At 42.7% G+C, this 71,113-nt stretch overlaps 3 protein-coding genes across 11 annotated transcripts in view; 1 reads left to right on the top strand and 2 right to left on the bottom strand.

The window, feature by feature from the left end:
• CNDP1 (carnosine dipeptidase 1) overlaps window positions 1-10,421 on the bottom strand; it is a 30,857-nt gene extending 20,436 nt beyond the window's left edge. For 2 of the 8 annotated variants that reach the window (XM_063397554.1, XM_063397556.1), the window contains exons 1-3: window positions 4,737-4,881; window positions 3,776-3,877; window positions 1-67 (exon numbers count right to left, since the gene is read on the bottom strand). The exon at window positions 1-67 is cut by the window's left edge and continues 52 nt beyond it. In XM_063397554.1, coding sequence (XP_063253624.1) covers window positions 1-67; window positions 3,776-3,877; window positions 4,737-4,878 — 311 coding nt within the window. In that variant the 5' untranslated portion in view covers window positions 4,879-4,881. Of the gene's footprint in view, window positions 68-3,775; window positions 3,878-4,736; window positions 4,882-4,992; window positions 5,281-7,978; window positions 8,178-10,181 lie in introns of those variants that run through there. The other 6 variants (XM_063397542.1, XM_063397549.1, XM_063397559.1 and 3 more) reach the window with 5 other exon arrangements.
• Window positions 10,422-19,774: 9,353 nt separating this feature from the next.
• Window positions 19,775-35,259, bottom strand: CNDP2 (carnosine dipeptidase 2). The gene is made up of 12 exons (XM_063397521.1): window positions 35,172-35,259; window positions 32,447-32,543; window positions 31,344-31,487; window positions 28,680-28,842; window positions 27,069-27,157; window positions 25,959-26,159; window positions 25,094-25,178; window positions 24,365-24,525; window positions 22,318-22,482; window positions 21,652-21,793; window positions 20,904-21,051; window positions 19,775-20,473 (listed from the first exon to the last, which is right to left on the bottom strand). The coding sequence occupies exons 2-12, from the start codon at window positions 32,504-32,506 to the stop codon at window positions 20,404-20,406; spliced, it is 1,428 nt and encodes a 475-aa protein (XP_063253591.1). The 5' UTR covers window positions 32,507-32,543; window positions 35,172-35,259; the 3' UTR covers window positions 19,775-20,403.
• An 11,763-nt stretch (window positions 35,260-47,022) lies between these two features.
• Window positions 47,023-60,804, top strand: DIPK1C (divergent protein kinase domain 1C). Of its 2 annotated transcripts, XM_063419821.1 has the most exons (5): window positions 47,023-48,459; window positions 48,880-48,937; window positions 53,718-54,395; window positions 57,854-58,018; window positions 59,657-60,804. In XM_063419821.1, exons 1-5 carry the CDS (start codon window positions 48,296-48,298, stop codon window positions 59,870-59,872), a joined length of 1,281 nt encoding a protein of 426 aa, XP_063275891.1. In that variant the 5' UTR covers window positions 47,023-48,295; the 3' UTR covers window positions 59,873-60,804. The 2 variants fall into 2 exon arrangements, with proteins under 2 accessions (XP_063275891.1, XP_063275898.1); XM_063419828.1 differs by lacking the exon at window positions 47,023-48,459 and having other exon boundaries at window positions 48,475-48,937.
• The last annotated feature ends 10,309 nt before the right edge of the window (window positions 60,805-71,113 follow it).

Below are 71,113 nucleotides of genomic sequence, written 5' to 3'. Positions count from 1 at the left end.
AACGATGAAGAGGATGAGGAGGACATTACTGTCTTAGAGAGCAGCACAGGGCTGAAAGGGATGCTATCTGAAAGTTAAGGATAAAATTCAACCTTACAGACATCCTGCAATATACATTTGTTTTCAGCACTAGAAAGCAGAGACATTTGCAAAGTGCTGAACTTATTTAAGTCTCTTTTGATCTCCTCAAGCCAGGAGAAAGTATACTAATTTTATCACATAAAAACTTCAATTGATTCATAGTCACATTGCTGACAGCAAAAATCAAAAAAAATTACCAAAGAGTGAACATCTTCAGTTTCAGCTGCATAAATAACTTAGGGGTAACATTTTCTAAAGAAACATTTGTTGCATCAGTTTTTCAGTACACAAGCATCATCCCAGCACTGTTCTGGGAAGACAACCCTGGGGCAAGACTTGCAGACACCAACAGCCCAGGGGACTTGTCTTTCTTTTTCTTCATTTCCAGAATCATAGAATATCCTGAAATGGAAGGGATCCACACAGATCATCGAATCCAAGTCCCAGCCCTGCACAGCACAACTCCAAGAATCCCAACATGTGCCTGAGAGCACTGTCCAAACATTCCTTGAACTCTGGCAGGCTGGTGCTGGGAACACTTTCCTGGGAACAAGGGAGCCTGTTCCAGTGCTCAGCCACCCTCTGAGTGAATATCCAACTTAAACCTCTCCAGGCAGAACTTCAGGCCATTCCCTCGGGTCCTGTCACTGTGACCACAGAGCAGAGATCAGTGCCTGCCCCTCCTCTTCCCTCACAAGGAAGCTGTGACTGCAATGAGGTCTCCCCTCAGACTCCTCCAGGCTGAACAGACCAAGTTTCCTCGGGTGCTCCTCACATGGCTTCTCCTCAAGGCCCTTCACCATCCATCCTAATCCTGCTTCAGATGCTCTCTAATGGTTTAATGTCTATCTTATACTGTGGCACCCAAAACTGCACACAGCACTCAAGGTGAGGCCACTCCAGTGCAAAACAGAGGGGAACAATCCCCTCCCTTGCCCAGCTGGTGATGCTGCACCCCAGGACATGATTTCCCCTCCAGACCGCCAGAAGGCAGAAAAATGGATTCACTGACACACAGTCCATATTTTACATGAATAAGGGAAAATAAGCCTGACACTGGAGAGTGTTAGAAAACAAATAGCTTTTGTGGTTGACTTCAATGACTGAAACCCTTGATAAGTGCAGAAGTCATTTAGTACCTGCAAACCTCTCTGCCTTTTTTTTTTTTTTTTTTTTACAAGATAAGATTTTAAAGTGGGTTTTTCTTATTCCTCCAGTTTTTCTTTCATGTTTGCTCAAAGTTATTGCTGTGGTATCTTGAATTGTTATTAGCAGAGTATGATAGGATGGACTCCAAAGTCAAAACCCAGTATTTTTCTAAAGATATTCTATAATAGTAACAAAAGGCATAGGTGCAGGTTCATCCATAACTCCTTAACTTTGATGCATTGCTAAGGTGATAGGCTATGGTAATAATTTAAATTATGTTTCTCTGACAGAGAAGGAAGATTGAAAGACCAAGCATGATGAACAAGATGAGGGAAACACTGTTCACTTTGGCTGAAGATCCTGGCTGTAGGAAAGATGGGCCCCATTTTCCAACCTTCCCTCAGAAGCAAGGTTACAAGGTTTACTTCACTTTCTGAAGTGAAGCTTTGGGAAGGCCTCTGACACTAGATATAATTCCCGGTGTCCAGTTCCTGACACCTCTTGACACTGGAAACACTTCTACTGAAAGAGACCTGCTGATTTTGCAGGAGAGTGAAGCTGCAAATCACTGCTTTGGAGAAGACTTGTTAACTAAGCTAAGAAAGTCCGAATCTTGAGGTGGTTTTTAGGATGGAGAGATTAAATGTAGCTATATTATTTAAATACAGAAATATCTTTAAAATACTAAACCCCAACCTTAAGTGATGGTCAAAGTACCATTTTTCTTCTCACATCATTTTCTCCATAAAACAGTAAATGCTACCTCCAAGAAGTGGATCTAATCAACAATCCCCTTCAAATATTTCTATCACCAGTCACAGCAGCAGCAATTTGTCCTAAAGCAAAAGTGATTATTACAGGAATTTTTGAAGCAAACGTGGAAAAATCCGGACACTTTGGATGAGACAAAGCAGCTTCTGGGATTTAGCAATAAAAACATGGTAGAGAATAAGGTTTTGATAATTTAGGTTACAGTCACCTTTGGACTGAGCTTCTGCAGGTAAGGCTTATGAACAGGAATTCTGCAATAAGCACCTCAGACTTAAAACCCCCAGTCTGGCTATTTCTTCCAGCCTTGGACTGTGCAAGTGGCAGCAAATATTTGTCAACTGATGCCCATTGTACAGAGGGCAATAGAAAGTAGGAGTGTAGACCACAGGCATGGTCAGGACAACTTCCCAGGCTGCACAGGGCAGAGGAGAGAAGACCATGAGTCCCACACTGGGGTGATGCTAAGGGGGCCTTGGTGGACTGGAGCCTGAGTTTCCTGGCACAGACAAGACACTGGCACTTGCTAGGGCAGTACCTGGGTACATACAGGAGGGCATCTGAGCCAAGACATTGAAGGTCACCTTCAAAAGAGGCTCAAGGCACTTGGGGATGATCAGAATTAGGTAAAAGCTGAGCACAGAGGCCATTTATGTTGTTTGCTTCTCTTTTTGTCCCTGTGTGCTTTTGGGGGACCATGCAATGGCTCTGCTTGTGCCATGTTGCTCAGTCTCACTTTAGGCAGCAGTGTGTCCCAGGAGAGCAAAGTTTACCTTCAGGCTGGTCCTTTTGACTGACAAAGTGTATTCCACCGGGGAGCTGGCTCCCACATGAGCTGAGGAGAGGATGGACCATGATGGGCACATTTGTGAGGGGCTCTGCAAAAGTGCAAGGCACTGCACCCCCAGAAGAAAGTGATAGGAATAGTAACGGCACAGGAAGCATTCATCTGAAGGTGGGATGAAACCTAGTTTTGCCACAGTCAAGAAATCCCAGGATTTCAATCAGCTGTTCAACTAGAGAGACATCAGGGCCATTATCTTCATTTACCACAAAGCTGGCTGGATGCCTCAGTTTCACAGAATCATTAGGTTGGAAGAAACCTCCAGGATCATCAAGTCCAACCCAACCATAACTTCAACTAAACCATGGCAGCAAGTGCCACATCTAGTCTTTCCTTAAACATATCCAGAGATGGTAAAAAACTTTTTTCCTAATATCTAGCCTATATTTCTTTCCCTTGGCACAGCTTAAGACTGTGTCCTCTCGTTCTGTCAGATGCTTCATGGAGAAAGAGACCAAACCCCGCCTGACTACAAACACCTTTCAGAGAGCTGTAGAGAGTGATAAGGTCACCCCTGAGTCTCCTTTTCTCCAGGCTAAACCCCCCAGCTCCCTGAGGTTTTCATACGTATTTCACTCATTTTTCTTGTAATTTCCAAACCTCACTTTGGAAAACATTTACAACAAAGGCCACTGAATGCACCCTCACTTAACCTCACTGTAGAAAACTAGAAAGGCTTCTCAGGTTCACTTATGTAATAAATAGATTTTTTGGTTATGCCATACTTGAACAAGGAAGATCATGGCAGAGGGCAGAACGCAGCTGCTGGAGGCACCAAGCTCGTGCAATGGATTTAAATATCAGTGTCTTCATCACATATGATTTCCCCTCCTTCTATTAAATCTTTGCTATTGCTGAATTCTCTGCATTTTCACTCAAAAAATATAGTATATATATATATGCCACCTTATGGTGACTTGAATAAATACATACCTTTTAATGTCAGAAGCCTGCTTCTGCTGCTTGGGTTTTGCAGAGGATGTGTGCTGTGGTGCTGGTATCTTTCTCTCTTTGTCTCAGTTGCCTGCAAATGACCTGGAAAGATGCAGAAGAGATGTATGTCTTTGTCATGTTACATCAGCATTTAACTGTTTAAGAAAATGAAACAAGGAAGCTAAAATGCTGTGAAGGAAAAAAAACCAAACCAACCACGCAAAATATCCCAGGGAAATTTGGAATCATTCTGTGATATTTTTGAAACAGATCCAACTTCAAGGAAAGATCGTAGAATATCACACAAATACTTTCTTTCATAAAGAAAAGTAAGGAACAGTGGCAGAGTTTGGAAAATGAATGTGAGGAAATACCAAGTAGAGTGCACAAAATATTAATAATTCAAACAAGAAATTAGGTAACAGCTATGTTTTGCTGTAGTAGAAGGAGGGAGGGAGAGGAGTAGCTGGTGGAACTTCATGCTAATGCACTAGTAATACATGAAGTGCTGCTCAGGAGCATTTGGATTTCAGCTGGAACAGCTCATGTCAAAAAGGGAGTCAGTTTAATAAAGCCGTAGAGAAATTTCAGGCAAGGCTGAAATATCTCAGTATCTTGAGGAGGGTAAAAATGATTTGAAAGAATGATAGTCAGGGGGATATCAAACAAAGAATTCAGTGTTCAATGTCAAGTGTGTTTTATTTGATGTCATTTTAAAGAGCAGTTGCTGCTCTATAGAAAAATGTAGCGTGCCTATTTTTAGAAATAATGCATGACAGTCAGTTGTGCACTTTCTCTTCCTTTGTTCCTTAGCAGTAAGAACATTTTTTGTCTCATTTCCTCCCATGTTGTTAAGCACTGTTAAAAGAAAACTTAGTGTTCTTCCATGGTGATTTAACAAGAAATCCAAGTTGATTCTTTAACTAGGATGAATCTTTGATAAAATATCAACTAAACTTACAAACATTTGAGAAGTAGCTCCTGAACATGCTTTGAAGGCCTCCTTGTCTGTCCTGAAGCACGTGCTTCATGCGCTTCCCTCCTGCAATGCAGCATTTCAGGTGCAGGGTGCAGGGAGGAGAGCACCAATGAAAACTGAACATGGGGTTGCAAAAACCCCAGAGGAAAACAGTCAGCACACATCTGGTTTGCAAATAACCAAGTACATTTGACATGAAAGGAGATAAAGATATTTATGGCAGTAGGAACTAATTTACCAAGTCAGTGGTGGACTCCATTGAAAGGAACATTCCCTCTAAGCAATCACCATCAGGGAAGATAACTGAAATAACAGAATTAATTTTTAATTTCCTTTAACAATACTCATTGATAAGTGACATACCTTTGGTGGAAGGAGGCAATCGAGCCACAGCCACCTCCCCAGCTGAGGAAATGAGACCCTTGGAGGAGGATGGCAGCTCTTCCTGTGGCAGTGCTCAAGCACAGCCCTCACCGCACACAGCCGCTGTTGTCGTAATGAGCAGGAGCTGTGGAGACCCAGACACCTGCAGGGAAAAGAATGCTAGCTCACAGCACCTGCCTGCATTTGAGGTGACTGAGGAAGCATCACCCAAATCAATAGACTGTGTAGAAGCAATGAAAGGGTTTGGGGGGAAGCACAGGTAAGCTCTGTACTTGCTGGCAGGTGGCACTGCAACACCCAGTGCCATTTCCAGCAGTCAGCTCTTAAAGCCTTGCAATATCAGTTGCCTGAATGGTGTTTTGGAGAATTGCAATGGCCAGCCCTGCCCATGCTTAAGCCAACCCCGTAGTGAAAAAAGTGAGATGCTATTTATCAGTTCCCATTTGCTGTAATACAGATGATATTTTAAAAGAATGTCCTTATCCCTAGATGCTCTTTGCAGCTGCCTTTGTTGCTGATGATGAGAGCCTGAACTGGAAAGGTCTCCTCTTCTAAGTGCAGAACAGGGACATTTTATCTCAATTTTACTGAGAAGTTGTGCAGTTAATGAAGAGGTAGTTTTAAGCTAAAGATTGATTTTGAATTTAGATGCTCACTTCTGCCTCTCTATCATACAATAACCAAATCAAGATAGCTAAATCAATAACACATCAAATCACAAGAAATTTTCCCATCTCCTTTTTCCTCCTGGAAGTCCAGTATCTCAACAGGAATCCCAGTGCCACAAAGCATTCTAGTATTGCTGGTAAGCGTTACTGCTTTACAGTAGTATGTTGGTGGACTGAGAGAAAAGAGGTGGATTTTGCTTTGCCTTGCAAAGTGGGAAATGATACAGTTCTGTTAAGGCAAAGCCCTTCTCCCAGAAAGTAGTATTGCCCTTTGTGCCCAGTGAGGAGGAGTAATTCACTATTTACCCAAGAAAATTTTCTGCTAATTGATTTGCTATCAAATAAATGTGGGTATAAAAATATTCTTCCTGGAAAGACAGTTCTGCTGACTCTCGTTCTTTCCGTGGCAAAAACGTTCATAAGAAGGAACAGTGGGATGTGCGGCATTTGTACTTAGATGTGGATAGCCTCACCATCTTCTTGCTGCCACATCTCACATAGTGGAAGGGAGAACTGGTGAACGTGTAGTAAATTTTAGGTGCTTTGTCTGCACACGAATTTCTACCCTTAAAGTCCTCTGCCCATTTTGAAAGAACCTTTATTGACACAGTCAAATTTAGTAATAAGCATAATAAGATAATAAGTAATAAGGGAGGTCCAGGTCCTGTCTGAGAGCCTTACAAAGGCCTTGCTACTTGTTCTTCACTTGATTAATGTGTAAAAACTCATTTACAAATGAAATGCAAAATTGGAGGGGAATTAAAGGTTTGTTTTAATTTATTTAACAGAATTCTATTTTTACAGGAAACCTGCCTTCATTTATCTTAGCTTTAAGTGTTTCACACTGGAGTTATTCCTGAATTAGAATGGTAAAAGTGAGATTAAAAATAGATCTACTATATCTAGTAGATCCATTCAACTATTTCTCTATCACATAATACTATTGAGGAACCATACTATCATGGGGAAAAAAAACCTATTATTACTTTATAGCTTAGTATTTCATTGCTAATTGCCCTTTATTTTATAGCCTATAACTTGGAACAAGGTTTAAGGTCCCAAGTATAAGAGATTTGTTTTGTTATGGTCCTTATTCCATTTATGGGATATCATAAACATGACCAATATTGTTTAGAAGGATTTTTAAATGTGGGAAGGTTTATCTCTTTAATAAAAAACACTCTTTGGCAGTAGCTTATTAGCTACAAGAAATGAAAGAACCAACTCAAATAGTTTGTTTGAGTATCCTCTTTGGGATACAGTAAGTGTTTAAGCAGGAGGAAATAGACTGATTAAATGGAAATAAGAGCAGAACTGAAACAATAGGATAAAGCTGGGGGGGTGGAAGCATCACTAGCTCTGTTTCTCTCCTTATTTGAAAATGTAAACAATCTAGGGCAGAGATGGTCCCCTACTTTGTGTTTCTATTACTACCTGAGGGTAAAGTGTAGCACCTTCACTTCATTGGCATTTCATCAGAATAAGCTTGTTTTGATTGTTACCTTAATTAAAAAGGTATCTTAAATAATGACAATCCTAAGTTTGAGTGAGCAAATATGTAAGAAATATGCTATCAGGAGCAATATTTCATTGACAGAGAAATGATATGATGGTTTTCAATGCTTCCTGTCACTCTATAAACAATTTATCTACTTCAAAACAGCTACTTTTCATTTCTTGAAAGGGTAGTGCAGAAAAGTAGGAATGTTACTGTCATGCCATAATCAGTGGTACCTGGTTATTACTGCAGCTTGCTGTCATTTCTCAATATACTCCCTTAATATAACTTATGATTGCATCCCAGAAGTTTTGGTGTGGAATGGAGAGGCCCATTCACACAAATCCTGAAATCTCCCTCCCTTACAGATATTTTACTTCCCTGTGCAGCAGCAGCAGCAAGCCCTTCCACCTCTTTGCTCCTTCCCACTTCACACAGCAGTTAGAAGATTATTTCCCAGCCACCGTCCTTCAAGGTAATCCCAACTGGCATCAAAACACAAGTTAAGCAACACCGTCCACTGTGAAGGCTTGTCAACAGTGGAGTGGGATTGTGCTGGGAGAGAGGAAAAGCTCCCCAAGACCCTGACTCAGCAGTTGTTTGTTCCCTGGACGTCAATAATCACACCTGGGTGTGTCAGTGGAACGAGAATGACTAAGAAAAGATCCCCTTACCCAGGCAGGACACGCTTCACAAGGACAGGTGGCTGCAGACTGTCTTCTGTACAGAGCAATGATCTTCAGCACCTTCCAGGAGCAGGGCCACCAAGATATGAGGTGCTGTGTGAAGGAAGAGCAATGACACAGAGCTCTCTCACCGCCTGGTGGTTCATTCAGCAACCTCTCTCTGCACCCAGAGCTCCAAGCACGCACGCTTTAAGTGATAAAAGAAACAAACAAGTTCCTGTCCAGTGCCAATTCCAGTACACTGCTGAGTGCTGAGATAGGAGACTGCCCTATTTTTCCAAAAGCAACACCATAAATTCATTAGGCTTAAAAATTAAGCAAAATTTTTTCAGGTGTTAATCACACTGAAATGATGGCATCTTGATATCCTTCAAACAGCTTTTCTCAGCCAAATAGCATCTGTGTTCCTCAGGGATATTACTGCCCTCCTTGCAGGTGAGGCTTTTCTCCAGCTGATAACTCACAGTCATTTCCAGACAGACACATCAGAGACTGGTTTTACAGGCTCACAGAGTAAGCTGACACTAATCATTCAGCACTTTGTTTATGCAGCCCTTCCTCCTGCCTCCTCCCAGCTTTCTGTGAGGTCCAGGAACTGGAAGAGCCAGGGCACGAGTCACTGAGGTGGTGCTGTGCATGGTGTCCTTCAAGGCATATGTCCAGAGCACCACAAAGTTAACTCAGTTTGACACTTCGCTGACTCCTGCATCGCAGCTGGGTGTCCCAGGAGCCACAGCCTCTCAAGAAAGGCTTAGGAGTATTTTTCCATTGCGGTCCCCCTGTCACTGAAGTGTGTTTGGGAGAAGGCCAAAGCAAGCTGAGATTCTTCTCTGACAGACACAAGCTCTTTTAAGCTTAAATGAAAAAAAATCTTAAATATAAGCTTTCTTAAACCTAAATATCTGAAAAATAAAAGAACTCACTGTTTATACATATATGAATATACATACACACACTCACAATAATGTTGCCTCTTGTTAAGAGATGTTACCATTGCCAAGATTTTGTGACTGTGACCTCCTCAAGAAGGAGTGCAGCATTTCATAGCACATCTCTTCTATCAAAGTGCCACAGCCCATAGCAAGGGTAAAGCACCTTCTTCAGCAGAGGAAATGCCCACTGAACCAGGGCTCTGCACCACCCACACATTGTGCACCTCAGGCCAGCCATGGGCCTTCTTGTGAAAAAACGCAACAGCACCTCAACAAAAACAGAAAGATAATTACAAGACTGGAGCATTTGTTTGGACAACTTGTTCATATCTGCATGTCTTAATTAAACACCTGCACACAGGCACTGAGCCTGCTAACAACCAAAGTAGATGGTGGATGGTGGATCAGGATCTTTAATTGAGTTGCTATAAACTTAACTACAACTCCTCTGGAAAATAATTCTCTACTCATTCCACTCTTTCCCTACAGACAAGTATTTCTGCTCTCTTTGTTACAGTCTTTTCAAGCAGAGAAGTTTCTCATATATTCAAAGGCCTTTAATAAAACCGTAGCATGTGTTTTGACATGGCTTAAAAGGCAATGATGGCTTTTCATTTTTAGTACTATAGAAAATCAAACACTTAGAACTATTTTTTAATAGCTCCTAACTCCTAAGAAACTGACAGTTCTGAAAATCAGTGGTTTGGATATAAGCCATTAATCCCACACTCTGGATACCTAAATCCTTATTTAAATTACGAAATTTTAGTTGAAATTTGAGATAGTTCACAAAGATGCATAAAAGTTTGTATCCCGTCACTCACTGCACTTCAGAGGGAATTATGCTTTACTGTGAACTAAAACAGAGAAAGAGGAGAAGTCCCATGACAATATTTAAAAATGCATTTAAGTCATTAGCTACGAAATGTGAAGTGCACAAATAGCAATTAGAAGAGCAGTTCCACCAAATGCTCCTGTCCTCATGCCTGGAAGCCAGTCTTTAAGCAGAGCACAGCTTGACCAGGAAGAAAAGCATCTTCTCCCTGTTTTCAACATTCTGTGTACCCTTTCCTACAAGATGGGCAAGGGGAAGCCTGGGGAGGGAACAGCACCTTGGATACATATTACCCAAATGCGTGCTTGAGTCACCAGATTTTGGGTGCTCCAGATAAGCAACACTATCACAGGCTTTAGTTTCAACTATTTTTAGTGAGAGTTTCCAGATCAGGCCCCTAAAATACAAGGTTATCATCACCTACCTTTGAGAGAAGGTGCTGGGCTGTGCACACCATGCCAGGTTGAGCTTTAGGGCAGCACTCAGCTTGCTGCCTTGGCTTGCAGAGCTGGTGAGAGCAAGGAACCATATCCAGTGCATCACGACAGGCACTGCTCCAAGCTCCCCAAACATTCCAAAGACTCATTCCAAACTGATCATCATCCAAAGCCCTCCCTACTTCTAGGGTGCTATTGGGCAGACTAAACTAACAACACCAGGTTTTCAAACTCTGACTCTTAATCACAAACGTTGCTGGTCTGACACACCCACTGCTTTTGTTTCTTATTTATTTGTGCAAGTCCATTGTATTCTTTGACTGTTTCCCCTGTGCTGGACAGATACAATCAGTGGTTCTTGGGTTGACCCCCCGAGATTGGGGTGATAAAATGTCTTTGCCCTTGGAGGAGTCCCAAGCCGGATGCAAAGAAAAACACGCAGTCTTCAGGTTTTAGGTTTGTCAAGGTCTTGCTCTTTGTTTATGATATCTTATCTCTCCAGTTCTTCCTGTGCCCTGCAGAGCTCCGTGCTGCAACAGGGGCACACGCCAACTCCTCCTGGCTGGGAAGGTTCTTGACTTCTTATACCACATGTTACGTGTCTATTATTTACAGTTAATTACCAATGCTTATCATCTATGCTAGACAGGTCGTAGCTACCCTGACCCTACCCAAATGTGCCCCCTTCACAGCAGAAATGTCAGACAAGAAGAAGAACCAGGAGGACAGGACCATGTCCCTCCATTTTGTCTTCTCAAGCCCACACACCAAAAACTACATTCACCCCAGTGATAAACTACCTATACTATCTGTTTCTCACCCTTGTGACTTGTAACTCCTCCTGCAATGCGGGTAGTCTCTCCCATGGACTGAAGTCAAAGCCTGTGTCCTGCTGGGCTCTGTGCCAAGGTCTACAAACAGATCCCTGTACAGATCCCAGACCCTCCTGTACATGTTCCAAACCCTCCTGCCTGGGACCAGGCCCCTTTGACAGGGTCCCTGACCCTCCAGGGTGACCAGAGGGATGCACTGGACTCCAATAAGTGGTAGAGCTGGATATCCTTTTATCAGACAATCATTTACATTCAAAAATATCTTTAAGTTCAACAGTAAATCTCAATCTATGGCATGCAATTGCATAGAAACTGCCCAAAAAGAAACACTTAAAATTTAAATGTAGCATTTTTTCATTCCTTCTCTATATAGAAAATCCACAATATCTGTGTTCTTTTGCTATGCCTCCTAATTAGAACACAAAAGAAAATTATTTATATATATAAGGTAGGTTTTGGCTTTTTTTTTTTTATTTCTTATGCCGGAAGTCAGTATCTTAGATTACAGAAACGCACATAGAAACCAAAACAACTTATTCCAATGTCCCCTTACTTCCTCCATGGTGTCTTTCCTCATTAAGGCTATAGAGTTTAGGGTTGTTTGTTTTCATGTTAGTACCTACAGGGAAACTGTCTGGGCAAGGACATTCCCATAACAAAAAGCTATCAGGAACATACACAACTCCCCACAGCAGTAATTTAGTAGAGGGGACTGAAGATAATGCCATCATGAAATGGACCCAGTTTCTGTCACTTTTAGAGAACTACAAATGTGTTTATAATGTCAGCCTCAGTTTCTCCACTTGCAGCAAGTCTGCTCCTACCTATCTGATCATTCACTACAAGGGTAAAGGGAAATTTATTACTGAAAATATTGCTAGAGGCAGCACATATGTCCATTTCCAAAGCAGAAATTACATGAAGAACTCATAGTGAAAAATTTAACTCTGGAACATGATAGATTTAAAGAGTCCAAACCATCCATTTAGTACCTTGTGAGTGATCTCAGCTGAATACAAAGGTGTCAGAGATGTCAGATCCTTCATCTGTGTGCAGCCTTCCCAGTCACAAGTAAACATGTTTTTTATCTACCTAGACTTGCTCTATTTTACCTGGGAGGGAGGAAAATGCTCTGTGGAGATATTAGAAAGATAATGCATCTCACAGAGTTGAGGCTTTAGGTGAACTCCACAAGTAAAGGGAAAAAAAAGAGAAAAGAGTGGGTTTTTTTTCTCATAAATAGTTTTCAAAGAGCCACATTTCAAGAGAAAAAAAAAAAAAAAAGAAGCCTGAAGTAGTGTGACTGATTGCTTTTGAATTATCTCAGCACGGTGTCATCTTATCTGAAGTTTTCATTTGTTCCTGTGACTAGTAATTGGGCCCTAAACCGACTAACAGATTTAGCAAGATCAAGCTCTCAAATTCAGAGCACTGCAAAAACACAAAGAGAATTTTTGATCTTTAAACTGAAAGATAAATGGATGTTATCCATGTGACATGTGACACTTCAAGTACTGAAATAAGGGGGTTGGGGAGCAGGCTTTTCGGTATCTGGTGTGCTCTTTTGCTAATAGTGAGATCTAAGTCACTCCTTGCTGCTGCCATCTTGAAAACTCTGAATATTGATACATCTGTGAAAAATGAGTGACAGACCAAGCTTATAAACTTTTGCCTCATTTACCAATATACCTGTCTTTCCTGAAACAATCAATTCTCCCTAATCACAGACTACAGAAGAGGCTTTTATACCTTTTTTTGTTTGTTAGTTTTGAGTTGCAGATTACCTCGATAGGTTTAAAGGACTCAGGATGACATTAATTTCTATCAACAGAGATAAGATTATATTTGGATCAGACTGATTGCAATCTGTATTTTTGCATTACTTTTGCATTTCATACTTATGCACACACTTATGCAAAGTGTGTGAAATTAAAATTTAACATCTTGCTCTATTATAAAGCAAACAAGTTTCTGAATATTTTACAATTTGATTTCACCACCTCCTCTACTTTTGATTTAGACTCAAAGAACCAGCCTCTCAGCTTCACAGACCACTTTATCATTTTATCAGCCAAATTCTTTCTATTCAGCAGTGGAAAATAAGACTAATAGTTTGCCAGAATGATAATTACTTTTGATGGGCACAGACTCTAGTAACTCAAATTCAAAAGCAAACAGGTGCATGTTTACATCTAAGTTTACAAACAGATTATCAGGCACTTCTGGATGCAGTAGCCTTATTTCTGCATTGATATCTATGAATACAAGTGAGAGAAAAGACAGCTGTATTACAGACTGTGTGCTAGTGAAAAAATATTTTCCTATTTGAGTCCCCTTTTCTAATTTTTAGTGCCAAGTCTAATTATATTCAGAACCTTTCTTCTACATCCATAAGGACTGCTGGCCTATTAGTGGCAAGGAATGTGTCATTAAAACTTTCTCCCATATAAATCAAATTATTGGAAGAAGCTAGATGAGCGTTTATTACTGAGGCACTCTCAGCTCCCTCTAATGAGGTCAGAGAAGCTGAACTTACTTTACATTTGGAACAGATAATGCTAATCAGCTGCTACTGAGCACAGCTTCAAGGTGACTGCTGTGTCCCAGTAAATCTGTGTCATATTTGCAAGTAGATAGATGTGGAGCTACAGCACATTAAGAAAATGAAATGTATCACCTTAATTATTAATATTTTATGTTGATGACTCAATTACCTGTCATATCCTGTAGGAACACTTTCACACAGTGGGCAATGTCATACAGCACCGTTTTCTGTTAATTTAGTACTCAGTTCATCTTGTGCTCCCATTTTCCATGGGAAAAAAACCCCATGTAGTTCTGTTTGCTACATTTTAATCTATTTCTGTTTTAAACCAATTAATGTATGAACTTATCTGCAGTTAAAACCAAAATCATATTATGTCATTTCTCAAATCCCTTCCTCAAAACTTATATGAACTTCAAAAAATTATTCCTGAACTGGTCTCAAGGTATTTAAATTTCATCTATGAGTGTCAGCTCCAAGGAAAGCTTCCAAAATTATATGCAGGTCTACAAACTTTAAATTCCTAACCAGCTAAATTCCACTAAATATCATTTCCAGATCAGTGCAAAGGAACATGAGCAGACTAAAGACTGGAAGCTAATGCATTCTGGAGCTCTACTCTCCAGGAACATGTATTTGTACATTCACTTCTACCTCTCTCATGAAGCCCTTCAGTTCATTCAGAGACCTGCTCTCTACCTGTGTCTCTCCCAAGCCTGTCCACATTCAAGGTATCTTTATTCACAACTATATACTCAAATTCTGTTGCCAGGCAACAGAATTGGTAGCCCTGTGTGCCTCAGCTGCTGATGCAGACTTCCCCCTTCTTGATCTGTATTCCTGAACCCTTCTGGTCAGAATTAAAACTCCCTTAAAATAATCACAAGCAGCACTGCCTCTCCTTGTACAGAAGTTTAGGATATGGTTGGTAACACATTACAGGACATTTTGGAAATATTAAAAGATTCAAAGCTGTGCAGAAATAAATATTTTTCTTTCTTTGTATTAATTCTCTGTTTGACAACCAGTTCCTAAAAATGACATGCAGACTCTACTGTATTTTGAATTTCTATTGTATTCTTGCAGCTTTGAACTACAGTCCTGCAGCTAAGTGTTCAACACAATAGAAAAACATAAAGAGATATGCCTGGAACCACTTCCAATTCCTTTTTTCTGATGCTTTTAATTTCTGGCATTTCCACAAATTAAAAAGTACTATGTTCCACTGGATTTGCAGATATCTGCAAATCTGGGTTCTTCTGCCCAAATTTTCACTGGTTGCTATTCACTCAAATAGTAACAAGGTTAAGGGAGAGGAATTTGGAAACAAAAAGTCACCTTCTCCCACTCTATTTAGTGTTATTACAATGGTATGCCAACTTCCAAAACCTGAACACTGTTGCAGAGGCAACTACTGAGTAAAATTGAAGGTCACTGCCTCTTAGCAGCTCCCATGTTAAAATTAGAGCTACAGTTTTTATACAAAAAGCAAAAGAGATTCAAGCCAGTCAACAGGTAACTATCCTGTTACACAGCAAAAGCCTGGTAATATTCCTAGGAAGCTTCATGGGTTCCCCTTGCAAGATTGGTTCCCCTCATGTGAATGACTGGGAAAAATAGGAGTGAAGGAGCAGCAACAGCAGAGAATATGTGAGGCAGCAAAGGGCAGGTATACTGTACTCTGCATGTGCTATTAAAATCCATCAAAAGAAACATAATTTTTATGTTTAAAAGGTTTCTAGTGATGCACTGCTAAACAGTTGATAATGGAAGAGAAAAAATTGTCAAGCCATTACTAATACAGCAAGATAGTCTAAACTAGTACCTTATCAAAGACATATTTATAAATAAACAGATATTTTATAGCATTCTAGTTTTCAGAAGTCTTTTGCAGCCACTGTACTACTTTAGCACTTTGTTTAGTTGTATTGTTGCTCCCTCCAAGTCTAAGGAAGAGTTTAATAGATATTCTTGAAATTAAACAGCAGAATCTCAAAATTCTACCTGCAAGCATTTAAAACAATCCAAGGCAACACAGCATTTATTCTCAAATCTAGCACTGACTCCACTATTCACTACACTAACATTAAATCCACTAAATACTTCAGAAACATCATATTTCATTTCATCACATATCTTAGCGTCTATCTTGGAATTCAGGAATTGGCTACAATTTTGCCTTGATTACAGCTCATATTTGCAATTCATTAATTTCCTCTGTACAAAAGAGCAAGGAAACAGTCCTCCAAAGATTCACCTTGACATGAATACATTTAGCATTTTATGCGTGTTTTTACTTGTATTCACACATAGGCAGTAGCAGCAGCCTTCAAAGGACCCTACCTTCAATACTATTCATACGCATTGGTTATGAACACTTCAACTTTAATAAGGCTCTTTCAGCACAGGCCAGTGGACTGTGACTGTTGCTTGTGAATGGTTTCATAAGCAACAGCCAAGACAGGAGCACCTCTAGAAGATTTTCTGAGAATCTAATAATTGAACATATTTCACTTTCAAATATTTTAGCATTTTGTGCAGCAGGTCAAATTTGTGCAGTGTTGCAACAGCGTGAGGCATTGACTCCTGGCTGGACCCCAAGTGGCCACCAACACTGCTTTATTACTCTGTTCCTCACCTGGATAGGGGAGAGAAAATGTAATGAAAGACTCATGGGCTGAGATGAGAGCAGGGAGAGATCACTCACCAAGTACCACCATTGGCAGAACAGACTCAACTAGGAGAAATTAATTTGTGACCAATCAAATCAGAATATAATAACGAGAAATAAAAGAAATCTATGAAACATCTTCCTCCCACTCCTCCTTCCCTTCCCAGGTTTAACTTGATTCCCAGTTCTGTACCTCCTTTACCCCAGAGGGGTAGGGAGACAGTCAGTTCATCACATGTTGGCTCTCCACGGGCTGCAGGAGCACAGCCTGTCTTGCCATGGTCTGCAGAGGAATCTCAGCTCTGGCACCTGGAGCACCTCCTACCCCTCCATCACTGACCTTGGTGTCTGCAGGGCTGTTTCTCTCACGTATTCTCACTCCTCTCTTCTCTGGCTGCAATTACTTCCCTGCAGTAACTTTTCCCCCTTTTTAATCATGTTGTCCCGAAGGCACTGCCATCGTCACTGATGGGCCCAGCCTTAGCCAGCGGTGGGTCTGTCTTGGAGCCGTCTGCACTGGCTCTGTCCGACACGGAAGCTTCTGGCAGCTCCTCACAGCAGCCACTCCTGTACCCTGCCCTGACCAGAACCTTCCACACAACCCCAGTAGATAGAGAGAGCCTGAGGAGTAACTCCACGGTGGTTATCCCAGCAGAATTATCCAGGACAGCTGCTTTTCCAAAGGTGAGCACAGCACAGTAACAGTGCCAAAAAAACCTGCTCAGCTGTGCTTATTATTGCATTTTTCAATCTAGAGGGCAGAAATATAAGAGACCAATGACTGAGAAGAAAAAGCCTGCACAGAGAGAACAACACTGCATGCTGCTGCTTGAGCTTCAGCAAGCCTATTTCATAACCATGCCCATTAAGTTTTTCTCAAGAAATCTCAGAATCACTAAGGGTATGCAAAATTAATAGCAAAATTAATATTTTAAAGTACTAGAAAAACACGTCTCAACATTCAGGGCTTGTCATAACCTAACCTCATGATGTAAAACAGTATCATCAAACTAGCAAGGGACTAGAATCAAAATTACCCACTAAACTTTCCTGGGTAGCCTAAGAAGATTCTCTGAAGAGTGATTTAAATCCCCTGCATAACTTTATTAATTATCAGGAAGGCAATTTATTCAGATTGACACCTCATAATGTAAACACATATTTAACACATGAATCTATTATATTTTAACTGAATGAGTTCAGATAACACTGAAAAAATGGTAATGTTTTTGAGCTAGTAGTTTAACAGAATGAACAAACTGGAATACTTTATCTAGATTAGCTCTGTTATCTCCACTTTTCACACTGCTTCAAGGTCAAGATCAGAGAGCTGAAGCTCTTCAAGTTTTGATTTAGTTAGTGCATCCAAACTCATTATGCTAAACCAAACTCCGTTTTGCAAGTTAAAAACAATTTCAAATTAGGAAACATTGTGCTGGATGAGCCTAAAATGGATTGCATCATAGTTGAGAATTGGGGCTGTGTTTTAGTATGCATGCTTGTGTTTCCCAGAACACAAAAAAAAAATTAAGAAAAATCACATTTTAAATGGCACTTAGGGCTTATTTAGGGATAATAGCTTGTAATAACTCCAGCTGCTCTTTTAAGTGCATATTCCATATCAAGATGCATAGTCGTTAATTTTGCTAAGACACTGGAAATCTAGTGAGCAATGAGGGCACAAGTCCACATAGTCAGTTCTGCAGTAGATGCACCCTGAGAATAAGTAGTTGTAAAGTCCATATTGTAGATCTTTCTCCCTCCCTGGAGTGGGAGAACTGGCAGTACAAGCAAATTAGTCTTGCTATAGTCACATGCCACTGATCAAGAGACGTCCCAATTTCAAACTCAACAGGTAAAGCACTGCTGTGAAGTTTGTGTGGGAAGTGCCAAGTGGCCTTTGCACACCCAGCAGACCAGGGTGTCAGGCCCTGGGCTTCACTGATGCATTTTTGTTTCTATGATCAGCTCACAGTTTCTGTCACAGCAGGCACTTCTGTGCTGTTATTCAAACAACTTGGGCTAAGCAAACCCTTAACACCATGCACAAACCTCCACGGATGCAGCAAGCCAGCTCTCTGCAACCTCAAATCTTCAAGGAGCCAGGTCTGAAGCACACAGGCCACAGAAATAAGCTGGCACCACTAGTCCCCTTCTGCCTTCACTGAGGCCACGTACTACTGCTTTTGTGGTTACCTGCTGCAGGGACAAGAGAGGTTACTACTTGCTAAAGCTAGCCCCATTGTAGCAAGCTAGCAGATACTGATGATTTCTGAATTTAATATTATTCACTTAAACACATCTGAAGTCCCATTAAATCTCATTAAGTACTGATTACTTTAGCAACCTACTCCTGTGGGCTTAAATAGGCCCCTGCATGTTCCTTGGGCCAAAAACCCATTTCAATGCCTTTTTCTCAGGGTTCTGGCACTCTCCCCATACCAAAATATTTCTGCAGTATATTCAATAGTATCTGCTTCTCAGCCTCTTTTCTACAAACCCCTTGACAGGCTTTCTTCTGTTTGGGCCATGCTGTACTTACTCAGCAAGTATAGCATCTGGTGCAGTGTCTGTAGTGCAGAGCTTGAGCCAATTTACTGATTCTCAAGAAATTTGTTAAATGCAATAGGGCAACTACATGACTCCTGAGCATAGTTTATAACAAAATTCATGAACATTCACTCCCCAGTGTTTGTGTTCAGTGCTCACAAGAACTGACACAGGATGGTCTGACTGTACCCCACCTGCAAGTGCAAGCAAGGGTTAATGACAAACCATAAACACCAAAACAAGCTTCAGTGAGACCTGAAGACTCCCTAGCCCAACAGCTCTCCACCATTAAGTCTCCAGATCAAGCAACAGTGCAAGCCAGGTAGAGAAGATATTCCTACCTTCCACCCTTCAAAGGAGGAATCATCCCCTGCTGCTCACCTGTGACAGGACACAGGACTGCACCATACTTTCTGAGCAAAACACCATCACTTGAAATACTTACCTACTATAGGCTGTCAGCGCTGGTCAGGTAATTCAGAAGCAGGTTCAGATAGCAATCATTTAAGAGGTTTGGGTTTTTTCTGGAGTTTTTTGACATAATAACAAAAGTATTGGAGTTTAATGTATCCAACAGACAGCTTGAAGTTGGATGTCAGTAGTAGTTGCAACAAGTGATCTCTTTCTCCCTGTTTATGCCTACAAATTCCATTCACTCCCTTGCAGTATTAGTTATGTTACAGTGTGATGACCTCATTTACAGAACCAAAATGAAACATTTTGAGCTTCTCTTCTCTCAGGAGAGCTGGAGTTTGCAGTATTGGCTTCAAGTCAACAAGTTCTTACACAGCCAGAGCCCAGGAATAAAAATTTGGATTGCCAAACAACAACACAACATATAGTGTTGGAATCCAAATCCATGGTTAGAATCCAACTGTGTAGCCACGTTGCTCATCTGCCTTTATAGGCACAGAAGTATTCCTACCAAGCTCCCAAAGTTGCTTTCCCACCCAAGCCATTATTTAAACCTTAGAGACCAAGAGCCAAACGACAGCATGATTGTTTATTCTTTTTTGGTAGTACAAAGGCAGCTTTACAAAAATGGCCAATAGTCACTGCAACAGTGATATTTGTTACCTCCCAATTCCCTGTAAATTGAAACCTGCAGGCAGGCATAAACTGTAAGAGACAAACTGCTCTTCCAAATCACTCAGTCAGCAAAGACAGATGCCTCAGTACAGCTTGAGCACATTCCAGTGTCGCCCCATAATCTTGACTATTTGTTTCCAGGAGATACCCAGGAATACCTTAAATTGGCTGGAAGTTCTGCCACTGCTGTGGCTGCTTAAACTGCTGAGAGTAAACCATTCCTCTTCATTTACAGGAAAAGTAGATGAGTGTTGCAAACTGACGTGATACAGAGAGGACGAAGATGCAGTTCAGGACTGCCGAGCAGTTAAGGAATAGTCTATTCATTTAAAGTAAGCTTTTAGAGAAGTATTTTTGGTGTATCATGTTCTTTGTCAAGTGGAACTGCCCATTTCCCTCTCCCCCACCAAAGCAGTAGAGTGCTGGTAGAAACAGGGAGCCATTTAAGACTTGGTAATTGATGACATTTTGCAAGAAAATTCAGACTTCTGATCCATAAAGCAGAAGGTGAGGTGTCTAACTTAGTCCTTCAGCTGGGAAACTTCATAGAGGTATGCACCAAGCATCTTCACCCCCTGGATGTAGTTGTACCTGCAAAGAAGACAGTTTCCCTTAGCAGTGACTTCACTGAGCTGTATTTCTAGCAGATGTCCTGTTTGCAAAGCCCACACATTAGTCCCATGCACGTGACAAATTCTGAGGGAATTGTTGCTGCAGGCAACAGACACTACTCCCCAAACCCCTACATCTTCCCTGGCAAGGCAGAAACACCACCCTTGGGGGAGAGAGTAGCCAAGTTAAGAGACCAAAGTATAAAACCTGCTTCTGGTTTCAAGTATATCAATCTAGAAATCAAGACTCAGCTACCAACTAGTTACCCAACCAACCAGTCAGTCATTTACTGGTGGGGAGGATGGCACTTTGCCATCCAGAGAATTAAACAAAAGCAGGAACTCAATTCTTGTTGTTTTTCCGTAATACATGCCAAGACACCTTGGCACAGGAGTAGATATTTTCTTACCTATTTAGTTTTTCATTTTGAGAGTGAGCACCATCATCTGCAGCTCCAACAGGAAGCAGCATGACATTCTTGCCTGTGGCTTCTTGAAAAGTGAGGGTAACAGGAATGCTTCCTCCCTCCCTTGTCAGGTCTGGTTCAACTCCAAAAACTAGAAAAGTAATACTCTAGTCAGTTTGAAGTCTGTATTTTTTTCCACAAACCCTCACTTAAGGCTTCCTGTACCCATCTGTACCAAGTGCTGGCCAAATCAGCCAGACTGTAAAGGCCACAGAACTGTGGAGCTTCTCCCCACAGATGCAGCACTGGAGTATTGTCACTGTCAGTTCAGTCACACACCAGCACTTCATCTGAAGCCTGTCTGTACTCCAACACAAGTTAGAGCTGCTCTAGCTGCCCAATACAATCCAGCAAAACTGATTAAGAGGGGTGCTGTGATTCAATTAATTGAATTTGGCTTAGCAGGCGATCTGAACTGACAGTCTCATCCTTATGCAAAAGCAACACCACACCAACAAACTTGTCCCAGAACAGTAAAAATTAATTTGATATCCAGTATCTTTCTTTCCTGTACCTCAGATTTTAGTTTTAAGGTTGCACATGACATGCTTCCTCCCTTAGTGAGCCAAAGTGATTAGATACGAGTGCAGAACACTAAATATTCAGCACACATGACCTCCTCAGTGTTTCTTGAGGTGCTGGAACAAGAGATTTTTCATCCTACCAATGCCAAATGAAAACACCCACTTACCTGTCTTCATAGCCCTCCTACCAGCCATGTAATGGGGGTGGTTGAAGTCTGACACCCAGGGTTTTCCACCATGGCCTAAGTACACTTTGAATTTGTTGGGACTCTGCAGCTCCGCAAACTTTTTGTTCAGGTAGTCTTCAACCTGTAACAAAGATTGAATGATCTTACCTACTGTTAGCAACTTGTACAAGCACTGGCAAAGTTCATATTCTAAAAGCATCTTAGGGACTTGTAGATCATTACAACTGTACAGGAATGCTTTTCCTATTACTCTTATTTTGTAGCATTCCAATGATTCTTTGCTCTGAAGTCAGAATCTCTTCTTTAGGCAAATCAACAGTATATTGTAGAACAATTAGCCAGTATGTCAAACACTGCTGCTTTTGAATATGCACTTCTGGCAGTTCAAGTGCCCCAGAATTAGGTTAGCATGTACTCCTAAGCCCTTTTGAGTTTACAGAAACTGGATAATCAGATCACTACAGTCCAATGGGGCACCACACAGGATTCCCTCAGTTATCTCACGTTGAGGTGCAGTACAGGGAAGATAGTAGGAAAGCAAATTAATAGAACTGCTTTAGAAAACAGAAAAACTCTTCCCCCAAGGCAAGGTGAACAGAAGTTTGGAGACACTTGTTTAGATAGCAGCAATCCATATCAACATACATTCTTTGTAACTTCTTCAGGAGTCATATTTGGCACAATTCTGATTGAGAATTTGCCAATCACTTTCCTAGGAATCACAGTCTTGGCACCAGAGGCAGAGAAGGCTCCTTCAATTCCATGGAGAGACAAGGAAGGGTATCTCCACCTGTGCATAAGGATGTCTCTCTGCAGAAGCAAAGAGAAAGATGCAAGGTTACATGGAGTTTGACAGAGTTCCCTAAACTAATAATTTCTTCAACCTAATAAAGAATTTGCAAGAAATAGTGCTTTTTTTCCATGCAGAAATGCAACTCATAGAAGACCACTCAGAAGCTGTTACTCCCATTAAGCACACATTTTGACAACACAGCTGGGTTCTTAGCACCTTAAGAGACTCAGAAGTTTGGCTCTCTCCTAGCTCTATGAAATTTATGGGACATGACCAGTCTGCTTCTGGTAAGGACACAAGCACCATTTATAAGGTGCTCAAGCACAGTTTGCAGGGAACATTGAAAGCTTTAATTCCCACTGTCTCAGGACAGGCAGGTGCCTTCATCACCAAGACACTGCTCAAGTTCACATTTTCTAAAAACCTCACCACTGCTCAGACTGAGGCTTACAGTGTGTTGTTCTTTATATCATCAGCTGTATTAAAAAGCCTGAACTCCAGGTTGATTAAACTGACCACCACTGCCTTGCAGGTACACTTCCTGCATTTCCTCTCTGTTACCTTGGACACAGCTGTTCAATACATTGATTCCTGAATTCAGTGCAGTTGTTGAGTTGCCCTGAGCAGACACAGGTACAACGTCTCCAGCATGAACTTCACTGCAGAAATGCAGGAGAGTTAGAAATTGTATCCTTAATGTTAAAAGTTTGGTTTTTTCCAGGTAGAACCTGCCTCCAGTCTTCTCTCAAAGCAAATGTAGCTGTCACAGTTCAAATCGCTCAAGCACATTTGCTTCTCATCTTGAAGGTACAGCCCTCTCTCCCTAGTCCTAAAGCCCTTCTTGCATGGATGCAGCTTAGAAATCCCTTAGCTGGAATTTCAGTTAAGCCAAGACTGAACAGCTTCAGTTCAGTATCACAAAGAACACCCTGCCAGCTCCTCTTTATATCCAAGCTATAAGTCATCTATTACTTTAAAGGACAAGGCTAAGCAAGGAAGCCTGTGTGCTCCTACTTAATATAAACCTGAGCATGTGAAGACTGAGGATATAAATTGTTACTTATACCTATTTAAGTTTGAAGTCTCCTGACAGTACTAGAACAGAAGACAGATCTGCACATGTAAACTTGCCTTTTACAACACCTGTGTCTGCTTTTTATGACAGGAGATGTATTTACATCTAGGGTTTTAAAATTAGTATGTAATACCTGTACCTTGTAAGACTCAATGCTGTTAAAAGCATTCATTTGGAGAGCTCCCAGAATCAAGATTTAACTTTAGACATGAGTTTATTGAGCTTGTTCAAAGATTTGGGCTGCCTAGCTCATGATTACAAAACAGTCCTTGTTTGCCAGGTCTAGGAATATGTTCAACATGTCAGCTTTGAATTCAGCACAGCTAGGATTCAAGCTTTTTTCTCACCTAAGGAGCAATCATCTCTGAGCAACTGCTTTATTTCTGATAATCCACTGAACTTCCTACAGATGTAGAAAATCAGATGTTTTGTGTAGATTGTCATCTGGCCTCTGGAAAGCTGCCAACATCCTTATCTAGCATTAAGAGAACAGAACTGAAGTTCTGTACAAGTTTCAAATAATATTTATACAGAGTACGGAACAAATTTAGAGTTGTCAAGACTGCTTGAGTTATACATGGGATAACACAGAATAAGTTTTCAAGCATCTAACACTAGCAGTTCCTCTGCAAAGTGTTAAGCATGCAGTCAACCATACAGTAAGCAAAATGATCTTCAAGGCATTCTCACCACTTTGAAGACATCAGATGCATCCTCTGCCTAATAAATTACTTAACTACACACACATCCACAGAAGCTTGTTGCTGTCTCCCACTAATAAAGACAGCTTGATCTACACAGGGTAAAGGAGGAATGCAGCACACCTTTGCATCATGCAGAAGTCTTGTTGCTCCTACATCTTTTGCATATTCTGTCAGGTCAAAATCAATCTTCTCATATAATGCCAGCTCCTCATCAGTGACAGGTGCCACTGCTTCATTAACACCTGGGATGAGGATTTTCCCTTTCTTGTCTACAAGAGACCCTGTAAACAAAAAGCACCTAATATCAGTATTCAACCAGCAGATACAAGATGTCATTGCTGGGAACACTTTCCTTGAGAAACAGAAGTCCTGGCCTTCTGAAAACTCTGTAAATACAATGAACCTCATACTTCTGTTTCTCAGAGTATGCACCACTGAGCATGGAAGACACTTAACAGAATTTATCTGTATCCAAAATGTGAACTTGCTTGCTACTGCATTTAATCCTACTGCTACATTTCACTGGCTGTCTGAAGGTAGGATTCCCAAAGAGTTCAATATCATACCCGCAGCAGAACTTGAGAAGACAGCTGTTTTAATTAACATTAAATTAAATTTGCAACGAGGTTTTAGGGAAAGCTAAGAGTAGATAGACAACTTCTTGGCAAGACCTTCACCACATTTCTGTATCTAAGGCATTAGCTTTGCATACCTGGCAAGCACTGTTTCACTGGTCACTGCTTTGCTACTGCAAGCAGTCCTCGGCGACTCTCTCACTGCAAACTCAGTCATGCTTGGATGTTCTTGCTCCCATTTAAAATGCATTCAGTGAAAGCTGTGTTTTCTTACCCATTAGAGCAATGAGATCTGTCATAGCCTCATGTACTGAACCACCATAAACTCCAGAGTGAAGGTCTTTGTCACAACATTCCACCTGATTGAAGTAAATGAAGATTCAGGTCAATTTTAGTACAGAGATATTGCTGTGTAGGGAGGAGACTAGAACAGCCAAAACCCAGCTAGATCTGGGCTTGATCTGGCTAAGGGTCGAGGAGTGTCCCCATCATTTGTTGAAAGCAGAGGGTAGTGTAGTGTCAAGGATGAGAAAAAAGCAGACATATTTACTGTCATCTTTGCCTCAGTCTTCAATATTAAGATCAGTTTTCCTCAGGATGCTCAGCTCCCTGAGCTGGAAGTTGGTGATGGGGAGTTGAGGGAAGCCCATAATCCACGAGGAGATGGTAAGTGACCTGTTATGTCAATTAGCCACCCACAAGTCTATGGGTCCAGATGGGATCCACCCCACCCCAAAGTATTGAGAGAAACAGTAAAAGAATTTCTCAAACCATTCTCAGTCATCTACCAGCACTTGTGGTTAACTGGAGACCTTCCAGCTGACTGAAAAAGCACAAATGTGACACCCATCTATAAGAAGGGTGTATGTGGATGAAGATACCTATGCTATGAGAATCCTTCAGTGAAGATGCAGGCTTATCTTGCCTCACACATCTGAAAGTTATCCCACCCACCCAAGTATCAGATAGGATAGCAAGAGAAGCATGTTTAGAGAATTAGGAAAAACCAGCCACAAAAGCAGCCAGTTTCATCTTTTCTGAAAAAAAGCTACTGGCATGAAAAGGTTTGCATCAGCACTCTTCTCCAGTGGAAAATTCAGTTTAATAATACTGAATTTGCAGTGTATTTCAGCACTTACCTCTATGAAGTAGTAGCAGACACCTCTCAAACCGTAAGTGATACAAGGCTTATTCTTGCCTAGCCAGTAGTTGTCAGAAATGCAAACATAATCCACATCTTTAAAGAAAGCATCTCGCTGAGCAAAAATCAGTTCATCGAGGCCTTCAGATCCTGATTCTTCCATACCCTCTAGGCAAAACCTAATATTTACTGGAAACTCCTTTGAAATGAAACACAAGAACAGATTAAGCATGTGAAAACACATGACTCCTTCAGTAATCAGTAACCTTCATCAGTTACATTCAAAGCAGAAAAATGGACATGGCTAAAATAGTTCCATGACAGTGGAATTTATTAATTGTACACAAACTGGTTTAAAGTTTGGACTGTGCTTATATTGAAGACACTCAGATCACCCTTCATTTGGTGGAATCCAAACTCTTCAAAGAAGTCATAAAAGCTTGTCCCCAAACCCCTTAAGCATAGGAACACAGCAGAAACCTGTTGCCAAAGGTAAGCCACCAGGCTTGGAAAACTAATATGAACCACAGGAATTGCATGCCACAGTAGGAACAGAGCTACCCTGTCTATCCAGTCTAGCATATTCTATATACTTAGACAGTAACTGAGAACTGGTTATTCCTCTCAAAAGCGATAGGAGCTTGTCTTGCAAGATAAAGCAAATACCCAGAACTATTTCTGATTGCACATTTCCTTAACAGAAACAAGCAAAGCTCCCAGTTTTACTGTTACTAAGTTAAATTCCTCTTAGAGCTCAGTGGCAATGCAACATTAAGCTTTGACAAAGGCCGAATTAATCTGACATCCTTACATGATAATGACCACATTTGACTATTTCTCCCACTCCACATACTTGCATATGTATTACCCTTCCTACATATTTCATTAAAGGAAAATTGTTAGAAGTGCAACCTAAGCATCTATAAGACTAACTTGTCAGCAAGCCAACTTAACCCTACTAGGAAATCAGGGAATTTACAGGACTATCACATCATTCCTCCAATCAGCTGAATAAGCAGGCTTCCCTCACAAGGGTTTGTGGCTTGGATAACATTTATTGCTAGACTCAGCTGTGTGTGAATAAGCAGAATATGTTTTGGGCACATACCTGGTTAGTTTGTTGATAAGCCTCCAAGGCATTCAGCCAGGCAAGCACTGGACCTTTGTCATCTGTTGATCCTCTCCCATACAACTTTCCTGTAGAAACAAGATACAAATTAACCAGTGAGGAAAAAAATTAGTATGAAGTTCCATCTCCTGCCTAGAAGAGAACACCTTTTTATGGATAACTTTTTTAACCCTGCTTATATAAAAAACTTTCATTTTTGATTCTTCCTAAGTAGTAGTTTTACATCCTGCTTCACATACCCCTTCAAGTGGGATAGGTACAGGACTGCAATAGTTCTCCCCCTTACAGAGCTACCCCACCTCTTCCCCCAGCTGCTCCCTCAATAGGAGTTTATTGGAAGTCAGGAAAAGAGATAGCTGCCTTATCCTTCACAAGAATATAATTTTCTACAAACACCTAAGTGTAGAGAAACAAGTTTTCTGCTTTTAACAGAAATCTATCAAGTATAATCTTCAGTTCAATAATTTTTGGTTTGAAGAGTAAAAATTCATTAGCTAGTGACAAATCACTTCTCTGGATTCTTCAGATAAAGGTGGATCTCCCTTAGCAAAGAATTTAGTCAAAGACAAGATGCAGAGGCCATAGGGAATTCCCAGAAAATGTAGCACATGGGATCACAGCAGAGGCAGTCATCAGTGCAACTCAGAGCTGTGGCTACAACCCCCCATTGGTGAATGTCTCCTGCATGGCCAGGCTGCACAGACACAAGCCACAGCCCAAGGCAAGTCTAGGTCTTGCTAGCAGATGAGATAATGCTAGTAATGTTTAGTAACTTGGACTCTGCTGCCTGTGACTAAGTGCCTAAGCAGAAGTACTAGTTAGCACAGATACTGCTTTTTCTGGCAATCATTAATGCTTATGCAACATGTGTGCTTAATGTCCTTCTACTGATATGACCTTTAACACTGAGAAAGTGAAATAAAGAAGAACCTCTTGGTAACACCAGCTTTTAATAGAAAAGGAAGTGTGAGTCCTCTTGACTGCTGGCAGTGTTGTTTCAACAGAAGATACTGCACCATTTATTTCTTCATCCCCACTTATGGGAGAGGGACAAATCTTGAGGCACTACCTCTGCAAAAGAGCTTCTGTAGTGCTCATAATAGAGCAGTTAAACACAAGGCAACCCAGAGAGGCTTAAAGAAGCCTCTCATATAATGATGTCTCCAGGCATAGAGAAGTTGTGTTGTATATTTTTTCTCAGTAATGGCTCAAAATTCCTGCAGTCTGACATGGCCTTACAGGTTTCAAGCTGTGAACAAGAAATTAGTTCTAAAAAGCTCTCCGGCGACAAGCTGGTATCATGGAAGGCAGCAGTTAAGACTGTGCTGTAGCTACAAAGAAGAAAACATGCAAATTACAGCCTAGACTATCAGAAAAGGTAACAACCCCAAGAGTAGCTGAGATTTTGCAGCTCAACTCTTTTACCATCTCCCCACCCGCACATTTTTACCTCAACAGTATTAAATAAACACCCATACCAGTTCTTACTCTCCTTCCCCCTTTCAATCAACGGCACAGCTTTGGAACAATTGAGGAATACCATACTTGTTACAGAAGTGTTCATCAGTTTGGGAAGTCCACTGCTCTTACCATCTCTTTCTACCAGTGTGAAGGGCTCGCTGTCCCAGCCATCCTCTAGTGCTGCTGGCTGAACATCCAGGTGACCGTACACACACACGGTCTTTTTCCGTGGATCTGTGCCCAGTGTTCCCAGAACAATTGGGGGTAGTGGAATCTCTGATCCATCAGGCAGCTAGAAATAGGAAGGCAGAAGTTTTATGAAAATGTGAAATGTCAGAGTTTTTATCAGATACACAAATTACTTTAATACTATCAAGGTTATGAGAGTGGAGGCACAGACAGCTAAACAAAACTAATCTACTTAAACTGATTGCCAGAAGCAGGGTGCCAAAGAAGGCCTGATGGCACCATGCCAGTTAGTTTCCTGACAATTCCCAGTAGCAGTCAAAATGTTCCAAGCCACTTAGAACTGTTAGCTTTAAACTACTAATCCTACATCAGATTTTAGCAGAGCAAGTTGACTGCATGCCAGACTGTTATATCTAATGCTGACCTAAGCATAAGTGATAAATTCCATTCAATATTGCATTCTGTGTTGTTTGTCACTGCACTTTCATCCTGTCCACAGTATAGCTCTCAGGACAAAAACTTCCTGACAGTGCTAAGTTTGGGTGTAACATGTGCCTACACCCAAATGAGATCAGCATAACAGACCTATTTCTCTGTACCAGCCTACATTGTTATCCTAAGGGCAAGGTAGTGCTGATAAACTCAGTTCAGGAGTTCAAGAGTTGAACTTGGCTTAATCTCTTGGAACACCCTATAAGCAATTATCACATGCTATTCCCAGTCAGCAAGTATTTCCCTTCTAGTGAATAGGTACTTCAACACACTGTTCAGCAGATCAAGATTAGCTTTGACTTTTTGCTTATATGGGTCCCAAGCTCCAGTTTTTTATCAACAGGTTACATGGTCCTTGGCCAGCTGCAGCTCTACATAATAAAAGCACTACTACAAGAGTTTACAGTAATCAATACACAACAAACTGCTGTGCAGCAGTAAAGTAACTTTGATCTGATAAGTTCAGTTGCTTTACATTGTCCCTCACAGATACAGCAGCAACACATAATACACTGACTAGCTCTCTCTATATTTAATATAAAAATAAACACTGAAGGTAAGCCCTGCAGATGGATTCAAGCTACCTAATAAAAATATTACATATAAAACTCTAAAATCAGTTCTTGCTACCAAAAAGTTACAGTGATGAAAAGAACAACTCTGAATTAACTGAAATGCTTTTGATGGGGTTTTAGGCTGTAGGTAGTACCAGAACTAGAATTAACCTACAGATTCCCTCCCAAGTCAGCTGTTTTTCCTGCTGGAACCTGTAGTTACGATGAAGTCTAATCCAGTTGCCCAAAGCAAGAAGTTACTCAGGAGGTTCCCACAAACACAGATTTCACTCAGCAGTTTTTCCACGCCAATTACAAGGACAATCTCCTAAAACTAGTGAACATTCCAGTACAAGGGTTTTAATGCCACTATCCAAATACTAGTCTAACAATTTCAGTGGGTCTTACTCAGAGGCAAGTAGTGGCTAGGCACATCAAAGGAGGAGCATATCAAGTGGATATTTCCCTAGGATGAGATTATTGTTATTCTCATAAGAGCATACATTTCTCAAGGGAAAAAAAAGGCAGTCTGGATAGCTAAAAATGAGGAGGGAGGTCATTCTTTAAATGATACTTTTGTATCTAGTAAGGGAGCAATGCAATCCTGTGACAAATGTAACACTTCTGAAAGAGTCTTGAAGTCTTTTGGCAGACTTACTGAAACTTCAGTCAGTATCTTTATAGCCTATGGATCTAAGGTCCAATACCAGCCTCTTGTTTAAAATGCCTAATATTTTTGTTTGCAGATGCTTTATTCCTGTTCAGTTCAAAAAGTATTTAAAACATTTTGTACAGTCCAAAATTTAATTCAACATCCTTAACTGGGTCTCAAGGTTTCGTATAAATTAAGGTTTTTAACAGAAGGTTCAGACTGTGTGTCAGGAAAGGCATTATCCTACAACCCAACAGGTTTTTCTACTACCTTTCTAGGCCACTGCCCACAGGACCCTTGTGTGGTGATCCTGACCCAGAAGTCCACCAGACACCAAGGAATTAGTGACCCACAAGGACAGCCTGAGCACCCCAAAGCCTGTGCCACACTATGCTGCACACACAGCTTCACCTTCCTGCCTGTATTGTGCTGTGCATATCCCTGGACTGCAGGACAAACTGAGCCACTTGACTGTAACCTGAAGGCAGCTCCCACTGTGCACTGGGGATTACATCACCTGCATGTCCTTGACTTAATCCAAAAGTGCATCAGGAAATTCTCACACAAAATCCCTTCTATCAGTGGAATTGAACACTTGAATAAATAAAAAGGGAAAGCATTTCCATGCATGGGATCTGCACAGTATGTTAGATGCTGGTTGGATGTCTGCTAGATGCTGCACAGGAGCACAGGAGGTGCCAGTACCTGCAGGGACATAAGAATATCCATACTACCCTCTTTCTTTATAATGATAAGTCACCCTTTTCATTAATAAAACACCCTTTTAATTGGAGTCTAGGTGCCTTTCATACTGGGAGCATAAGAAACCAGCACTTTCTCATGCAAAACACCTTGTCTTCCAAAGGGATTTTTTCCCACGAAGCTGACATGGAGATGCTCACATACCTTTTGTTTCCCAATATCCATAAGTTTGGTGGTGCCTCCCAGTCGCTCAATCTCCTTTGCAGCAACCTCCATCATGCGCTTGATTTCCCCTCTCTTCTCTGGCCATGCTGACACACTCTGGATCGCCACCCACTCTGCCAGGCGCTGGAGAGATGCAAGAGCTACAGCTTTTACCACACCACAGGCACCAGGCAAACACCACCCCACCTCGAAATTCAACAAACACTGGTTTAAGCCAAGCTCCAACTGAGGCAAATCAGCTCTGTCCTTTGCTCAAAGAAGAGCTTGTAACCATTAATATGACTCAAAAGCTCTCTAAAACCTCACTCGCCTACAGCTGTCCCTGCTGCGTAATAAAGTCTACAGATACATCAAGTAAGCTTCAGAGTATGACAGCTTGTGCTTAATACGCCTTTTTAGTTGCTGTTCTTTAAGTATCCAGAACCAGCTAGATCTTCCAGGCCTCTCAAAAAGGCCACTTCAGCCTTGGGTTTTCTCCCCAAGTGAGTTCAGCAAGAACAACTGGGAGAAATCAGGCTGAACACTTGGCATAGCTCATGCCTGAGTTCACAGTGCCATACCCCAGATTCCTTCATGGGTGAAAGGGATTACAATACAACCTGTAACTAAATAGCAGGTCAAGCACCAAAGTACCTCTCTGGAGAGCACAAGCTCTCCCTCTGTACCCCAGCATAAATTCTTTTATACAAGAAAGCTTTGTTTATAAGCCTTGTTTATAATATATTCATGTGCCATCTCCAAAAGGAAGAAATTATAAACTTAGTTTGGCATTCAGAAGCCAGTGTCAACTTTCTGTACCTCTAAATAGGTCACCAGTAGCACTGTACAGTAATAGATAATTTCTTAATAAATTTACCATGGACATTATGGTTTTTGAACAGAACTATGCCTAAATTTAAGAAACAGTTTTCTGGCCTGACTCAAATCCCTCACACTTGCTGCCTGCTCTCCCCTCTCTCCCATTACTTGACATCATTACTGCGCATATCATATAAATGGAACAACAAACTTGAAGCTGATCACATAACTCCTAATATCCCATAGCTGCCCACGCTGCAGGACAAAACTAAAAAAAAACTTACCTGAACATAGAGGTCCTGGTGTTCATCAATGTATTTAAACAGGGTTTCAAGAGCAGACATTTTTGGACTAGTTTTCAGAACAGTGTTGCTGAAGATTCTGTGACAGAAAAATAATTTAGGTTACAGGTTTAAGAAGTGAAAGCCAGTAATCAAGAGCCACAGGAGACTTTTGCCTTTCAGCTTCTAATGCCACACATCAAGCTGTACTAATATAAAACTTGAGGTCTCTCCCTTTCATAAAATCACCACAGTGCAGTGGCTAAACAAAAGCATACTGAAATTTCCACACCACTCTAACTGCCTCTCCCCTCAAAGTAACTTTCAAAGTTAAACTGAGCAGTCTTGTCTCTAGAGATACTTCTGTGAAATCATACACTTCATTTTACTGCAGACTTACAGGCAAAGTGTTACTCAAGTGAAATGCAACTTCAAAGAGTAGATTTCATGATGAGTTCAACTAATAGCATGCCATAGGCTTGAATGCTGGTAGCCAGGTCCAAGAAAGCATCACACTTTGTGCTCTGCAGAGGAGGTTAAAAGCAGGCAGCTGGAGAACTGTGCTTTCTTCAGCACTAACTCTCAGCCTGCCACTCAGATGTCACATATAAGGTCAGAATAAAACCATGGGAATGGAGGCCTGTCCCAGCAGGTCATGAGCAAGTGGTCACTGACTACTTCAGTGCTACCACTTCCTTCTTTTGTTTTTATTTCAACTGAAACTCACGTGAGAAAACCCAAGACCTCTCCCCTTTTCAGTTTGCTGTCTTCCTTACCAGTCTGAAATCAATAATGAAAAGAAATACTGTCCACTAAAGCAACAAAGCAAATAAACTTAAGCTTAAGTCTCCAGTTAGAACTAAAGATACAGCACCTCATCTAAGCCAGGGAAATAATGAGCTTTACAAATCCCAAAATGGCTGAGGTTGAAAGGGACCACTGGAAGGACCAGCTGGTCTAAGATGTGGCCCTACAGCACATGACTCAGGATAGTGTCCAGGAGCCTTTTGAGTAACTGCAGAGAAGGATGCTCCCTGAAGTGTGCCTCTGGAATCCAAGTGTCTGGACTAGGAGGAAAATTTCCAGTGTCCATGTAATAGAAGCACATTCAGCAGCTCCAGCCACTGTGATTCGGTATTTTGTTGAGTCAGCTTCATGCCAGATCCTTTAAGCTTTTCTTCTGCTTCTACATGGTAGTCACAAGACAGTTGTTAAAACATCTGACTGCTTGTCTTAGAATTTCTTGAGCAGCTTACTGCTCTACATACCTGAAATAAATCCTTTCCAGCTGCAGGGTGTCCCACACAATATACTGCAATACAAGCACCAGCCCAAATTTTCTTTCAAGCAAGGTTGTACTTGCACAGATACTGGTGTTTAACATACAAAAATCCTTTCCCTCACCAGAGATAGCATTGATTTAATTTAAAGCATCCATCAAGTTTAAATTTGGATTACTACTTTTAAACACCAATTAGAACAACCCCAAATCACCAGACAGGTGATTGATATTCACTTCAATAGTCATGAGAAGTGAAAACTGAACACCTTCAGAAGGACTATGTGGACACAACCAAGTTAAAGCAATGCTTCTCACTGAAGCTGGGGTTCCCTAATGAAACCACCCCCCTTACATGCCGTGAGAGCTCAGGCAGGATTCATGTGAAGCTTTTCAGGAAACCAGCACACAGGCATCAGTCCAGGGCATCTGACCCTGCCCTTCGCTCAACTGGTCTCCACAGCAACCTCAGGGCTCCAGCTCCACAGCACAGACACAAAATACATGTTACATGGAGGCTAGCATTCTGTCCAACAAGATCTCAGCTACATGTTAAGTCAGGGACTACTTCAAATATCACCTTAACTATAGCTAAGTAGTTCTGAAATCACAAGGGCATTGAATCACACAGGTCACTCTGGAGAGCTGCAAAGAAGCCTGCTCCAGAAAGCTTCAAACTTCAAAAAGAAAGTATTGTTACTACATAGCAAAAGGCTGGGTGTTACTTCCCCCTTCCTCTCCAAAATTAGGGTTTGAACTTCCTCTAAGTTCTTAAAAATGGAGAGCTGAACCCTTCCTACCTATACAGAAGAGGCTCCAGTTTTACCTTTTCACAGGACTATAGAAGTTGCACCTCGAAATAAGACAACCCAAGGGAAGACCATTGCACTATTACAACTTTGCCCTCCTTATCCACGAACAGCATTAGGATCCCAGAGGAGAGCACTGAATCAATTCCAGAGCGCGCTATAGCCCCCATTGAGCCCCACGCTCGCGTCGCAGACTCAGCACTTCGGGCCGAGGCTGACTCAAAGGCTAAGCTGGGACTTTCTTTACGGGGTTTTGCAGCACCGGGACGGGCCCCCCGCAGCCGCCCAGGCCGGTGGCAGCCTCGGGATGGGTGGGAAGGAGGCAGGCGCAAGGCGGGCTGCCTAAGGACAGCGCGGGGGGAAGAGTCACGGGCAGAGAGAGCGACAGTGAGGAAGGGGACAGGAGCGGAGCAGCAGGAGCAGCTTCTCTCCGGGGGCAGCCGCGGTGCCGCCGCGCCCCACGGCCGAACAGACGCTCCCCACCGGGACACACGGAGCAAGGCCCGGCCCGCCGGCGGCGCCGCGCACCCGGCATTCCTGGCTCCTCCCCGCCAGGCCGGGCCGGACCGGCCACGTACGCCCGTGCGGCCGCACCACAAAGCCAAGGAACCCGGTCCCCCCGACCCCTCCGGACACTCACTCACTGCCCGCAGGTAGCCCCGGCTCCCACCTGAAGTGAAAGCATTACCCCCTTCCACAGAGCTTTAAGTACCCCCGCGCCAGCCCCGCCCCGCGCCGCGCGCCACGCCGGCCAATCCGCGGGCAAGGAGTGCCTCGGGGGCGGGGCTTGATGGGGAGGGGCGGGGCCTCGGTGAGCGGCTGCGGCCTGCGGGGGGCAGCCCCTGTGGGGCGGGGCCGGAATAATAATAAAAAGGAATATAAAATACGGGCGAATATAACATGAGGTCTGGGGCGGAGACCAGTCTGGACAACTGAATTATTCCAGCCGAAGCTGGGAGTATCCTTATGATCTTCCTACATTTGTGGTTTAGGTAGGTTTAATAGATTTAGATGTGGTTTAGACAGGTCCCTAGAGTCATAGAATTAATTATAGAATATCCTGCATTGGAAGGGATCCACAAGGATCGTCAAAATCCAACTTCTGGCCCTGCACAGGACATCCCCAAAAATCACACCATGTGCCTGAGAGCACTGTCCACATGCTTCTCGAATTATGTCAGACTGGTGCTATGACCGCTTCCCTGGGGAGCCCATTCCAGTGCCCATGCACCCTCTGGGGGAAGAACCTTTTCCTGATATCCTGCCTGAACCTCCCCTGACACAGCTCCAAGCCATTCCCTCAGTTCTGTCACTGCGACCACACAGCAGAGATCAGTGCCTGCCCCTCCTCTTCCCTCACCAGGAAGCTTCAGACTGCAGTGAGGCCTCCCCTCAGTCTCCTCCAGGCTGAACAGACCAAGTGACCTCAGGTGCTCCTCATATGGGTTCCACTCAAAGCTCTTCATCATCTTCATAGTCCTCTTTTGGACACTCTCTAATGGCTTCATGTCGTTTTTATAGTGTGGCACCCAAAGCTGTCCCCAGCACTGGAGGTGAGGCCACCCCAGAGCAGAGCAGAGCAGGACAATCCTCTCCCTTTCCTGCTGGCCATGCTGTTCCTGATGAACCCCAGGACAGGGCTGGCCCTCCTGGCTGCCCGGGCACTGCTGACTCATGTTCAACTTACCCTCAACCAGGAACTCCAGGTTCCTTTCCACGGCTCTGCTTTCCAGTATCTCATTCCCCAGCTGGTGCGCACAACCAGGATGAAATTCCATAGCTAGGATCTCAAGCGCTGGAAATGAGTGAGAAACAGTGAGGCATGCTAGCTGGTCTGTGAGCTGCCACGGGGGAGAACTACATAATTTGGGAACTTGGCTGGTGGGGCTGTGTGGGGCTGTAAGTGCTACGGCTTTGCACGAGGCTGGTCTGGCCACAGGCTGTGCTGAGCTGGAGATTCACAGGCTGATGCCAGCCTTGGTTTGTCCCCAGGGATACACCTGGGGCTGGGGCTGCACTGGTGCCCCCCAGACACCTGGCTGGGGACGGGACGGGACGGGACGGGACGGGACGGGACGGGACGGGATGGGATGGGATGGGATGGGATGGGCCCTGGCTGCCAGGCTGTGCCCTGGCAGGCCCCATGGGGAGCTCCTGCCACTCCTGGCAGCCCAGATGCTGAGGAGCCCCGGACACCAGGCACTGTTCTGTGTTGGGGGCGAACAGATGGCAAAATGTACCCCAAATGGACAAATAGAACTTAGAAACTGGAGTAAAGTTTCTATTTACACTTGTGTGAGGAAAAATCTTACCTGGAAGGAACAGGGAAAAAAAGATTAAAAAAAAAAAGGAAAGAGAAACTGCTTCTTAAAAGCAGTTTGTTGCCCTTATGAAGGGTATTAAGCGACATGACACAGGATGATTTCTGATGACCTATTTTATTCTCATGTTCCTACATGGAAGTAGGTTTTGGTACTTTTTTTCCCACATCCTTTAAAAAATTCACAAACCAAAATAAGAATCAAGGACACAATCTGACAAAAGAAAGGCATTAAAGAAGCATTTGTTGTGTAGCAAATGTGGTGTACTGTGTTATCACAGTGTTCTTGTTCTGCAAGCCTGTATTGATCTAAATCCACAAAGGATTATGTGAAGAACAAACACAAAAACCACACAGTAACTTACCTGAGGGAAAACAACATTTTTTTTTGAAAGATAACAGGTCCAATTATCAGCTTTGAAAGCCTTGTAAATTGTCTTTATGGAAACACAGTTTTGTTTTACAAGGCTATTAATTTGGAGGTGAAAATAATGTATGCATAAATAAAAATCCTTTGGGAATAGAGGAGAAAGGAGGAGTGGGAAAAGACACATTTATCAGAAATAGTTTAGGGACAGGGGATAACAAAGCAAGGTACTTTATAAAGAAAATATAAGGATGCTCAGCATTCTCTGGTCCTGACAGAAATATATAAACATCTAAGCTGCTCTGTTTCTTTTTTTTAATATGTTGTCCTTGAAATAGTTTTCTTCTAAAGAAATAATTTGTAGGTACCTGTGGCATTGCTCTTAATCACAGGGATGTTGTATGTATGAGTCAGCTGAAGCAGTAGCAGCAGAGTAAGTGAGGAGCCTGAAACATAAGCACTGGTCTGGGAGAGGACAACTGTGTGAATCAGCTTTGTGGATGGCTGTGGACTAAGAGCTACAGGGCTGTGGGGGGCCAGCAGAAATGCCATTAATAGTGTGGCTGTCCCTTCTGAAAAAATCCATGCGAAATGATGAAAGGGGACAGAAAGTTTCTCTGGATACTACAGTACACATGGAAAATCTCACTCTCACTTCATTTGAAATTAATTTCAAGTGGCAGTTATGTCCCTATTTGCAGGTGTATGCCCTCTAAAATTTTCACATTGCTCATTTTTTTTCGTCTTTTCTTTTACATGAGATAAAGTCACATCATCTGCTTTAGTGCACTTCTGAGCATCATAGAAAGCTGAAATTAGTTGTCTTCAGCCTCTTCATTGTATCTCGCTATTTCCTGCTGTCTTCCCCTTTTCTCTTTATTTTGTACTTTTCTGCTTAGGTGACTCACAAGCCCAACTTTCTAAACATTGGTTGCTCACACTACATTAGGTAAACTGCTAGACTGAAAGGGAAGATTGTAAATATGGATGTGCAGAATGGTGCAGCTTTGTTGGATTTCTTTGCTGTCCTGCAAACAATAGTTTTTGAGCTAGTGGCAGCAAATTTAAAGAAGGATGTTTAAGGAAGTCCTCACTGGTTGCTTTAATCCCTTCTAAACTGTGTCCTATTTATATCACACTGATGTTCACATGCCTATGTGACTCCATTAACATTGATTACTTAAAGTACACCCACTTCTGCTGGGTTGGTTTTGTTGATTAAAGGTGAACAGGGCTGCTTATCCCTGGAAATTGCATTGCCACTGGCATTCCAGCAATGTTAGCCTCACCTCTTACCCCTGGCTTGTCAAAACCTGGTGGCCTCAAAGCCCAAACTCATTTAGAGGGATGGCACTAAACCGAAAGAAATCAAAGTATCATTTACTATCCAGTCAGTGCTTTGGCTTCAGAAGTAACCTTGCTCTGGCCTCCAAAAAAGCAGGGCTGCTTGTGTGACGTACTGTAATTGTGCAGTGTATGTTCATGGCCTTCCTAATCTACATATGCATGTGTGCCATGCAGTAATTAACGAGCTTGATCCTCACGTGCTTCTTCCAGCAAAATAATTTTTTAATAGGTGAGTAGTCAAAATACAGGGCAGATTACACTTAACCTAGACCTAACCGTGTAGAAAATGTTGATGTTTACATGGGAGAGCCCAGTGTGGAGTGTCTGTACCCGAGCTCCTGGTCAAAACCCAGTTAGAATGCTCCATGGCACTTCACTGGACTCTCCATTCAGCTTCTGCTGTTGTGAAATGTACACACAGAGGAATGGTGCAACTGAGAAAAGAACTGAATCAAAGTCTAGAGTCCTGGTCCTGTGATCCTTCTTCCCATCCTTGCATAATGGAGCACGAGTGTGAAATGAAACCTGTGTGGCTCAGTAGCCACACAGTAGCAATACATGCTAAAGGACCCTTCTCTCTCCCTCTGCTCCTTCCCTTCCTCTCCATTTACTGGCTGCTCCTTTTGTCATCTTCTGTGTCACCTCACTATGCTGAGCCTGACAAGTGGGGGATTTATCTTCCCTGTGGCTCCATCCCGTCCATCTCAGAACAAAGACATCTGCACTGGTCTTCCATGAGCCCTCACGGTGTTGTGCACTGTGGAGCAGACAGACACACAGGGTGGGTGTGTGCTGCTGTGCTAGGTTGACTCTCTGGCTTGGTTGCCACAAGCATGAGGAGCTATTTTGCCCTGCAGTGGTAGGTTGGATAGTCAGGAGGCCCAGCATGCTCACAGAATTTCTTCCTCACCAATCCCTACAAACTTCTTCCTGTCCCCAGCCTCCTGGCTCAGTGGGTGACACATCAAATGTTTTGGCAGCTCTGATAGCCCCTGTATCAATAAGGTTGTAACTTTCCTGATAAAAAACACACTCAAAAGCTTGCTGCAACTTTAGATCTCTAGTATCTTAACAAAGTACCAAAACATCCTGAATTACTCAGCCCTCAGCAGGCCTAATTGCTTAACTAAGCTAATTAAGGACACCATAGATCTTGAAGTCTTTCATCCTGCAAACCAGACAGAATAAAGTAGAATACAAGGGTCTTGCTGTACACTGCTGGATTGCTCTTTGCTCCTTTTTTCCTGGCTGTATGTAAAGTGGTTTTGCCCTTCCCCAGAAGTGCTGTTTTGTTGAGTCTGTACTCTATATTGCAACTCTGCAATAGTCTGCACTCTATATTGTGTTCTCCATGTCCTTTTCTCAGGGTGCACCAGTGACACGTTGGCAATGTCACTGTCAGAAACATCAAAACTAACCTGTCTAGAGGGCTGGAAAGATTCCCTCAAAATTAGAGAGGGTGGCAGAGAGCCAACCAAAACCAAAAAGCCCTACTCCCTCTTCTAAATTCAGTCTGCAAATTGCCCAGATATCAACGTGCTTTTGGCAGCACTGTTCCCATTCCATTGCCCTAACATTGTCCAGGAATAGGCAGTCTATTTTGGGGGTCTTGTGCTCAGTGAGGACAGGTACTGTTCCCACTTGTGATTCTGAGGCACTGATTAAAGAATGGTGCAAAAATCTGTTAATAAATTTCTCTTTCACAGCATCTCAGTGTGGCAGTGCATTATTTTAAGTTTATTATGATTTCATATTTGTTGTAATAACTCAGTTTTGTGTACCCCATTTTCCTTTTTTATGTGCCCTTAATTCAGTTCTATGTACCCCTATCCCCCTCATTAGTATTCCTTTGTCTCCTTCAGTTGCTTGAAGTTATGCGTGCACCTGTTATGTTATGTGACTTTCAGTTATCTGTCTATTATCTTTCCCGCCTTGTGTAAACCCATCCCACACATCCTGGATTGGTTTCTGTTAGCTTTACCCACTGATGCAACACCCTAGATACAGACCCTAATTGGTTGCTTTAATTTTACCCCTCCCTTTACCCCTCCCCTAAGCCTGTTGTATAAAACCCACTGCCCGAGCCCTTCTCGGGGCTTCTTGGGGTGTTGTCTTTTAGTTGCTCATCTCCTTAATAAACCTCTTCAGTTCACCCCAAGACCCGTCTCGCCTCCACTCCATCTCTGCTTCCGAAATAGACACTGCCGAGAACATCGGAGTCCCTGGGTGGGGAGGTGAGAGTTCCCCAGGGGGAAGGTGTCGCACCCCTGGCCGCTGTGTGCCCTGGGACTGGAGAGAGTCACACACCGCGACATCTCAGAGGACTGGCTTGCAAACTGCAGAGCCAACAAATCTTAGAAAGTCATTGAATGGGCATGCCAGAGATTCCTTGTTTGCTGAAGTGTTAGTCCAGCTGTGCCAGTGCTCCAAAAGGAGAAAAAACTCACCTACATCCCTTAGTTCATTGTCTATTCCTCTTCCTGAAGGTCTAAAGCACTCTGTGCTTCTGCCTGCTTGTCCTGGTACTCTGCATTAATATAACAAGTCAGTGGCTCAAATGGGAATGATGAGATGTGTGTCACGCAACAGGCACGTGTAAAGGACAGGCAAGCAAAGAGTCAATAACCCAGCTAGATGTGCTCTGACTGCAAATGAGAACCACAGCCCTTGGGCATTGCTTCAGTCCAGCACTTTTCTTTGGAATGACCAAAAAGCCCAAACGCAAAAACATTCACCCTTTTTCTGCTTAATCTCCAGTATCCTGTATTTCATTCAGGTGTTTTATCACAGCTCTATGCTCAGTTTATCCATGCTGCAAGTGCATGGAATGTGCCATATACGTGAGTAGGTGTCATTTTCAATTTCTCCTCGAATATATTTTGGGATGTTGGGAGACTTTATTTCGGTCTTTTAGAAGTTGTTGATTTGTCAGTATGAAAGGGAAATATTAAAGAGATTTGGTCAGCAGTGCATGCTCTCCTCAATAAAATGGAGCCTAAATGCTTCCCCAACTGGAATTTTACTCCAGAGATGCAGCTCTGCAGGACTGCTTTTTGTGTCTCTTGTGGTTTCATTGTGGTTCCATTCCCCCTCCTTTGGTGGATCTCCTCTCTTCCCAGACTGAGGATCACATCCAGAACATTGCAATCTGTGTTTTTCATTTTGGGAGACTTGCTATGAGTCCTTTTGCTGAGAACATATGTGTATGTGTGCATCTGTACGTCATGGACTGAAAGCACTTTTTTGTTCTATGCAGGAAGCAGGGAGCACAAAACCAGCGAATATGAAATGTTGTCCAATAGTGGAATCTCTGCATATTCCTTTTATGTTCCTTCATGTAAATCAAAATTAAATTCACTGATTCAGGACCCGAATTAAGGACTCTTTTTTTTTTTTTTCTCTTTTCCAAGGAGAAGAACACCATTGCTAGAGGTGGGGGAGCAGGACTCCTTCTAAAACACATAAAGTCCTCTGAGGGGAGAGGAGACTGACCGAGGATGTTGGTGGTAGACAAGGGCTATGAAAACTGAAAAGGTAAATCATTGAAGAATAAGGAGAAAAATGTAAATAGGGAAGAAAATGGGATTGTGCTGAAGGCAAATGACAGAAAACAGAAGATTGTGAAGATTGTGGAAGAAGCTGCAGAAATGTTTTTCTGAGGCTTCTCAGTCACCAACTATTCTGCTCCAAGCAGGAGGTAGCACCATGGTATTCCTTGATAGTTATATTGGCTGTTGATGCCTGTCTAGAAGTGATGTGACAGAAACAGACCTGGCCACCAGAACCACTCAGGTTCTTGGAGGATGCTTGCATGTAACAGGAGGAACATTGTACAGTAGTGGCACTGCTGCTCCTCAAGCAGCTGGACAGGATCCCACACGCAGATTTCTCGCTCAGGAGTAACACAGGGGAATCACTTGCACTAAGGAATGCTTAACCTTGATAGAGGTATGAGCTGTTTGTTTGTTGTAAGCAATACAGAAATTGAATAGTCTACTCTTCCCTAAACAAATGTCATATAACATTGGATGCATGCAAACTAACAATAGATTACCTAAAGAAAAGCTAATTACTTGGAAAGTCTGATAGAAAATTGGATTTCACTAATGGATCATTATGCATTTTGCTGCATGCCCAGCTATTCATCATTTGCAAAGAAATTGCAATGAACAGCTTCAAGGAAATAACTGAAAGTAATTAAGTTTTACAGAACCGGGACTGAAAATCGTTCATGATCTTCATAAACTCTCATTTTTTTTTCTGCTTCAGATTTGGATTTTTAGGAGAGAAGTCAAAAAATGGACATACTCATATGTATCAGTATGCATCATGATCTACTGTATGTGATGGCTCAATTTAATTTGATTGTTAAACATGCAGTACTATTATATACAGCCCTTAAACTAAAACATCAAAGCAAAAGAATCAGAAAAATGCTATAAATTAAGACTTGCTTATGTGAGTGGAGAAAAGTAGCACAGATTTTCTCTAGAAAGTCTATTTCCAGTTTACAAAACATTTCATGTGCAGTATCATAAGTATCCACTTGGTGGTTACTTGTGCCTACAAAGGAGATGCTTTTTTCCATATCCAAGAGGCAGTTTTGCTTTCCATTTCTCTTCTAGTAACAGACAGCATGCAAACCTGTAGCTGCATTTTACAAATTATGGCATTACAAGACATGAATGTGGACTTTGGGTATCCTACATCACTCCTGCCAGCAGAAACAAATTTAAAATCAGTCTGGTGCAAATTCCTAACATAAACTCATTTCAGAGTCTGCAGCCATAGAGCTGGATTGATTTAATCTGTATGACAACATGATACCTTTTCTGGTAATATCAGCTGTCAAAATGTCTATTAAAAAGACTGAAACAATAAGTCTGGTCATTTGACTAGAAAAGATGACAGAACTTTTTCTCTTTTGAGCTACCACATATCTAAATGATCACAGCCCTGTGAATGCCATTGTTTATTATGTGTAATAATCTGCCCATATAAATTACCTTAAACCATTCATGTAAATAACAGCCCAATGCCAGACACAATTAGGTTATTAGATGGTGGGGTGTGTCTACACAACCCTAGTGCAACTTCTAAGTATTTCTGGAATTGCATCAGACACTCTTAAAGAGAGGCTACAAAGAGCCAGATTCAGTGTTGGCATAATGAGATCACTTGGCCTGAACTTGATGCAAAGACTGGAAACTGCATACAGAAAGAGTGGAAAACAATATCAGCATTTTCCCTTCTTTGTTCACCCTTTCTCACACGGTGGGCAGACACACAACATGCCACACAGATTCCACTGGAGAGCATCCTCCTAGGCTTGGAAAATTGCTCTCCAGCCACTAATCTCAGGCAAAGAATATGCCACTTATAGTTCCCCTCACAAACTGATTAAGCTTCATCTTACAGCTAGTTTTCCTTTTGGTGGTTGGTAACATAAAGAGGCAAAGAATGTAGCAGAGAAGCAATAGGCAATATTTGTCAGGCACTATTTGGGATATGTGGAAGAATATTCCAGAATATTTTTTACGTCTTAATTTTTCCATCTTGTTTGAAGAGTTACGAGTAAACCACAATCTTCTACAGTGATTGCCAAGGTATCATACTGGCTTCTTCATCAATACTGTTTCCAAAGAGAGGGGAAAGTTGGCATGAGGTTATCAAAGAGATTAATTGAAAGGGGATATGTGGGAAGAGCAGGACAATTAAACTCTGCTCTGTGGAATCTAGAAATTAGTAAAAGAGAAAGAGAAAGCTAATATCTTTGGCTTTCCTGGGCAACTATGCCTAAGAAATATTTTAAAAATTAAAAAGCAAATACGAGAAAATATATTACCATTTTTTTATCCTATTTAAACATGGGAAAGCTTTTTCTGTCTAAACACTTGCCCTTGTTTAAATCAGTGAATTATACCAGGCTTTTCCCTTGCCCACAAAGCTGCACTCTTTATTTTATGCTGTGCCATTTTTCTGCTTCTGGTTCAAAATGTGACCCAATAAACTCACTGCTCACCAATGCCATAAAACTTCTGTGAGAAGTTTGCAACATACTCTTTTTGATTAATGGCATAAGTGAGAAAATACATTTGGATTCCTCTGGTAGACTCAGTACTCTGCAGGGGAATTTCACTGCCTAAAGGGCATGTTCAAACCTATGTCTAACCTTGCAAGGTTTCTCAGCAGCAACTTTGTCAAAGGAAATCAGAAAGAAATATTTGTGTGTTAAAATACATTTTCAAAGTCAATTTAAACAGCCCTTAAGTTTCTTGAGCTCCTAGAAGGAAAATAGATTCATATGTGCCTTGTGAAAGATTAGCAGACATGCACCCTATTTCCATAGACAACCAATGACAGAAGGTGATAAAATCAATCAAAGAGAACAATAAGTCCTAATGAACCAGTTTTACATTTCATTAACTTGAGTGCCAAGGTAGTTCTTAATGGCTGATTTACTTTCTTTCTTCATGAAGAATTCAGTAATTAAGAAAATAAGGTCCAACAGCATAATACAACTTGAGCCTGCAATGCAGTTTGTGTCTGAAGGTGATGAGAGGCATGAGGGCTGAGCAGCTCCTTGGGCTGAGGACTCCTCATGGCCCTGGTCTGAGGAGCTGCCGAGCCCCTGCAGAGGCACACAGCCCAGGGGGATGCCATGCCAGGCTCCCACCTGGCTGTGCCAAGGCATCTCACTGCTGGCCACTGAAGCCCCTGAAGCCTACACCTCTGAGCTGTCACCGCTGATGTGCAGTTTTGTGACGTGCCCAACACAGCGGAGAACAGGAGACCAATTTGATGCTGACATCGTGCTCTAAGCACTAATTCAAAGATTAATTGGGTAGGAACTAATTCAGTTAGTCCTGGATTATTTTTACTGCCCTTGATGTTGCTTGCCTTAATTCAACTTCTACCAATTAATTTCCATCAAGTTTAATTCTCAGAAAAAATGAGAACAGGAATATAGCTTCTTTTGGGAACACAGGAATGCAACATGAAGCAGCCACAGTTTAATATATACAGAAAGCAAAGGTTCTCTGATGCTGAGGGGTTTTTTAAAGAAAAATTGCTATGGCTTATAGGGACACTCATATATAGATATATATACACATATATATAATTAATTCTGTTAGTCTAAACCTTGAAGCTTAGGGAAATCTGAAATTAGACTTGAATTTTGCAGCTAGCAGTAGATTGTTATTAAAGACTAAACCACTTGATCCTAAATCACCTAGGCTTTTAGCTTTTACTCAAGCCAAGCTTTCTGGGTAAATTCTTGACCTATGTTGAAGCTCTCTATGTACATTGGTACAAGAAGGTATGTGTACATACACACATACGTATTTACCAGAACTTGGTCAACTTTTCCCACCCACTAAAGTCAGTGAGATATTTAAAAATTCAGAGCCTGAACAACTAGATACAACCCCTTCCCCCTCCTGAATGCTATGCTGAAATCTTTTGGGAAGACAGGGCTTTATTCTCTGCAAATGCTTCCTGTGGGATTTACCATAAAATGAAACTGGTAAACTACCCAGTATAAGTGTCATACAACTTACGTTTGCTTCATTAAGCTCTGTTTATCTTGTACTTTTATGCTTTATTAAAACTATTAAAGCAGTATTAAAACTACATTGAAGCCTATTATTATTTTCTTAGTTTATTTCTTCATATTCTATAATTTCAAAGCATTTGAAAGTTAGAACTCATGCTACATGTAGCAGCTGTTTCCAAACCAAAGAGGAGGATGTGGGCTCCTTGCAGACCCCCAAATCCAGTGAATTTGAGCAGGTATCTTGGGTTGAAATGAAAAGTGCAGCCAGACACCCTACTGCTGCTCCCTTCTGGGCTAGCTACCCTGACCCAACTGCTGAGGGAGCAGTGGCAGGATATGGCTGGGGTGGAAACGAGGACAGGACTGCTTCTTTCAGCAACCATTTCCATTAGGATCACCTTCTCTGCAATATCTCATTGCATATTTAGGGTGCAGACATTTGATACAGCTCTGCCTCCAGCACCCCAGAGCACCCAGCCCTGCAGTGTGCCTCCCTGCACCAGCCTGGCGGCATCCTCAGGGCTTGCTGACCTCTCTGAAAATAATCTCAGCAACAAACAGCTTTACATTTCTCTGCCCTCTTAGCCAGCTGGGAAAGCTCCCTGGGCAGCAAGCAATATCTTTCACTGGGGAAAGAGACTGGACTAGGCAGGCAAGACAAAAAGGAAAACGGGGAGGTGGTGGTAGAGGAGGAGGAAGGAACATGCCTGTTTTTTCAGCAATAATTAGAGAAGGTCAGCTGTGACACCTAACCTGGTCTGAAATCTCTGTATTTTGTTCCTGGCTTCAAGTCAGATGTAATTAGATTCGTTTTCAGAACCATTGTTGAAACACCAATGTCACATATACAGAATTTCACAGACATTTAATAAAAATATCCTTTGGGGATTGCTGACAGAGAAGTCAAGATAAACACTTTTAAATACATGTGAGTTTGGTAGTGCCTAAACTATTACCCAGACTTCTCAGGACCAAGCACTAGGGACTTAATGCTTGACTTTCCCTCATCACCCGCATTCCTCTTCCATGTGGGACATATCTCAGGATTGTTCCAGACATCAGTATGGCAGATCTGCAATTTTATCTCCTAGGTGGCAGCAGTCACTGATGGAGGTTGGCTGTGTTTCAAGCCTGGCTGGTACTCCTACAGAGGAATGGCTGAGTGAAACTCTTCCTTGTCCACTTATTGTCCTAGAAATTTCCAAAGAGCACCCCAAGCTGGTCAGAGACAGCTTCTGAAAGCATTTTCTATCAGACTGAGAAACAGGATTAAAGTCTTTTAGTTCCTAGCTGCCTCCTTTTGGTCTTTGCTGCTTGCCACATTCCCAAGAAACAGACTGTATCACCAGTGCCTCAGAAGTAAGCCTCTCGGTAAAAGAATTGGGGGAGAGAAAAAGAAAATTTGAAAAGGCAGCCTCAGCAGGTGAAGAAATGAGACGGTGGAGAAATCGAGCAAAACACACTGCCAGAAGATCTGGCTAATGATAATGATTCTGCTTCAGAGACTTTGGAGATGAAAGTAATTTTGCTCTTCTTGCATCTCCCTCCCCACTGACAATCTCTAGAAAGGAAAGCTGGAATATGTCCAGCAATATTTTTATCTTTCTTCTTTTCTGCCACAGTCTGCCATCTACTTAGAAGCTCCATTTCAAGCCCTGCTCTGCCAGGTAGAGGAGAACTGCACTGTAAAAGGTGCAGATAACAGCAAGTCTGCTCCACCTGTGCTTTTCCCTTGCTGTTCTAGGAGATAAAATTCGATCATATCAGTAGAGACATCTTTCTTTTTAAAGACTTGTCAAGGAATGATTTCTCATTAATCTAGCCATGATGCTAAGAGCATATATTACTGAACCGAGCTTTCTCAGCAGAGACAGTGAACATCTGCACCTGGAGTGAGGCGAGGATGCCAGGACCTTCCTCGCTGCACGGGAACAAACATCTGAGTCTTTGAGCCCCCAGAAATGTTAACCAAGTCCCGCAGAGGCTGTCCGGCGGAGCTGACCACGCCGTGACAGGGACACAGCCACAGCGAGACAACGCGAGCTGCCGGGGAGCCAAGGGGCGACCCACCATGGGGGCGCTGGGGGCTGAGCTACTGAAAGGGCATCTGGGTAGCTCCTCTTCCTCCATTAGCTCCGGGAGAATGAGACTGGAGAAGTTACTCCAGAATAAATGACAACTTTTTATTCCTTTCCGCATTTGTCGGGAGACGAAGCTTTCACCAGAGGGACCTGTGCGTCTCCAGACTGCCTCTTCCAAAGTAGTGAGCAGCCGCCTGGATGGCAAAGGGTTCCCACAGCAGCATCCATCACCCTTCAAACTCCTTTTATTCTCGGGTGAGAAACTCGCAGAGGAGAGGCGGGGGGCAGGAGCCGCCAAGTGGCTGCAGGGGCCGCTTGGCACAGGGGAGCGCAGACAAAAGCCGGCGGAACTACGTGGCTTAAATTCAAAAGGGGCGCTCCGGGCTCCGCCAGGGCAGCCCCGGCCCGGGGAGGGGGCGGGAGCGGCCGGGGCCGGGGCAGCCCGGCGGCAGCGGGACGGGAGTGCGGGGGCGCAGCGCGGCTCCCCGGCCCCGCCGCTCGCCCGGGGCCGCCGCAGCTGGAGCGGCCCCGGCGCGGCCCCGGCGCGGCGATGCGGGGCATCCCGGGCTTGAAGCGGCTGCGGCTCAAGGTCTGGCGGCGATGCGCCCTGCTGCTGCTCCTCCTCTGGGCTGCCTGCTGGGTGGTGGTGAGCGCTGCGCTGTTCCTCCTCCACAGGAGCGTCTTCTCCGAGCGCTGCACGGACGAGAAAAGCCACCGGATCCTGGCCAGGCTGGTACGTGCCCCGGCGGGACGCGGGGCATCTCCCGGGGGCGGCCCGGCACCACGAGGCGCGGTCGGTCCGTCGGGGCCGCTCTCCGGGGCGCCCTGCCCGGCTCCGGCCGCCGGAGGTGCCGCATCGCCGGCGCCCCCGGTGCTCACGGCTGCCTCCCTGGCTCCTTCCCTCCCTGCCCCCCTCCCTCCTTCCCTCCCTCCCTGCCTCCCTTCCCGGGGCGAGGTCAGGTGCAGGCGGCGGGCGTGGGATGCAGGTGCGCTGCCCAAGCCGAGCGCTCCAAAGCGGAGGAAAGCCTTCCTCAGGGTGTTGGTGGTTTTTGCTTGTTTTTAGCCGAAAAGCTGTTTGTTCCAAAGTCGTATTTCAGAAAGTGTCAGGCAGCTGGTATCGCCTCCTTTATGGTCTGGCGTGTAAGATGTGGTTAAAATTCAAGCAAGGAATCATTAAAATATTCAAGCAAATATTCATTAAAATTTCCCTTTAAAATAATAATGAACAGATTTAGGACTGTGTAGGAAACACTGAGAACAGGAGTAGCGTGGGTTAATGCTTTTAGTTCAATTTTGTTTCTTAGTCAGGGTATCTGTAGTGCCAGTGGTTAGGTAGGAAAGGAGGAATCCTGGTGGGAATTAAATAATCTATCACTGCAAGTAAGCAAAAACTGGTCATAGATTTTCCTTAATTCTGTACAATAATGGAAAAGCAAGTGTAGGCAGCGGTCCTGACAGTGTGTTTCTAATGGCAGTGAGATCCAGTTTCTTTACCTGAGGAGCCAGATTGAAGTAGGGCTGAGCTCAGGTTTGCAGCTGAAGGAATGATTCCTGCCTCATCCTTACGTGCTTGGGAAGAACACTGAGATCTGCAGGTGCACGGAGCTGCCAAGCTCAGGGAGGTCCAGGTCCTTGCCATCGCAGTCACCAATAAACAGATGGACAGAGACCCTGTTGCTGTTCTTCAGTTTGGAAAGCGTCAGGCAAGACTTCAAAAGCCCAGGGATCAGATTTCAGTCGCAAGCTTGGAAAGTTGACTCTGTCACTGAGACAGCTCAGGTTCAGACCCTCCTTCCAGAGGAAGAGTAGCTGAGATTGTTGCGCTTGTCTGTGAGTAGGTGAATGATCAGTAGCATACTTACGGTTTGTAAGCAACAGTTTTCCCAGCTGAGGTTAGAAAGGGATTGTCCTTCTAGTGGAATAATTAGAAAATGAGCTTGTCTTCATCCACCCCAAAACAAGTCTTTCTGCATCTTCTGAACATAGCATGAGTTTCACTGTTACAGAATGTGCAACTGAGACATGAAACAAATAACCTGATAGCTTGAGTCTCACAACTTTTATTAAGCAAAAATCAGCTTCTAAGGAAAACTAGTCATCTCTCAGTAGGGGATGAGATATTTTAAGTGGGTGAAAATGCCCTTGCAAGTGGCATTTCTGAAGGTTTTATTTCCTTATTCTGAGTAAGATATACACCTGTGCAGATGTGTACTGCACTGAGAAGGCTGAAATAGCACTGGGCAATTTGCAGTGACCAACTTTAACTCTCAAAAAACCCTCTCTTGCTCTTTCCTAATGCCAGTCTCATCTTCATTTACACTGAACACATGAAGTCATAGCAATCAATTTCTGTTCCCTCTGGAGAAATCAACTAATTTTGATGCCTTCCAAACCTGGCTCTGTATTGCATTTACATAGAAGTAGTAGCTAACAAGGCGAAACATCAGTTTCAGGCCACTGATGGTGGTACAGTGAGTTATTTAAATTTATATAAATCCTTAGCAAGGTTTACATTAATTTAAGTTTTTACATTAATTTAAACCCAGCTTTTAAAACTTATCTTGATAAGTGCACTGAAGACATTAAAAATTATGTAGCCAATTTTAATAAGATACATATGAGTGAGTCCGAACCATGCTTGTGTTTGCATTTTTGTGTAGTACAGCTGCTTCTTTATAAGGCTTTTGGCTTAGTAGCACTTTCATATTTTAGTTTTAAGAATCTGGCACTTAAAGCAGAATCTGTGGCCTTCAAAGGTCAATCATTAGGTCGATTTAAAACTATCTCATCAACAGATCGCAAAATTCAGTCATTAAGACAGGGGTGGCAGTGTGGAGGACTATTTCTGAAATATTTCTTTGGGGAATTGATTCTTCCTTTTATCAGCAGGATGATGGACAGTCTTGTATACTGAAGTCTGAAGTTAGTGGAAAGCTTCCTGTGTTGGTAAATAATAACTGGTCCATCTTGTCATGCAGAGTAATCTGTATTACCTGGTTAAATGTTTTCAGTCCACCAAATTTGTGTTTTAATACTGTAAAATGCAAGCTACTACATCAGGGAGCATCATAATACAAGCCATGCCAATATGATGGAAGACTGTCCCATTAAACTGTGTCTTTGGAATGGAGGTAAGGGTCAAATAATTGCTTCAAGATGAACTACCAATGCAGACTCTGCCTAAAAGGCTGGTAAGAAATGGTTCAGTCTTCTTGATTGCTTCCTGGAGGAAGCCTTTTTGAAAGCCTTGCTTGCCTTTGTGACCAGCTGAGAGTGCACTTCTGGAAGGCTGGTCTGTGTTTCATAATTTTGAGACTGTGAGCTCTTTGGTCCACTCCTCTTCCACAGATCCCAGTTTGCAAAACACCGCACAAGTTCATTGTAAGAAAAATATGATTCAGACACCATCAGATACTAGGTTAATAATCAAGTATTTATATCTTCAGCTGAAAAAACAGCAGGAAAGTCCTAAACAGCAACCATGATCAAAAAGGACCTATCTCCTTTGTCTGAGAAATCTGAGTCTGGTTTTTCCACAACTACTCTTTCTCACTAATGCCATTAAGAATGACAGAGGAAAATAAGCTGCACCTTGACATGTTTGGCTACAGGTCATGGTCAGGTGTTCTTTTAGATGCCAGAAATCCAGGCATGTGAACCCTCTAAGAGTGAACAACAGTAAAATTGTCCACAGGGGCAAGTGTTCACCCATGTGAACCTAATTACATGACTAAGTCCTATCTTCTCTTACTGTACCAGAAGAGAATTAGATTGTGGTCTGTCAATAGAGTTTTAAATGTGCTTGTACTTACAATCCAAAGAAACCCAAAAAATTTCCTTCTGTTTGTAATTTTCTTTCCAAAATTGCTTGGAGTTCCAGATGGTAAGAACTGCTAACCTACTTTTGTTGAGAAAACTACATTTGCTACTTGAAAAGGTAGAGTAAAATTGTATTACATTAGTAGGAGTAGATTTTTTAAAAGCAAGAACATTGATCTGCGTGCTCTGAAGTCTGCAGACAGCTGAGTGAGTCTCCTTAGCCATCCTGATGTGGATGAGGATGCAGATGTGTGCGTGTTACACATGCATGGACTCAGTGTCCAGACACTCATCCAAGAATTTGCCTACCTGACTGTCCTTGCTGGCATTGAATGTTCTCACTTGAGCTGAGAGAACATCAGAATATAAATAAATTTTACGTTTCTCTGAACTGCCCTCAGTGAGCTCTTTCTGTCAACTGATCACCTTTCTTGGATTTTGGACTAAATCCTCCACCCATTCCCCAGTGTGTCATTTAAGGCTGGACTCCAAATGTTGCTTGGCATCAGAACATATTCCTCTGGTGTCCACACCTCAGAGAGTGTCCCAAGAAAATGCTTTACTTGAATGCTGTGATCACGCTCCTCGTGGAACAGCCAGTCACAAAGGAGGTGGGGCTCAGGCGGCCGCTGCAGTCCTGCACGTGCAGGGGGGACCTGCCAGTTTGTTTAAATGAAGGCTCAAATGCCAGAAAGCAGTGGAGGTGGATGACACTGTCAAGCTGCCTCACAGATGTTTGGCTTTCTGCACTACCCCCTCTGTTCCCCTTTCACCAGAGACCTCTGATCATCCCCTCTACTGAGCAACCCAAATCAGTCCCTACAGCTGCTCCTCTGAATGACCATAGGAATACATTAACTGCCTCCACTTTTGGAAATGATTTTATGGAAATTATCCTGGCTTGAGAGAAGGACTGGTGCAGGAATCCTTGCTGTTCTTACACTAATTTGCATTGACCACTAAACTATCAAGCAACAGTTCCCTTGTTTCCAAGGACTGATTTCTCTCCAGTTAAAATAAGATTACATATTGAAGCAATTAATATTAAAATGTCACTTCTGATAGCTACACATAAAACCTGGAGAGTCCTCATGTTCTGCAGTATTTACATACTCAAAAATTCTGAAAGTTCTTGATCCAAAACTCACTGAACACAACCTCTGTTTTTCCTGGTGATACAGGAGTAAGTTATCACAGCTTCCTTCAGGCTATGTTGAGTGCAAGGCTGAAACATGCAGAGCTGTGGAATGTCCCACAAATCCAGCTACACATGGATTTTCCTGTAGTTTCAGTGGTGATGTCTAAGTGATGGTGCCCTAAACCTTCCAGAGAAGTCCTGCATTACTCTGTGCCTTAAAGTGTTCCAATCCTTAATCAGGCGCAGCCCGAGTGTTCTGAACTCAAATGTGTAAAGAATTTCAGATTAACAGGTCACCCAGTCCCTTTCCTTGCCCCTGAAAATCCTGCCCTTTACCATCCCATAATCCCTGTTCTGAAGCAAAACTCCCCTAGTAATAGGTCTCTAGAGACTTCTGAAAAACCATTGAATGACCCAGGGTTTGTAGGTGTGTGTTTGCAGTTCCATGACTGCTGCAATCCCCTCGAGCTCAGGGCTGTTGCTCATTATTTGGCTTTCTTCTACACGGTCCATGGGGGTATGGTTCTGCTATGAACATTCTGTTCTTTCACTCCAGTGCCTCGACTACAGCAGCGGAGCCCTGACTGGGGACCTCTGTGAAGACCTGTGTGTGGCACACAAGCTGGTGTACAAACACTGCCTTTACTATGACAGAGGCAAGAAGGTCATTCAGGCGGACTGGAGAGGCCAGCCCATCGTACTGAAATCCAAAAAGGAAATCTTTTCCAGCTACCAGCACCTCAGTATGCTAGAGGAGATGGAAACACAGGATATCCCTGAAACAGAGCTTCTGCTTATGGTAGCTTTGGAGGTCAAAAATGCCCTGGGGCTAGAACTGTCTAACAATACCATGGGGCCCCTGTGGACAAGGAAGAAGGGACCAAGTTGGAAAGCACAGGTGGCCAGCATGTGGTCCTTGCTCCAGCAGGAAGAATATATCTACTTCAGTTTGCTGCAGGACTTCAGCAAACATGTGCTACGAATTATTGGCTCTTGTGGACACTTTTATGCTGTGGAGTATCTCACAGCTGGACATGCCTGGCACAAAACTCTTTTTCCCTTGGAAAATGTGATCGGCCCCTCCCTTACTGGACACAGAAGCAGGGTGAGAGCCATCATTGACATTGCACTCAGCTTTCTGGACATGGTGCAGCATTTTGACAATGACTTCTCTCACCGACTTCACCTGTGCGACATCAAACCAGAAAACTTCGCTATCAGGCAGGATCTCACGGTAAGTTAGGCCTTTGGGATGGTGTTCCAGGAACCTGAGGTCAAATTCTAGTCTGAAGGTGACTGTGGAAAAATGACACTGCCCTCCTTGTACAGCTTTTGGCTAAGTTTTTGCAAAGCCAGTGAATTTACAAGCACCAGGGGAGATTCTCTACAGCTTTCCCTCTTTGTAATGTGTACAGCCACGTTTTTGGAGCACTAAATCCTGCTTCCTATTTTGAAAACTTCTTACTCATTTCTGTTTTGTTTCACTTCTTCAAAGGCACTGGGTGCAAGGTCCCTTGCATGTGGTGAGGGATGCCTCCTGAAGGCAAGGAGATTTCAAAAGCTTTAAATGAAGCTGCTATTTGAGCCATACTTTTGGTAGTGATGCTGAAATGAAAAAAAAAAACTGTATGAATTTGAAATCTAAGGCTGAATTCATGATTCTGACACAAGGGGAACTCCCCACATCCAAACATGCATGTTTGTGCTTCAGTGGTCAACTTATCTGGTCTGGAAACTATGTAAGGACAGCAACATGAAACTCCCTGCTACTGTCACACTTTGACTTTTCATTGTGCAGCTGAAGCTGGGACCTGATAGCTATGTATGTTTTCTAAGTTGTAATGCAACTCACATTCGTTCTGTGGACAGAAATTCCTCTGGTTTTGGTTGAGATTTTGTCTACAGATTGGGGGTACCGTGCAGTGAGTAAGTGTTTGAGCTAGGCTCCCAACTTGGAGTGTCATCAGTGGAGTTTCTGCACTCTGAGTGAATATAAAGCATTTTCAGGGACTTTAATACTATTTCTAGTACTCACCGAGTGTTAATGTAACACTTGTATCTTCAGAGTACTAGACGAACACTACCTAAACACACAGCCATTAAGAGCAATTAGAGTGTTTCCCTTTCACCCCTCCCTCCCCTCCCACTGTTTATTCAGGTGCAATACAGCAGCTGAACAGGGAACGGCTGAGGAGCTACAGCAAGAAACTAAAGCAAGCTGTACCACTATTTAGGCAAAGCAGGAATTCCTCAAGGCAGGCTCTGCCCATCTTCCTCAGTTACTCAGGGCTGTGGCTGCCTGTGGCTGCCTGAGCACACACCAGAGCATCTGTTTCACAACCTACTCACAGGAAAATAGATTCCAGTTAGGGAAAGGGCTTGAATACCGGATGTGTCTTCTCTTATGAGTCCTTTTGGTGAGGTTTGCTTTGCCAGGATCTTCTGGTGACCAACCAGTTCCAGAATGGAAACATAGCAATGCAGCCTCTTTTTCGTCTCTTATGTTTGTTTTAAGCAATTTTTTCACTTGCTGGTTTCTTGTATAGGATAATAAAAAACCTCATAATTGTACCACTGTTCCTTATTCAAGTAATGAGACTTCTAATGTCCAAAGAAATGTGCCTGGAATGCAGTGGGTTTACTTTGAGAATTTTTTTCATGTGGTGGGGATAAATTTCCAGCCTTCACATGCTCTCCTGCATCACAGAGAGGAGCTGTCTAGTAGATCAGCCAGGAGAATTTTAAGCTGCCATGGAGCCACATAAGGTACAGATATAGAAGGAGGTTTGGGTGAATGCACAGTGCTCTGGGAGAGCTTCCTCTTTTACCAATATTTCAGAGAAAACTGGAAAGATTACAGCACCTTAACATGATTTAAAATCAGGTCATGAGCCAAGTTGGGTCCTTTCTGTATTTCCTTAGATACTTTTTCCATCAACTATGGTCATAGAAAAGCCCACCAAAGTGGGGTTTTTTTATAGGCAATGTCACCCAGATGTGTCTTCACAGGGTCTAGCTGGATGCCCACACATTTTTACAGAAGATGAATTTCAGTGAAACCACTGAACCCTTTGGCAGCCATGTGTTTGGGAACCAGGGCTGATTTTCCTAGTAGAGTAATGGATCAGATTGTCAAATGTGCTGGCAAAGACCCCACCTGGAAGGTGGAACTGTGACGCTGGGACTGGGGGAAACCCTGCACTACTCTCACTGTCTCTTCTCCAAAGAACTGAACAGCAAAACCACAGAAAGCTTAAGGAAGTAAAGGAAAAAAATTGCTTGTCTAAACATGTAAAAATTCCTTAGGCTACATCATCACTATAGAGCTCTCCAAAATGCTTAAAAATACTTGTGTTTTTAAGATATGCCTCATCTCTGTAAGATTTTTCCCTATGGAAAAAGGAGTAGAACAAAATGAAGATTAGCCCATGTTCTTTATTTTGCCTGTGGAAGGTTTATTTGGCCTTCTACCAAACCAGACATCTTTAGTTCCTGGGGTTGATCCAGTTGCTGTTCCAGTCACACAGTTCATCTTCTCCTGTTACTTGGGAGGTCGAATCTGAAAAATAAAACTATCACTTGAGCCCAAGTAACTCTGCTTTGCCCAGGTCCCAGACATTTTCCTCTATGAAATTGTGTGTCAGATGCTGCAAGGGAACATTCCTGATCCTGACTGTCAAGTGTGAAATGCAGCTGTGAACATTCGCTGCCTGCAGATCCATGGTGTTGGAGACAGGCTTCCTTCCCTGTGGTCACCCACAGCTTGGCTCACACCAGGCAGCTGCCATCCCTGTTCTGGATTTCTTTCTTTCCCTCTTTATTGCTGTGATTTCTTTAAGTGAAGCATTCATGGGTGGAGTGGCACTGGCAGAGACTGAGACCAGAGCCCTCCTCTTCCAGAGAGGTGTCACCCCCAGCACAGGCAGCTGTTCTGCAAACACTCTGTGCTGCGTGTGCACTGCTCTGAGAGCTTCGTGCCAGGGGGAGGAAAGTGACTGACTCCTTTCACTCAAGTTTTTTCTGCTGTGACCAACTTCTGGCTGGACTCTGGTACAGACCAGAGCCATTTCTGGACCATAAGAACAAGGACTGTGCACAATAAGCAAAGAGGACTGGACAAAGCCAGACCCAGCTTTCAGCAAAGTCAGGGATCTCCTTCTACGGCTGAACAGACTCAAACCCCCAGAATGCACGGACAGGTTTGCAGGAGCTGTACCAGGTGCAGCTAACCTTGCACATCCCACTGCTCCTCTCCACAGTGGCAAAGTCAGGGGTTTAGTCTGAAGGCTGAGTTCTAAAGGATACTGTCTGGCCCATGGGTAATTGTGCATCATCGTTTAATTGAGAGGTTGAGGTGCCATCTGCATATGCTGCACCTGCAAGTAAATCAGTCTTCAGACTGGATAGTTCCACTTTAGGGCAAATCAATCCAATTGACTCCAGGGATGCCTATTGTTCACAAATAATTTTTCCATTCCTTGTGTCATAAGCATTGGCTGTTTTAGCTTAAAAAGTGGCTTTTATAAGGCTAGCGTGGCTCAGTTCAGTGAAATAAAGCCCCTGTAATCCTAGTTCCCTGGCAGCAGTTGCTCTCAGCACAGCATTTCCAAAAGCAAGCAGCAAAGAATGCCTGCTCAGGCCTGTCCTGGAGGCTGTGCTGTGCCAGATCTGATGGGATGTTTTGATTCACAGGTGGTGGCCATTGATGTGGATATGGCCTTTTTTGAACCCAAAATGAGGGACATCCTGGAACAGAAGTGCACAGGAGATGAAGATTGTAATTTCTTTGATTGCTTTTCAAAATGCAATCTGAAAATCAGAAAATGTGGAGCACAGAGAGCCAATAACAACTTGCAAGTGAGTAGACACAGCTGTTTTAAGCATCCATTCCTCTTAAAATCACACTGACTATAAAATGTATACTATGTACGAGGAGACTGTGAGATGAAGACAGTCAGGTTTTTAAACGTGTCCACGTGTCAGTCCTGTTTAGAAATCTCGTCTTGGGGCACACAAACAGATCTTTATATTCACTATATATAGTCTTAATTTGCCAGTGTTTTCTGTAGGTGTTAGCCCAGTGCCACAGACAGGATAGCAGAGTAAATATGGGCAGGGGACGAACACTTCTGTCTCCACTGATGGTAAAGTCACATCCTTGAGTTGCACCTCAAATCCAATGTTCATTTCTGGGCCCCTCACTTCAAAAAAGACATTGAGGTGCTGGAGAATGTCCAGAGAAGGGCAACAGAGCTGATGAAGGGTCTGGAGCACAAGTCTTGTAAGGAGTGGCTGAGGGCGCTGGAGATGTTTAGGCTGGAAGAAAGGAGGCTCAGGGACATCCCACTGCTCTCTATAAATACCTGAAAGGAGGTTGCAGTGAGGTGGGTGTTGGCCTCTTCTCCCAAGTAACAAGTGGTAGCACAAGACAAAATGACATGAAGTTTCACCAGCGGGTGGTTTAGGTTGAATATGAAGAAAAATTCCTGAAAGGGTAGTCAAGCATTGGAACAGGCTGCCCAGGGAAGTGGTGGAATCACCATCCCTGTGAATGTTAAAAAAACTCAGAGATGTGGCACTTGAGATGTGGTTCAGTGATGGACTTGGCAGTGCTACAATGACTCTTGGACTCAATGATCTTAAAAGTCTTTTCCAACCTTAGTTATTCTATGAATCTATGAGAGATGAGGCTGCCCAAGTGTAAGCAGTGGTTGTGACTGTCCACTCTACAGATGTGGTGTGTGGGTGTAGTGGGGTCCATGGGATTCTTGGCTTTGGGATGAGGTGTCTTAAAGCTAACCCAGCTTGTGTTTGTGGGAGGCTCTGGAGCAACAGAGAGGCTGCAGGGGTGTAGCTTGTCAGCCTTTTGCCTGCTTCTCCCACCCCCTCCCCTCACCACTTGTTATGTAGAACTGTTTAGGTTGGAAAAGACCTTTAAGATCATCAAGTCCAACCATTAACCCAGCACTGCCAAGTCCACCAACAGATCACACCTCTAGTGCCACATCTACACATCTTTTAAATATTCCAGGGATGGTGACTCCTCTAATTCCCTGGGCAGCTTGTTCCAGCTTGACAACCATTTTGGTAAAGAAACTTTTCCTAATATCCAACTAAAACCCCTAGCACAACTTGAGGCTATTTTCCCTTGTACTGCTTGTCACTTGGGAGCTGAGACTGATCCTCACCTACCTACAACCTCTTTTCAGGTACTTATAGAGGCTATAAGGTCCTCCCTCAGCATCCTCTTTCCTAGACTAAACAACCCCAGCTCCCCCAGCTGCTCATAAGATGTGTGAAGGGCAGGGGCAGCCTGAGAAGAGGGCCATCCCTTAGCTAGAGGGCAGCCTTTATGGATCCTTTTCTATACCTCCGTCTTTGAATGGCTAAAGGCATTTTAGATTCAGATGACATTTTGCTACAGTCCCAGGGAAGCAGCAGGGCATTAGTCGTAGCTTCTGAAACACAACAATCTGCTCTTTTTCTTTTCCCCAGGTAATTTGTGACAAAATATTCCGTCGCTGGTTTTCCCCGAATCTCAGAGGAGCGCTGGTTTCCCTGCCCCTGCAGCTGCAGCTGCAGAAAGCCGTGCAGGAGTGTGCTCAGCCGGGGCACACGGGTGCCACCGGGCACCAGAGGACTCTGAAATCCCTCTCCGAGTTGTACCACCTGCTTCGGGTCACTCAGCGAGAACTGCAAGGGGCAGAGTAGACACAAAAGGCAGAACTGCAAAGGCCACATCCCCTTCTCTCTGCCATGCCTCCCAACCCTGTACTTTTACAGCACAGAGATGCCTTTCTGCTATGCAAATGAAGTTCATGGCTGCAGGTGCAGCACGTCCTGATAATATCCTGTCAAGTGTTAAATTGCTTTACATTACTTGGATTCTGTTCTTGCTTATTTTCCTGAGCCAGCATTACCCCTCTCCATCAGCATTCAGCACATCCTTCTGAGCTGTAGTCACTGCTCGGATAGCATCTGAGTGTGGTGCTCAGTCATTGTGGTGCTCAGCTTCATTTACAGAAGAAAAGTGTAAGTGCAGCAAAACTCCATCAATAATGAAAAGAATGGATGGGTGGGTGTGAATAAGTACATGTATGGTGTTTAAGTTTCTCTGTCAAATGAGGGGAGGGATTTACAGTACAGACAGAGCATTCTGTGTTGAAAAAAAAAGGGGGATCTCAAACAGAGAAATGTGCTGTCACACAAGGAAAGGGTTGCTTTTGTACAAAGCAGTCCTTTCTGATGTCCCCAAATGCATTCTCTCTGGGGCATTGCATTACCTGTGCCATAACTAACTCTTTAGGGGAATAATTATATAAAGGTACTTTGGACTTTTCTAGAGCAAAATAATTATACCCTTGCTGAGCTCCCATGTGGGTACTCATATTCTGCAGTGAAGAGGTATGAATAATGCTACTGGATTTTCCCATGTGAACAAGCCCTCAGGCACTTGTACATCAGAGCACTTGATAAGAAACACTCTTTTGCCAGAGAGCAGAAATGCCCAGGAATGTCAACAATCTGTCCTTTGCACAGAACAATATCCAGACCCAGAGTTTTCTTCCACGGTATTTTTTTAATGAACAAAAGGAAAAATTTTTGTACACATTCATTATCTTGCAATCAGTTATGTAAATAAAGATCTCTAGATTAACTTAAAAACATTAAGTTTGCCTTTCAAATGTGCAGAGCTGTGGCTGGAGGAACTAACATGGGTTCAGGGGGCGCTGCAAGTGCATAGGCCCTACACCAGGTAATGTCCCCGTGACCTTTTGGTTTTGGCATGGGGACATTACAAACCCACAAACAGGAATTCCCGCAGCCTGTGGCAGCCCTCAGCTTGGAGGAATCAATGTTAAGACCGAGGATACTGATTTGGGGATGTGAGACATAACAACACTTAATCTGCTACATCTTCATGTCCCTCAGCCTTATGACAGCTGTGAAGCCTGTGAGCACTAATTAGACATAAACTTTCCATTTCTGGAGTGGTTCTTTAAGGTAAAGACTACCTGTGACCATAAAAATGGAAGCTGCTTAGGAGACCTTGACCCCTAAAAACCTAGCTCAAATTTTCAGACTGGTGCTAGTGGGTTTTTATATTTCTTGCAATATCATATTTTTAAAAATCATGCAAGCCCTCAAGAAACTCATAGCAAGAGCAAGGTCAGCTGCCTTGCCTGGGGCTGGACAAGCTGCTGCTAAACTGGAGCTCCAGCTTAGGAGCTCCTGACTGATAAAGTTGCTCTCAGTCCATGCTTCTCTTTTAAGCAAGCAGGCAAAGAATGTTTCAATAGTTTAAGATGATTCTTTGCAAAAGCAGGAAGGCAAAGCGGAGTAAGAAGAAACACAAATTCCAGAACTAGCCCTGTTACAAAGTCATGAAATAGATGGAGAAAATAATTAAGAACAGAATTAGATTGTGGCAAAGGAGCAGGGATAGGTAAAATATCTGTTAGAGAGAAGACAAGGAAAGAGAGATGAAGAAAAATAGAAAAAAAAAAGAAGTAAAAAGTGTGTCAGCCTTTGCAGAAACATGATTTATGATGCAAGATTCAATAAAGTGGCATTTATTCTGAGGAAGAAGAGACTGAAGATAAACATGACAATTCTCTTCAAAAACAGAAAGAGGTTGATAAAAAGAGAATAGGAGAGAACTGCCCTGTCCAGATATCCTTCGTGGATAGGACCAACAATGAGCTTAAACTGTAGCAAGGAAGAAAATAGGTAAGACATTTGCTACAGGCTTTCTGGTAGAAAAGAACAGTGAAGACATGGCACAAATCATCTGGGAAAGCTTCAGACTTTGCAAATTGTGGTTTTTAACTACAGGCAAGAGTGAGTGCCTGTCAGGAATTATGTGCATGAAGTTAAGTCGATGATGCTGCCTTGAGGTAACCTTTTATCTCCAAGTCATGTGATTATGTTATCACCAGTTAGCATTTGTGCTCTCGTGACTCCCTCACAACAAATCCTCCCTCCTGAGACTCAAGAATACATATCTCTCCCTTACTTTATCTATGCAAATCTGTGGGCTCCCCTGTGAAGGGAAGGCATAGAGATCTCCAGCTGTGCAAATGATGCTACAGAGCCTGCTGCTGTGATCCTGTCTCCCCAACACAACCTCCCAGCTGAAGGCATTGATCCTTGCTAGGTCAGGAAGGATTCAATATATATTCCAAATGCTGCTGGGGAACCTGATGATATTATATTCATTGTGCTCCTGCTCCCCTGGTCCCACTCTTTCCTCCTTCCTGAGCTTCAGGGCACCCTCAGGGAAAAGCAGGCATCACACAGACCCACAGTGCTTTTGCAGCACTCATGCTTCCCCCATGGCAGGGCTCCCCTTCCCATTTCCAGGTTTGCATTTCAGACAGGATAAGTTTCTGCTGGGCTGGATATTCCACTTCTCAAACAGGTGGAAAAAACATAGTGAAATGAAAACTGGTGCCAGCCAAATGCTGGTGGAATGTGACTCTGCTCAGAAGATCCTTTTTCCTTGGCAGGATATAGGAAGGGAAGCTGCCTTTGACAGATTTCTCCAATCCCCTCAGGGCCTGGCTGCAGCCACCTCCACCTGGCAGGGACCTCCTTCCCCCACACCACACTTTCCCAGGACATTAGGTTTCACTTCTTTTCAGGATACAGAGAATAATCCTCAGCAACCTCTCAAGATCGACACAATTGGGTTATTTGTCCTTGGCTAGGCTGTGATATTGCATATCACTGATGCAGGCAGCTCTAGGCAGGCTTTGGTGCTCACCTTCAAGGAAACAAGGAGAATATGACAGGCTCTGTGAACACAGGGCTTGATTCTTCACAGCCCTCTGCATGCTTTTTAACATCACTAAATCCTGGGAAACAGGAGAGAAAGCACTACCAGGGAAGCAAACGAAATATTCTAATTTAATTAGCACAGGTAGCAATGACCAAAACAGGAATAAAACAGTAGTTGTGCCTTTATCTCCCTGGGACAGAGAGAAAAAGTTAAGGCACTAGTTTAGTTGCCATTTACCTTAAGGACACAAGTGCAAACTGCTGTAATTTGAGCCGGTATGATTTTAAAAGTACATTTTTGGTGAAAAGATCTATTTTTTGGATGGAAAAATCTATACAGATCTTTGAAGGAAGAACCATTACAAAGACTGCATGAAATTCTTCCCACTGCTCATCCCTTCCATATAAAAGATGACTTACATAGGTTCACTAATAGCATTTGGTTGCACTGGCAACAGACACTTTAGTCCAAGATGTCTGTTCCCATTCAATTGATCTCAGCCCCATCCCTTTGCTCTGTCAGTCTGTTCCTATATCCTTTTTGCCCCATAAAAGTGGCATTACCTCCTGATTAATTTCTACCACTTGCTGAATTAGTGCCTTAGTCAGCAACTTCTACCCCATATTTATGGCTCCCTGTGAAATAGGAATGGCATTAAGTCATTGTTTATTCGTTCTTTGCATCTCACTTAGCAGCATGTGCTTCAACTCTGCAATAATCCAAATACACTGTCTGTTCCCACATTTTACAAGAGATGGGTCCAGTTGAAGATCTACTTCATCTTTAGGAAATCTTTAGGAAAGATAAATTCAACCCAGCGCTTAAGATTTTCACAGAACTACTGATTTTCTCCAACTGGCATTTTACGCTCTGCAAAAAACACCTGCAAGCAATAGTTCTGCACTAGGATGATATAAAACAGAGCAGAACTCCTTGCCCCAAAGGGTTTATGTGGTCCCCCTTGTGTTCCTAGGTTGACTCAATGGTAACTAGCCCAGAAAAGCAGGTCATTGCTGTAACCAGAGTTGTTCTTACAGGTACTGCTGCTCCCTAATGTGACTTCCCAGACTCCCCTTTCACTGAAAGCATTCAGATACAAAGCTGGAGGCAGCACTAGAGATAACAACAGATATTTGGGACTGGGAGAGAAGAGAGGAAAGGGTTTGCTTTTTTAAAATTAGAAACATTGACTGAACAACATATTTCCTAAAGGTGAAAAATGGGATCACATAGTCAAAGAAGTTAGGGAATCCTCACTTATTTTTTAAAATTTATTTTTGTGTAGATTAAAAAAAACCACCAAAAAACAAAAACCCAATCAACCAAACAAAAAAGCCCAACACCAAACCAAAAAAATTAAAGAAGCTATGTACCAGGTTGCCTGTTTTTCAGCAGATCATATTGTCATATGTAATGGCCAGGAAGGTGATAAATCACAGTTTTTAATGAGTTTCTGGCTGTAACATGGGAGTCTTCTAACTGTGATGCCTGTCTATGCATCAGGACAGCCAGCTATAAAACAAATCCAGATCCTGTACCAGTGGATGCAAACAATCAGATTACCTATTTTGGCAGATGCCTTCTGAATCCTAGTACAAGTTAAAAATGAAATCCCTCTGTCTGGGCCACCTGTGGTGAGTCCACACAATAAGCAGTCACTATGCAGGAGCCTCAATTGCTGCTACATTCCTGGATCCTCAGTAAAATCAGGAGAAAGGCTACTGGGCTTTCAGTAACAAAAAAAAGACAGCGATGCATAGCGAGGGAAAGAATGAGATGCTTCGAAGAATGAAAATCCAGGACAATTGAACTCAGAACCAAAGAGATAAGAGACTCCATACTGAAAAATCAGAGAATGTCAATGAACTGATTGGGAAAAAAAAATCCTAACATTTCTATTGTAGTTCTTTAAAATAAAAAAGCACAGTAGCACAGGATATATAGTGCAGCCATCACCAAAGCCATTTGTTGTATATGTCTAAGGATCTGTCAAATACTGTGGAGCTGAATAATGACATCTACAGCCTAAAGGCTAGACAGATAAAAATCACTTAGAAAAAGCTTTTAGAATTATTATTTACATAAATGCATAAAACTGCCTTAATTAGCAACAATGTCAGCTAAAAAGAGAGAAAGGAGTGTTTTTTCTCACTAAAAGTGTCATTATGTCTATAAATTAAAGTACAGAAAAATGCTGAAATCCCTGAAAGGCTACAATCCCTAATCCATGGGTAAAGTTTTGATCCTGCAGACTTGGGCCCCAGAGCAGCAGAGTGACTGCTGAGCTCCTTTAAACACCATGATTCTTGGTGCCTTCTGCAGTGTGCTCTGAGCTCCTTCTCCTGTAAACTGGAGGGGATTCTTCCTGCACTACAAAATGTACCTAAGTGATGTTGGCAGCCAGAAGGATGTGCGTATGATCCAGTGCATAATCACTTCCACAAGCATCTGCTGCCAGTTCTTTCAAGATACATGTAATCCAAGCTAGAGACTATTGTGAATACCTCTCGTTTTCCCTTGCTGGTTCCTTAGGAGTTTGCTCCTAGCTAGTTAGAAACAGATTCCCCCATCCTGCTTAAATTGGTTATAATCTCTCCAAGATTCATGCTACAGCAGGAAAAAACAAACTGCCTTGAGTTCAGAATGGGTTCATTCTCTTAAAGGTACGACATGCAAAGCTGCAGGAAAGAAGAGAGGTCAGTTTTTATTTCTAAAGAGGAAGATAAATATAAGTAGCCGAAAAAAAATAGATATTTCAACCAATATCCCATATACATTAATGAGCTAACATTTCTGTGTATTTGCATAAGTCAAAGCCCCCTGCTTCTTTCCAATTCAAAAGAAAATTTAAAAAGCACAATGCACTTACTACTCCAAATTTCACAGGTATGGTAATTACTTCTTTCCCATTTCTATGTCACACATTTCAGGTTGCATCTTTGTCCTTAGGAAATTGATTTTTTCCCTTATGCCAAGAAAGGGAATAGCTGGGAAAAGGCAGTTTTGTTGTGTTTGGTTTTGTTTTTTCTCTTCTACAAGGGTTATTAAATACCAGTCTAACCTTGCAGGGAGTTATCAGTAGCAAAATATTTATTACATGAACCAGGGCCTTTTTAATGGAATCAGATGTCTAATAGTAGGTAAATAAATATCCAAGTAATTACTCCAGTGTTCAGAATTTCTTTTAATGTAATAACACCAGTATTTGTCTATCTGATTCTAGATTATACATGCTCATGTAAGTGCTTTGCCAAACCTACGTCCAGATGTGCATTCACAGGGATTCAGCCCGCATCTGACTCTTGGCAAAACTGTGACCAGAGCATGGAGGAACAAACCATCCCTTGGAATGTTATAGCCATGGGTCTTTCTTTTAGTCTCTGTATTCTATTTTTTGTGGAGTAAAGGCAGTGTGCACACAGATACTGAGGCATTCCTTTGTTGAACTGGAACTTCATGTCACAAATGCTCAGCGGACAGACCATAAACGCCTGGGGTTTTATTTTTTGTATTATATTCTATATCGATTGGGGAATATATTGGCGAATATAAATTAGCAACATGAACGAGCATCACACAGTGCACAGAAATCATGAAAAATTAACAGAATGCTTAATCAAATTCTGTGTTTTTACCCATTGATTTCACTGAACTTTCTTAAGTAATTAAAGAGTTACATTTTTTGGATCAGATTCTAGTCTCCAACTCCTAGAAAATATTGGATAAACAGTGTTATATTAGCCAAAGAAATATCACTGAAGAGGCATTAGATAATGTGAGTATAGTGCCTGAACTTCCATTGCCATTTCAGTAGATATCTTTCAAAAGTGAAGAAATTAAGCCAAGAGCTGGACAGGAGAGTGATAAGCTCCACAGAAAAGCCTGGAAATGGACTATGCAGGGACAGTTCTTCAGTCTCACCTCATTCATTTTGCATTCGTTTTCCCCCCAAATATGAAGTCACATGTGATACTGGCACGTTCGAAGACTCAGGCTGGATTTACACCAGCATAATTCAATGACTTTTAAGTGTGTGCTCTTGATTCATCTCAGCAGGAGAGTGGAGGCTCCTTGCGTTTTTAAATGGGCAGAGGTAGGAGTAACATGAGCAATGAACTCATTTAATAGAAGTCAGAATGCAGATGTTTAACCATAGCCCAGCACTTCTTTCCTTTCCATAGCAGGAATCTCTGTGGAAAGGCCAACACATGTCTGCACCCACTCGGACACAATCCAGGGATCTTCCTCAGGGACTTGTGGCACAGCTCATTGCTATCCCTCCAGACACACTGGCTTGCCAGTGATGCCTGGCTCTGAGGCTGGGCTCTGCCTGGCATCCCAGGCACCTCCTCTTGGCTCTCAGCAGGACAAGGAACTTGAGGATGCAGCTCAGGAGAATTCTTCTCTCCCGCACCTGGAAAACGAGCACATAGATCAGACTGCCCTGCTGGCTGAAGGCTGAAACTCGGCCCCTCTCCTCTGACAGCACAGACCATTAGGCAATGAGTTACAAGTGTACACTCTCACAGTCCTTGAGAGAAAGCTCACTGGGAAATAAAAACTACTTTTCTAATGGATGTCCATAGGGTGCTGGAGGACAAATCTCTAGTATCATTCCCAGTACTGAAATATCTCACCCAGGAAAGTCTCTTTGATAGCTGGGACCCTTCCCAGTCCCATTACAGTGGTAAGGAGCTCACCTCTGCCATCCTTCTCTTCTGGCTGCAGAAGAGAAGGAAATAACCTTCTCTTTGATGAGACTGGCACTTCAGAGGAACACCACATTCATGTCAAGAACACAAAACAAACATGGCACCGTGGATGTTCCCTTATTGATACCACCCCATCCCCCAGCCTTTGCTGAGAAAGCTTTTGCAGCAGTCTACTCTCATAGGAAGGTAGACTGCTGCAAAAAAATAGTGGGAGTGTATTTAATACTATCTGCTTTTCCATGTGGGAAACTGAGAGGGATTGTCTGAAAAATCAGTACAAAATACAGCAGTCTTTTTCTAAGAGTAAAGGAAGAGGGAGGATTTGTTGGGCTCCATCCTTTTATATTATAGATGACAAAGCAAATAAAGAGTGTGTCTAGTTTTCAGTCCAGGAGCTCAAAAAAATGTCAGCCAGCTCAGATGCCATCTCTGTAAGCAACAGGGATTTAAATGCAGGCACACACACCTGTCTGGGCATTTGGATAAAAGTCTGGTAGCTGGAGTGTGCAACTACACAGCTATAAATATTTAAACTGGCTGCTCTGAGTGCATGTTCTCAAGCTGCAAAGATGCTGGAAAGCAGAGCACAGCTGGAGCAATGCCAGATCAATGGGTATGGGCTTTTAAAGGGTGCTTGTATGGATCTCTGCAGACACTTCTGGTACTGTGAAGTGCTTGCTATTAAAAGCAGAAGATAACAGTGGCTTTTCATTAGAAGAAGCAAGCCCTACAAAAAACCTCACATCCTTTTTCTTGCATAGGAGCAGGGAAGATTGTTATGAGGAGAGACAGAGAAGACTTGTTTAGGGGTTGTTTAGCCTTAAACAGTGACTCCTGCATACAGCTAAGGGAGGCATGCACAGGAGATGGAGCCAAACTCTCCTCAGAAGTGCACAATGGCAGGACAAGAGACAACAGGCACAAGCAGGAACACAGGAAATTCCAACTTGGTATTACGAAAAGGTTTTATACAGTGAAAAGGGTCCAGAAATGGAACAGTGTTCCAAGAGCCTGTAGAGTCTATGTCCTTGGAGATATTCAAGCTTGACAGGATGAAACCCAAAGAAATCCAGTCTAACAGGTCCACCTTTAAGCAAGAGCTTGGAATAGGTGCCTTTTATGCCTCAGTGTCAGCATGGAGCCTTTCAAAAATGTCAACCGCAGTTTGAAAATGAGAGAAATATAAAGGCCTTTGCAAAGTGCTGTTACTCAAAATACCTGAATGTTTCTTTTAACTGTGGCTCTTATTCATGTGAATAAGCCAAAATCATCTATTTGGTCTCCATCTAACAGGTGGCCCATCCAGTTTGGAGGCATCTTCTACTCTCAGCTGAAGAACAGATTTCACACCCTGCCCTAGCCAAAGCCAGCTCAAGCTAGCTGAGGAAGCTGAGGAATGGGAAGAACAAGGGCTTTGTGAATGCCAAGGAACAGCAGAGTTGCATTGCTAATAGGATGAATCCTCTGCAAAATTCTTGGATCCCAAAACAATCTCCATCTGAACTTCTAGGAAAATATGATCATGGTTTAAATATTTTTTAAATATTTGGTATCTATCCCAGGCCAAGTGGATAAGGGCCTCACTGTGCCAGGGGCTGGCCAAGACCAGGGTAATAAACAATGCCCGAGTCTGCATGCATGTCTGGGCTTCTTTGGCCCTGATATCAGTATAATCTATGTCCACTGTAAGACCTCAACACGAGGAAAAATCAGAATCATGCCAAATAGTTTGGTGTATTCTGTGGCTTAGATTCTTTTTCCCAAACAGAATCTCAGTCCTGAGAAAAACCCAGTACTCCTCCTTTATCCCAAGCCCAATTGCAAGATTAAGAACAAAAAAGGATCAGCTAAGCACTGGAGGTACAAAAAATTTAAAAAATAGCTGTCACATTACTAGCAGAGAATTAGAAAATGAGTTCTGTAGGAATATGAAAATAAATGTCCTTTAGTTGTTCAGATGAATAAGACATAGCACAACTCTAAATAATGTATCACTGTTGTTATAAGCTTGAATATTATTGCCTTTTTCCCCAAAGAAGCAGTATATGTTGCAGATACAAAAGGGTTATTTTGTGTTTAATGTTGGGTTTTTTAAAACATTATGCCAAGTTGCTGTTTTCAAACACATGTCTATGCTGGGAAGAAATGGGCATGTATCCATCTTGCCTTCAGGCCAAACCATTTAACCAGAACTGGGAATACTGACAAGCTTTCTCAACCCTTCTCTCTCTCCAGTGCTATTGTGTAAAGTAGCCCTTTTCAGAGCTCTCTATGAAAATGACCAATATAAATATCACACACTGTGTTTCCGTTTATCAAGTGGAAAATTATTTTTAACACACTTCTAGAGAAAGGTAACAGGTAAGTACCAATGTTCTTATAGCCATTTTAAAGGGGGATGTGTCAGTCTATAAATCAATAGCTGGCTCAATGCCATTTGCTTCTGAATGGAAACCAACTATTTTTGCAGAGCTCTGCTCACAGCAGCTGAGCATCAATGCTAAGTAATGTGCAGCTATTAGGGAAAAACTGAGCATGACAACACAAATCACAGAGCCCCTGATGAAGATCTCTGCACATGGCTGCTTCTTCTAATCACCAGCAGAATTTAATGAGACACCTGCAGTTTATAGACACTCTTGTTCCAACATAAACTGCCCTGAGAGCACAAAGACTTCTTTTTAAAAATATTCTTTGGTAAACCATAAACCACAAAGAGTTCATTGTCACTAATAACATACTCCTCATTAATTTGTAATGGCATGAAACAATAGTCCCTCATACATAACCTACAACAGATCTGAAGATTAAGTCAAAGGGTGTTAAGATCTCCTAATTAGCACTTTCCTACCATTCAGATTTTCATTAATAAAATAGTGCTGGAGACCCTGAAATGGACCCCTTTGCAAGGCTGTAAAAACACTAATACTTCATAAATCTGCCCCATATAAGATGAGGGAGAGGACTGCATGTATCCCATGGGTCTCTAAGTAGGAACAAGCTCGGGCAGGTTGGGATCTTCCTGAAGCTGCCAGGGCATTCAACTGTAGGCACAGATGCTCCTGCCTTGCCTTCATCCTTCCATTGTAGTGAGAGGGCAGCTTGGACTGCCAAAAAACCATTGAGGCAATTTATCAGAATGCCAGAAAGGATAAAGGCTAAGTATTGTCATAACTTATCAGATCTGTCATAACTATCAGATCTGGGAGGGGCAATAAACCCCCTTGTTTTCTAATCAGCAATGTGCTCTTTGCTTCTTGGTGGAGGAAACAGAGAATGGTGTCTGCTAAAAGCAAAAATAAACCCAGCTCCTATGAATCAGGGAGCTCAGAGAGAGCGCAAAGGCTTATTGCTGAAAATTAGGGATATTGTCATCCACCAGGGCAGCAGCTGGAAATTTCTGGCAGGAATTCCTGAATCTCTGGGGCACCCTGGGGCTTTATTGTCTTGAACCAGAGT

The sequence above is a fragment of the Prinia subflava genome, chromosome 1 (genome assembly GCF_021018805.1).
Source record: "Prinia subflava isolate CZ2003 ecotype Zambia chromosome 1, Cam_Psub_1.2, whole genome shotgun sequence".
Taxonomy (NCBI): Eukaryota; Metazoa; Chordata; class Aves; order Passeriformes; family Cisticolidae; genus Prinia; species Prinia subflava.
This window is presented reverse-complemented; position numbering and strand designations above follow the sequence as displayed.

What these genes read in the sequence shown, in the direction of transcription:
- DIPK1C (XM_063419821.1), top strand. Translation starts at nt 48,296, where the DNA reads ATGACAACTTTTTATTCCTTTCCGCATTTGTCGGGAGACGAAGCTTTC. An exon ending in CAAACTCCTTTTATTCTCGG is followed by an intron (nt 48,460 to 48,879) that starts GTGAGAAACTCG and finishes CCTCCTCCACAG; the next exon opens with GAGCGTCTTCTCCGAGCGCT. An exon ending in CTATCAGGCAGGATCTCACG is followed by an intron (nt 54,396 to 57,853) that starts GTAAGTTAGGCC and finishes TTTGATTCACAG; the next exon opens with GTGGTGGCCATTGATGTGGA.
- CNDP2 (XM_063397521.1), bottom strand. Translation starts at nt 32,506, where the DNA reads ATGTCTGCTCTTGAAACCCTGTTTAAATACATTGATGAACACCAGGAC. An exon ending in TCTGCTACTACTTCATAGAG is followed by an intron (nt 25,179 to 25,958) that starts GTAAGTGCTGAA and finishes TACTTCAATCAG; the next exon opens with GTGGAATGTTGTGACAAAGA. An exon ending in CAAAATGAAAAACTAAATAG is followed by an intron (nt 20,474 to 20,903) that starts GTAAGAAAATAT and finishes TCTTCTTTGCAG; the next exon opens with GTACAACTACATCCAGGGGG.